General features: G+C 46.9%; 1 protein-coding gene across 1 annotated transcript; it reads left to right on the forward strand.

The window, feature by feature from the left end:
- The first annotated feature begins 21,971 nt into the window (after positions 1–21,971).
- LOC119179217 (BTB/POZ domain-containing protein 6-A-like) lies at positions 21,972–52,901 on the forward strand. The gene is made up of 3 exons (XM_075869998.1): positions 21,972–22,151; positions 40,156–40,376; positions 51,095–52,901. Exons 1-3 carry the CDS (start codon positions 21,972–21,974, stop codon positions 51,705–51,707), a joined length of 1,014 nt encoding a protein of 337 aa, XP_075726113.1. The 3' UTR covers positions 51,708–52,901.
- Positions 52,902–72,089: the final 19,188 nt, after the last annotated feature.

The raw sequence follows: 72,089 nt of genomic DNA on the forward strand, positions 1-72,089 counted from the left end.
CATGAGCGACGCTGGCCGTTTTAATTAACGGAATGGACCGAGCCTAGCAGAAGTCGAGCGCGGCACTGCTGCGCAATTAAGATGCCGTTTTAAGTTTGGTGCTATCCGCGGTGAATTTCGCGAGTGCATGAGCGACGCTGGCCGTTATAATTAACGGAATGGACCGAGCCTAGCAGAAGTCGAGCGCGGCACTGCTGCGCAATTAAGATGCCGTTTTAAGTTTGATGCTATCCGCGGTGAATTTCGCGAGTGCATGAGCGACGCTGGCCGTTTTAATTAACGGAATGGACCGAGCCTAGCAGAAGTCGAGCGCGGCACTGCTGCGCAATTAAGATGCCGTTTTAAGTTTGGTGCTATCCGCGGTGAATTTCGCGAGTGCATGAGCGACGCTGGCCGTTATAATTAACGGAATGGACCGAGCCTAGCAGAAGTCGAGCGCGGTGCTGCTGCGCAATTAAGAGGCCGTTTTAAGTTTGGTGCTATCCGCGGTGAATTTCGCGAGTGCATGAGCGACGCTGGCCGTTTTAATTAACGGAATGGACCGAGCCTAGCAGAAGTCGAGCGCGGCGCTGCTGCGCAATTAAGAGGCCGTTTTAATTCCGTTTTAATTAACGGAAGGAACCGCGCCTAGCAAAAGTCGAGCGCGGTGCTGTCGTGCAATTAAGAGGCCGTTTCAATGCCGTTTTAATTAACGGAAGGAACCGCGCCTAGCAAAAGTCCAACGCGGTGCTGCCGTGCAATTAAGAGGCCGTTTTAATTAACGGAATGAACCTCCCATTACAGAAGTCGAGGCGCGTTCTCTTGCTGTGTGCGCAGCTGTGGGATTAAGATATCGCGTCTCAGTATTAGGGATTACGGGGAAAACTGATTAGAGTCGCAGGAGGGGATGCGCTGCCCCCCTTCCCCCTTACTTTTCTTTTTTTTTTCTCTCTCAGCTGATCGTGTCGCGTAGACCGCGCGCTACGACGGGGGACGCTACGCTTCCCCTAGCTGTGTCAGCACAAGACACATCGTTCGGACTCGTATATACATGTGATGAATAAGCGTTCCAAGGCTGGTTAATCGGAGTACGTCGGATATGCTACAGCTATGTACGCCTGGAAGGCTTCTTTATCGAAGCTTATCGAAGCAGATGGAGTGAACTAAGCGCGACTTGCGCGTACCTGTAAGTGGGATCCAGCCGACGAGCCGCCGTCGCTTACAGGGCCCCACCCACAATAAGCACAAATTGTTCCTGAGCTCAAGAGCGCAGTATAAAACAATAGGGTGGGTACATAGGAATAAAATGGCATAATATGTCTCACTACACGCTCATCACTCACGATATGGCAGGGATCCCTAAACAGGATATCGGCGAGCGATCACCTCCATTAATCGAAGGAAAATGTCTTTCACGTTGAGACGTGCAACGACCAAGTACGTCTCGAGAGGCAAAAAAAAAAAAAGGAGCCTTGCCCCTGTCTACCCAGCATTGTGAGTGTCCCGCGGAGCTGGGACAGCTAGCTGTTACCTGCAACCATTGTACCTGAAGTGTGGATCTGCTCGTTTTTTTTTTTTTTTTTTTTTTTTTGCCGGGGCGATTGTACGTGACGACTTACTGCATCCTGGGTCACCATAATTAAGCCGAGGTCCTTGCGAATTCCTCATCACTCGGATGTCGGCGGCCGCTTCTGTGCTGTTCCCGACTGTCTACAGGTCGAACTGCCGCTCGAAGCGATGGCGTCTTCGACAGTCCAATAACGCGACGGCTCCTGAAATGGTGACAATGTACTTTGCACAACTAACGTTACGGCATTTCATAAGGATCACGATCCTAAAGCTTAGGGATTGCGACCGAGATAGGGAGCACCAAATAAGGAAATTTAAGAGGTTTACGTGAGCAAGTTTGGCCATGTCTCGACGCCTAATGCACCGAGGTGGAGTACGTGCCCTGGGTGGTGTACTGTTAACGTGATACGTGGGTCACATCACCTCGCATCACGTAACGTCGTTCGCACTCCCGCTCAAGTCACCGTTGCTGTGGAGAAGGAGGAACACCGAAGTGGAGTACGTGACCTAGGTGTTGTATGATTCCAGGCGTCTTCGCCTATCCCGCATTTTCACACATATGCTCATGTCGCGTCGGCGCCGTGACCCCCCCCCCCCCCCTTCTTTCTCCGCAGACGCTCGCGTCGCTTCGGGTCGGCGCCATGTCAGCCAACGTTCGAGGTCCGAAAAGGCTTTTTTATGTTGTTTTTTTCCAGGCGTCTTTGCCCCCCCCCCCCCCCCTTCTTTCTCCGCAGACACTCGCGTCGCGTCGGGTCGGCGCCATGTCAGCCAACGTTTGAGGTCCGAAAAGGCTTTTTTATGTTTTTTTTTGTTCCAGGCGTCTTTGCCCGTCCCGTCTTTCTCCGCAGGTGCTCGCGTGGCGTTAGGGCCGTGGCCCATCCACTCTTTCTCCCCAGATGCTCGCGCCACGTCGGCGCCGTGACCCACCCCCTCTTTCCGCTGATGCTGCATCACGTAGGCGCCCTGTCAAGGTTAGAGCGCTCTATCCCCCTTTTCACCTCATGACCCTTATAAAATGCCGTAACGTTAGCCATGCAAGCTATACTGTTACCAAATCAGGAAGTGTCTCGTCATGGCCACGCCACGGATAGACCCCAGCATTGTCGAAATCGCCGACATCATAAGGTACCCTGCCGCGGAAGAGGCCTTCCTTCGTGAAATTGGACTGTCGCCTGCGCCATCGCTTCGACCCGCAGCACATTCTTCCCGGGACGACTGTGTACAGCGACGAGTGGGCCGCGTACCAGTGCATACCCAGACTTGTGGATGCCAACGGAACACCGCTAAACTTGGACTGGCACACCGTGAACCACAGTGTCAACTTCGTTGATCCTACGACAGGCGCCAACACGCAAAGGATTGAAAGTGAATGGCAAAAGGCCAAGCGCCGTCTCGTTCGCAACAGCAACAAGACGACTACCTCACTTATGCCGTCTCACCTCGCGTGGCTTTGGTGGAGATCAATTAACGCACGTCCCAACGTGAAAGACCTTTTTCTTCGATTAATGGAGGTAATTGCTCGCCGGTATCTAGTTTGTGATTAGCACGTAGTGAGACATATTGTCATTTAATTCTTATGTTTATGTTGTCATTATGTTGTATTATTGTCATTATTATGTCTATTATGTCATTTTATTATTTTTGTTGTATACTAAACTCTTGAGCTGAGAAACAATACACAATCATTATTTGGAATTTTGGTAGTTTGTGCTTATTGTGGGTGGGGCCCTGTAAGCGACGGCGGCTCGTCGGCTGGGTCCCATTTACAGGTACGCGCAAGTCGCGCTTAGTTCACTCCATCTGCTTCGATAAAGAAGCCTTCCAGGCGTACATAGCTGTAGCATATCCGACGTACCCCGATTAACCAGCCTTTGAACGCTTATTCATCACATGTATATACGAGTCCGAACGATATGTCTTGTGCTGACACAGCTAGGGGAAGCGTAGCGTCCCCCGTCGTAGCGCGCGGTCGACGCGACACGATCAGCTGAGAAAAAAAAAAGAAAAGTAAGGGGGAGGGAGGCAGCGCATCACCTCCTGCGACTCTTATTCAGTTTTCCCCGTAATCCCTAATATTGAGACGCGATATCTTAATCCCACAGCTGCGCACACAGCAAGAGAACGCGCCTCGACTTCTGTAATGGGAGGTTCATTCCGTTAATTAAAACGGCCTCTTAATTGCACGGCAGCACCGCGTTGGACTTTTGCTAGGCGCGGTTCCTTCCGTTAATTAAAACGGAATTGAAACGGCCTCTTAATTGCACGACAGCACCGCGCTCGACTTTTGCTAGGCGCGGTTCCTTCCGTTAATTAAAACGGAATTAAAACGGCCTCTTAATTGCGCAGCAGCGCCGCGCTCGCCTTCTGCTAGGCTTGGTCCATTCCGTTAATTAAAACGGCCAGCGTCGCTCATGCACTCGCGAAATTCACCGCGGATAGCACCAAACTTAAAACGGCATCTTAATTGCGCAGCAGTGCCGCGCTCGACTTCTGCTAGGCTCGGTCCATTCCGTTAATTAAAACGGCCAGCGTCGCTCATGCACTCGCGAAATTCACCGCGGATAGCACCAAACTCTTACGGAGAAGCCACAACTACAGGAGAAAAGTTTTCAGCCAAGAAGTGCACCACGGATAGCACCAAACTCTTACGGAGAAGCCACAACTACAGGAGAAAAATTTTCAGCCAAGAAGTGCACCGCGGATAGCACCAAACTCTTACGGAGAAGCCACAACTACAGGAGAAAACTTTTCTGCCAAATTTAGCGGCAGTCTGGCAACAACTACCCCAAAGTCTGGCAACAAATTTATGCAACGCCAGAACGAACCTTGCCCACGCAGCGACCAGGCTGCGACATTGACGGGCGCCAGCTCTGCGCAGAAGGGTGGAGGGAAAAATAAAAACAAACACGGTGGTGGTGGAACGAGGAGGCTTTCACGGTGCTATTGACTGCTTTAGTTATAATAAAGCTTCGTGTGTTCTTTTTTCTTTAATTACGGAGGATGCTTTTCGCAGTGTTATCGCCTTTGGAGCTCTTATCACCATTGCCGAAACAGCTCTTTCTAATACTGTAGCACGGGAAGTTCGCTGATTGCGTGCGTAATTATGCTGATTATTAAACCATACCTCGGCGTTCGTCCGGAGCATTGGTTGTTCTATAGCGAAACCTATTACCGTAAGTTTCAAGACGGACAAGCCAAATTCATTGATGGCTGGAAAACTTGCCGCTCTTGCCCCGCCACGGTGGTCTAGTGGCAAAGGTACTTGGCTGCTGACCCGCAGGTCGCGGGATCGAATCCCGGCTGCGGCGGCTGCATTTCCGATGAAGGTGGAAAAGTTGTAGGCCCGTGTGCTTAGGTTTGGGTGCAAGTTAAAGAACCCCAGGTGGTCTAAAGTTCTGGATTCTTCCACTACGGCGCCTCTCATAATCATATGGTGGTTTTGGGACGTTGAACCCCACATAATAATCAATCATTCTTAGAGTACTATTACTTACTCTCTTCACAACCATACGCAAGGGGAGAGGGGGAATCTCATGTCTTGATATACATGTGCACCATCTGTTTAAACTACTGCCCATAGTGACGTCACAGAGAAAAGCTGATGCCTGTGCCCCTCCCCCCCCCCCACCCGTCATGTCTGTGTGAACCCCCTTTCCCCGAAAAAAAACTTCTGGCTACGCACCTGCTTTCACATAATTTTTTACTTTTAACATGGCAATCCTTACATACAATTCCCTTCACTCCACCATTCTCTCAATAATTTTTGACAAAGGACAACTCTGTAATCAAAATAAAACACAATTAGCATCAAATAATTTCTTGTTACCAAAAATTAAAAATAATTATTGTAGATTAATTTGTGGTTTCACAGCAATGTCCTTCTGCAACAGTATTCCAGGAAATGTTAAGCTTTGTAGTAGTCTAAGCTGTTTTAAAGATAAATTGTTTTCGTATTTGATTTACAAGTAAATAATTTTATTTATTTATTTATTTATTTATTTCAAAGTACCTTTCAGGCCCCATGGGGGGCATTGAGTAAGGGGGGCTATACATATATACAAATAAACTGGAAAAAAATATACAAGACAGACAATTGAGCAAGGGGGGAATACATATAGACACCTCAAAATGAAAAAAAAAAGTACAAAAGAAACAATTGAGTAAGGGGCGCAATACTTATATACATCTCAAACTAAAACAAATACAAAAGAAACAATTGGAAAATAATAAGTCAAACAAAAAGCACCAACATGTACAAAAGTTCAACATGTACAAAAGATACACGCATAGTAACCGTGGGCGAAACACTGTATTTCCTGCGCATGCAGCGGCCACAAGGCAGAATCCTCGTGCACATGAATGTGACAATCACAAAAATGAACCAATACAGACCAATGAATTATGATACGGCATCTACTTGCTGAGGCTTGTGTAGTGGCTTGATAAGATATGACGGAATGTGTCAAAGTTTGTCTGGGATGCAATGTCGTCAGGCAAACTGTTCCACAGACGGATAGCGCGTGGAAGTGCGGACTGATCGAACGCGTTTGTTGAGCCGTATACACGGGAATAGCTAAGATGATTGTGTAGTCTACGTGAAGTGAGATGTGGTTTCTGCAGACCAGTAACGGTGATTCGGGAAGAATGGGTAATTTTATGAAAGAATGACAGCAGGGCAATGTCGCGACGAATGTTCAAGAGTGGGAGTGAAAGTTCCTGTTTGATTTGTGATATACTAGAATGCGGACTGTAGTTATTGGCAATGAAGCGGCTTGCTCTATTCTGGATTCTTTCCAATGAGTCAATTAAGTATTTTTGATGGGGAGACCAAATCGAACAGGCATATTCTAGTTGAGGGCGAACCAGTGTCAAGTAAGATAATTTGCGAATGCCTGATGGTGCAGCTTTCAAGTTACGTCTCAAGAAACCTAGTGATTTCGAGGCGCTGGCAGAGATTGCCATAATGTTGTCGGACCAGGATAGATTAGGTGTCAGTATTACGCCCAAGTACCGATATTGTGTTGCAGTCGATAGAATGGAATGATTAATACTGTAAGAGAATTCGGATATGCTAGGTTTACGTGTGAACGACATTACTTTGCATTTTGAGACATTTAGTGTCATCAGCCATGTACTACACCAACCATTAATTACGTCGAGGTCGTTTTGGAGTGACAGGTGATCACTGTTCTTGATTGGACGGTAAATAATGCAGTTGTCAGCGAACACCCTGATGCAAGAAGAGACATGTTGCGGAAGATCATTGATGAATATGAGGAAAAGTAATGGCGCGAGTACGCTGCCCTGTGGTACACCTGAAGAAACGTCAGATAGGGAAGAAGACAAATTGTTGACTGTTGTGTATTGCTGACGATTCGACAGGAAATTGCGAAGCCATGATAATGTACGGGAGTCTAATTTCAGGGCGGAAAGTTTCGATATCAGGCGACTGTGTGCAACCCTGTCAAACGGCTTCGAATAGTCGAGGAATACGCAATCAGTTTGATAATTATTGTCCATATTTGCATGAAGCTCTGTGGTAAATTCAAACAACTGAGTCTCACACAAAAAGCCCTTTCTGAAACCATGCTGATTTTTGAAAAAGAAATGATTGGATTCCAGATGCCTGTAAATATGTGAAGCGATGATGTGTTCTAGAATTTTACAACGAATACATGTAAGGGAAATAGGACGGTAATTTTCGCATGAGGTTTTATTTCCACTTTTGAATATTGGAATTATTTTCGCCAGCTTCCAGTCAGACGGTATCATGCCTGTTTCGAGAGACTGCCGGAATATATGAAGTAGTATTTTGCTTGTGACCGTTACCGTATTCTTTAGCACCTTTGAGTTGATTCCATCCACGCCGCATGGAGACGACAACTTAAGATTATTTATGGCTGTAATTATGCCTTCTAATTGAATATCTATTGGTTCCATAAATTGGTAATCGAACTCAGCTACGTTGGGTATGTTGGTACTGTTCTCTTTCGTGAAGACAGAAGTGCAAAAGGAATTAAATGCTGTTGGACACTGGCTAGCTGTGAGAGGGACGTTGTTGCAGTCATGCAATGAGATGTGTTGGTTTTCGCTGGAGGGGTTTATGACTTTCCAAAATTTAGCTGGGTTGTTTTTCAGTAGTTGTTGTTAAAGTATGTTGTTGTTGTTGTTTCAGTATGTTGTTAAATTGGCTATATCTTGCTGTAAATATTGTTATATACATATTATAACAAAATAACCTCTTTTCTTGTGTTTGAACATTTAGCAATTTTCCCGTTTTGTGACATATCAACTAATTTTTTTGCTTTCTTATTATCAAAGTGCATGTCAGATTTACAGTATAATCGCTACTCTGTTTATATGTTCTATCTTTTCTACAATACTGCATGTTAGTAGTTGAACTGGTTTGCTGCATTTTCTTTTATATTTATCTGATTGTCTTCATAGTTTGAATCCTTACAACATATATCGCAGAGTATTTTGCTATCGCATTTTATTTCATTTGCTGTCATGTGTTATTGCTTATTTGAACATTATCTGTCGTTACCAAGTTGATATTGATATTTTGTTTGTCTATTTAGTAGAGAAGGTGCCCTTGCAGCCTAGAGCTTTGGGACCTCCTTCTGTAAATTATCTTGCGATGTAACACTTCCTGATAGAATGAAAAAATTCTTGTATTTTGACGGATAAGGACACATGGTCTCATGTACACATAAAATGAGATTCTTAGAGCCATTTCAATTCTCTTTGTGGCATTTCTGTTTTCCTTTTTTTTTTTCAGGGCCTTCATAGGTTGAGAATTACAACTGACAGAGAAGCACGAATTCTCAGGAAATTCGCACTGATCTCCCAGTGCCCACCATTGTGTACTTGTGCATTTTATTTTTCTATGATTGAAGTTCTGTGTATGCAAACAACATCGATAACCCTTTTTGCAGTTGCAGCGCCACATGGATCCTGTCACGTGTGTAGAAGGCAATGCTCCTACTGCTATCCACCTGCTCCCAAATCACGCCGACACGCTGTTTCACAGACTGAAGAGAAATCTGAGGTAAATTGATTAAGCGATTTAGTAATCACAATAAAGCTCAGCTAACTATCCCTGTAGGCATAATGCCTAAAGGGTTGAGTGAAAATAGTTTAATTTAATAAAATATTGAGGATATTGTCACGTGTGTAGAAGGCAATGCTCCTACTGCTATCCACCTGCTCCCAAATCACGCGGACACGCTGTTTCATAGACTGAAGAGAAATCTGAGGTAAATTGCTTAAGCAATTTAGTAATCACAATAAAGCTCAGCTAGCTATCCCTATAGGCATGATGCCTAAAGGGTTCAGTGAAAATAGTTTAATATAATAAAATAGCATTGGAATTTCACGTCCCAAAACAATTTTAAAGTTATGACAGACACCACAGTAGAGGGCGCTGGAAATTTGCAACTCCATTGAAATGCACCTGGGATTCAATCCTTCGATTTCAGGGTCAGTAGTGGAGCGTCGTATTCGCTACCTAATCCCTGGAGGCCCCGCTGTGGTGGTCAAGTGGCTAAGGTACTCGGCTGCTGACCCACAGGTCACGGGATATATCCCGGTTGCGGCGACTGCATTTGGGATGGAGGCGTAAATGCTGTAGGCCGGTGCGCTCACCTTTGGGTGCACGTTAAAGAACCCTAGGTAGTCGAAATTTCCGGAGCTCTCTACTATGGTGTCTCTCATTGTCATTTGGTGGTTTTGGGACGTTAACCCTCACATATCATCATATGATCCCAGAGGGAAGCTTAGATATCACGATTGCATAATTAAGCATGCAGTCATATCACAATAAACTGTATCGAAAGATAGCTTCGTCATTCGCATTTTGCATTTGTCCCCAAATTTATCGGTGCACTCGAAAGAATCTTATCAGCTTGCCTTGAGTAAAGGCAGTGCCTCCTTTATTACAGGATTGGCTGCCTTGACAATAGAACGAATGTAAAGAAAGCCGTATGTTTAAAATAGGCCGAACGTAGAAAATTTTTCAGGGGGTGGGGGAAGGCACCTCCATTAGAAGTGGCCCACAAGCTTGCATCAAGCTAGTTGGGCCACGACTTCTTCAGTGAATGTTTAGTTAGCGGATTAACGTAAGAACCGGCTTTAAATGCGAAGCATCTCTTAGCAAACTTTGGTGACCTTGAGCGTATCTATCTATCTATCTATCTATCTATCTATCTATCTATCTATCTATCTATCTATCTATCTGGCTCTCCTGGCCGTTTCGTTAACGGTATCGATACCGAAATCGGTATGGCATAACATGACTATGATCAGCATAACTGGCTAGTCATAACATGAAAATCATCACATGAAAGACATAGTTTACATTTCATGGTCTTGCTGCTCTTGCCATGGTTTCGTGCACATGACATATTGCAACACTGGTATGGTATGACATGACTGCATGGCGTGCATAAGTGACCGATGCTAACGTGGAAATCATGACATGCATGCCATGTAAGCCACGCTCATGGTGCGCTCGCGGTGATTTTGCTAGCTTCACATATACCAAATTTGGTGTTTTGTGACGTCAATGGATGGCAAAGGTATGCGGCTGGTGCAAACATGATAATCATAACATGCGTAATGTAAGAACATGACAACATATTACACTCATGATGTGCTCGTGGCTGTTTCGCGAGCTTCACATATACCAAATTTGATAGTACGCGACGTGAATAGACATCGAAGGTATATCAATGGTGCAAACATGATAATCATGAGATGCGTCCTATATAAGAAAACAAATACATGCCACGCTCATGATGCACTCACGGCCGTTATGCTAGTTTCACAAATATCAAATTTAGTATCACTTGACATGAATAGACGACTTAAATAAATTACGCGTCCAAACATGATTATCATGATATGCGTGTCATGTAAAACATCACTACCTGCTACGCTCATAGTGTGTAAGACTGGTTACACACTACGACTACGAGGGACGAACGGGTGCCGCTATAAGGAGCTTCGCCCCTAAAAGACACACACACACAGCGCGGATATACGGGAAAAGAACGACAACAGGGCAGAGCGCTGGCTACCAATGTTCTGCACGCTTTTCAATTGAACAGACGGCGCCATCTTCAGTTTTAGAATATTGGGCTGGCACTCAGCGGACCCGGCGGCAGCGGCGGACAAGAACAACTGCGCGTGACCCGAAAAACCTTCCACCAATAGCAGTGGGGCTTGAGCCCGGGTCCGCTGAGTGCCAGCCCATATTCTACCACTGAGATACGCCGGTGCATGTGACTTGTTGTCAAACTTGCCTTAGGCAGGCATGACCTATAGCACTAATGGCACAGTCGGGCACGAACCCTGGTCCACTGGGTGCCAGCCCGGTACTCTATGACTGAGATACACCGGTGCCTGTGACTTGTTCTCAAACTTGCGTTAGGCAGGCTTGATGTCAGGAAAGCAACCGCGTTAATACGACTTTTAAAGCGTTTTACAACAGCGAAAGAACAACCAGTCGTCGCGCGATGCGAATAGCGCAACGAGTGGGCCGTCCAATGCTCCAAACCATCACAAAAGCTTGTTCTTGTTCCCCTATTGACTGTGGCGCATACCCACTTCAGCCATCATTCCTCATCATCGTCCGCCACTGCATGGACAACTGGCAAAATTTCTAGCAAGTGTTTAGCGGATACTACGCTTCTCATGAGAATGACGAAAAATAGTATGGAGAATGCCGACCTACTACCCAAAAGTATATTAATAATGTACTATTGGGTACTAAGCAAGTGTGCTAGCAGTTGTTACCCAATGACTGTTTTAAAAAGGCTCCGAAAGGCCATTCTTCTAGCTTTCGCTGTCACCGTGCTGCGCCTGTTTTTTTTTTTTTTTTAGATAGGGATGTTTGAATGAGGAACCAATTGGTAAACGATAGATTAGAAATAAAATAAACAGAGGTAATAAAAACGAGCAAGCTATCATGGTTTGAAATAAAGTGAATTTATGCCTCAGCTTAACATTCTATTCGTTTTGTTGCCTTCAGAAAATTGCGTACGGTCTCGCAAACACTCCTCTGGTTATATCCCTTTTCAGAGTCTTCAATGGAAAGGAGCACCGGAAGGGATAAATTTAAGCCAACCTATAGACGGAGAGGTTCTTCTAACAGTCTCTTTCTTTTATTTGTAGACAACTTGCATTATAACAGGAAATGATGACGGGATTAACTCTCGAAGCAGTCCATGGATGCAGGGAAACTGTGCCAAACCAGACCTGTGTAGATAAAAATTTACGGGAGTGTCTCTGCATCGTATTCTCGTAATATATATATCCGCCATTCCAGAGGAGCGCCACCAATTTTTCCAAGGGTACTTATGATGGCAAAAATCAGATTGTGCCACGCGAGAGATATATATTTATAGTTAAACACGCATTATGTTCGGCTTCTTTTCCGTTGCATTTTCGATTTACAGATTAGTAATTATTTTTGCACTTTTGTTCACGATCGAGCCAATTGGGGGCGATTGTTTTTCGTTGCGTTGTGCTCATTCCTTAACTGCGTGAGGAAAGCAGCTGTTTTAGCAAATTAATCAATCGAGCTGGGGATAGTGACCGAGAGTGGCCGTGCTACGCCCCCTGTTAGCGCGGCTCTTGCATTACGCTGGAGTTACAATCGTGGCTCTCGACAGCCGTGGATCGTTGTTGAACAGCCTTGTCACGTCCAACACTCCTTTCGTTTAAGGTATAAAAGCTCCATTAAATTAGCGCTAGCTGCAACACCTTGCCGATTCGATAATTATCATTTTTAGCGTTTTACCCGTCAGACCGATTTGGACGTCTGCAGCCGGTGCACGCTGACCAACTCTGCGTGTAAAATTAATTCACTGCATCTGTGGGTAATACAACTAGAGAAAATTCCGCAAGGCCATGGACAGATAAGAGGAAGGCGAGCGTTTACATCTTCCTCACCGAACACCCATCTTTCTATAGCAAAAACCGCTGCACCCGCGGCTGATCACATGGACTGTACATAGTACAATTCAACACAGAATGTACTTCTTACCGCATTTCTCACGGCAAACAGGCATCATGGCAGTACCGAAGAAGCGTGGCGTCAACAACCGATGCCAACCGCACCGGATCTGCCCGGAATCGCTAAGCATCTGCGCAGTGTCAGCTTCTCCTCAGTGCAAATGAACCACCTATCACCACGTGATGACGCTCGACGAATAGCGTGCACTCAACACGTCAAAGGCTGGCTGAGTGTGTGGCGCCCGGAAAACAGTGGCGCAACTCTGCTACCCGAATGTAGCATATACAGTAACTCTGACAGGAGTGGACCAAGGGACATCCGATGTCACAAACGTGCAAATACCATCCACCTCCCCCCACCCACACACACAAAAAAAAAACTCTAATACAGGCCTCCACGATTGCATAGATATATCCTAGATATATATACTGGCGCGGGGTGGGTAATTTCATGTTGAATTTCAATGGTAGAGTCGGAGCAGCCAATGGACTGTGCGAGCGAGTCCTCGAGTGAGTGACTCTGGCGTAGAGCAACGCTTCCAAATACGAGATTGGAACACAATCTGCGCTGCCGGGGCAGGGAAGGGGAGCAAGGTGGAAGCGGAAGTTCTTGAGTTGCCCATAATACCCTGTGCGTAGTTGTTCAAATCTGCTAAGAATTCCGCTGTCGAATTTCGTTGAAGTACTCCTCGAGCTGCAGTTTCAGTGTCGCTGTCACTATCCCATGAACCGGTCGTTCAGGGGTGGACTCGGAGCTGTCGCTGTCGAGCTGGGTGATTTGCCCAGTCGATCATGCCGTCTATCTTTACTGCCAAAACACGTGACAGATTGATTGATTGATTTGTGGGGTTTAACATCCCAAAACACCTATATGATTGTGAGAGATGCCGTAGTGGAGGGCTCCGGAAATTTTGACCACCTGGGGTTCTTTAACATGCGCCCAAATCTGAGCACACGGGCCTACAACATTTCCGCCTCCATCGGAAATGCAGCCGCCGCAGCCGGGAATCGAACTCGCGACCTGCGGGTCAGCAGCCGAGTACCTTAGCCACTAAACCACCGCGGCGGGGCAAAGAAAAAAAAAAACACGCGACAGCGGCGGCCCCCCCTAGTGGGGTGCCGCCACTTAGGTGCCGCCCTTGATAGTGCCATACATCCACTGAAATGGGTCTACGTTGCACTATCTAGAACTAACATACTACGTATGTACCCAACGAACCCATGTTGCTCTTGACACCGTTACGCAACTGTAAACAACTGGTTAGATAAAACGTATGCGGCGGCTAAACCTACACATGTGGGAACATTTGTACATATCTTTAGCGTCATTTGGTCACGTCGCGTCATTTGGTCGCATGACATCAGTTCCCGTGGTACGTGGGATCTGCTTTTTTTTTTCTATTCATCACATAAGCGTCATTCCCGATTTTTCGGTCACGGATTATGCTGATTTTCCACTCACAACCAAGGACACAAATTCCGATATCGACCCTGAAGCCGGAATGGCTACGAAACTAGCTCATTGAAGCTATCGAATTACAATGCACTTTCCAAAGCAGATTGCGTATGCTGCCAGCCAAGAAAAGCTAGACGAGCATGGAGGGAGGAGTGCGGGATACGACCGAGAAGAAGCATTTACGGCGCGAAATGATCACATCACCACAAACTCGCAAGCGCGCTGAAATGGGAACAGAGAGGGAGGTGGTCGGAAAACGAATGCGGTACGGTTCCCGTTACAGCAAACACAGCGATATTCCAGAGGGTATAGTCAGGGTGCAGTCAGGCGTTTCGGGCTGCCGCAGCGCTTTTGATTGGCTACTAGAGCAAGACACGTGACTCTACGTGCACCGCCGTTTTTCAGAGCGATAGCGTGGCTACATTGAAAAATGACCGTACTCTCTTAGAGATCACAGCATTTCGTTTCAAATTTTGTGGAGGAGCGTTTGAGCAGCGCGAGTTGTGTGATCGGCGGAACTTTTTTCAGTTGCTCGTTCGAAGTTAGCAAGCAGTTGTGAGGTACGCTGTCCGCTCTACCCTCCTCGACGGACTCCGCATTTCTTTTGTGGGCTCAAAGCAGGATTTTACACGCTTGGATACTTCGGAGATCGTTTGGTTGCTCCTACGCTATGTCGGGTAAGTGGCTGCAGAAGTGCATTTCAGTTGAGTTGGTTTAGGTCAGCTTTCGTCGGTAGCAAGCGGCACCATGCCTCTCGTTCTTTGAGCGCGTCCGTAAGTGACTGTGTCTATACGTGTGTGTTTGTGAGCCTCTGTCATTTGGCAGAGATTCTCTCGGTGTATTTCGTTCCGAATGGTTGTACAAGGTATTACTGCGATGTCCTCGTGTTGCGTAGCTCTCGCCGGTCGGCGCCCCGTCCTCGGACTCCTCCAACAGTCTTCCGAGCTTTCTCTTTTCTCTTACCTTTTCTGCCGCGCCTTCCGTGCCGAGTGCTCTCATTCCTTTATATCTCCACCTTTTCTATTAATTGCTTCGCTGACGCCCTCAAGGCACTGCACAAGTCAAGTGCCTTTTTCGTTTCCGTCTAACCACCACAGCCACCATTTGGAAGCCGGTGCGGGAATACCGCATAAGTGCCACAAATATAATAAGGATCGTGAACTGCTATAGGACAGGACGACACGTCGACACGGACTCGGTGGTGCATCTTCATGTACAGATGCATCAAGTGTAAATAGTCCGTGTTTATGTAGTACATTACGTTTCTTTTTCAATATAAGTGTGTATATACACGTCAATTAGATCGAAGCCACAGTTATGGCTTTGCGCTCCTTCCCTCGTTATTATTTTGCTCGAAAGAGCCACAACTGCGACTTCTATTCGAACATAAACTGTACTAGCCCAACAACGTGTACTTCTAGATTGCATATTCTTACCGTGCTGTAGTTTTACGTCCGAAAACCAGGATGTGATTATGGGAGATGGCGTGGTGGAGGGCTGCGGAAATTCGGACTGACTTTTATTCTTTAACCTGCACTCTCATCGCACAGTACACGCGCCTCTGCCATTTCGCCTCCATTGATATGCGTACGCCGCGGCTGGGTTCGAACCCGCGACATTCGGGTCAGCACCGTAGCCGCTGATCCGACCTCGGCAACCGCTTTTATCGCATTCATTTCGTTCCTTGTAAAAAAGTATTTGCGCCAAAACGAAATTATGGACTACATGTCCAAGTATGCACGTTTCTAGTACGTCAATTACAAGCAGTGCTATTACAGAGGTAATAACGGTTACGCGAACTATTATTATAAAGCCGAAACTCCATAAGCGCCAAAATGCACGCGACAGCGACGAGCGACGCTATGAGCGACGAAACAGGGCGTTCGCGCGACGTGTCGCGTGCTCGTTTTCACGCGGTCGCACTGTTCTCCAGATTTGGAAACCGTCGCTCATCGCCCGGAAGTGCTGGGCTCAAGCAGCCAATAGCGAAATACCGGAAAAGACAAAGACTACATAGGCGCACGTGACCCTGCCCGAGTCACGTATACGCAACAAGAAATAACGCAATGTTTATTAAACATGCGCACATAAAAAATGCTGCAAGGCAATAATAAACACTTTCCGTTCCATTACACAACAACATATCTTATTTTTAAATTGGAAACCGCTCGCTACGCGGTTTTCTTGGTGCGAGTTGACGGCCTCATGCCAGCAACAGTGGAATTCGCTCGCCGAAGCCGTCGCGTGAATGAGGTTTGCCTGCGCTAGCGACTGATCGCGCGACCCCGATCTACGTCGCGTCGCTCGTCGCTGTCGCGTACATTTTCGCGCTTATGGAGTTTGGGCTTAAGGCGTGCGCGGCTGTTGCTCGCGTTTAAGTTCTGAACACCCCCAACTACACTGCATCCTTTTCCGACAAGCTTCAGCACGCACGCTAGCCTACTGCACGACCACGGTATGCGTACACCGTGCCCATAACCAGGCTTCTCCGGCCTCAGCCCGAATCGCCTACTTGTGTCGCGGCGCTCCGCTGGCGGGGGCCAAGCGCCACTTTGTCGAGACGCATGACGCGACATTTTGGCGACACCGTTTATCGCTTCTCCTTGGCGCCGCTTCCCTCGCCTGTACCACATGTATCGCCCTCTATCTGAGCGCGCTTGCCGCTGGGTCTCTCGAAACCTTTCGATGCTAGCATGACACGCAGCGGCAAGGTTCGTTTTGGCGTTGCATAAATCGTTGCCAGACTGGAAGGGTGGTTGTTGCCAGACTTCCGCTAAATTTGGCAGAAACTTTTTCTCCTGTAGTGGAGGCTTCTCCGCAAGAGTTTAGTGCTATCCGCGGTGCACTTCTTGGCTGAAAATGTTTCTCCTGTAGTTGTGGCTTCTTCGTAAGAGCTTGGAGCTATCCGCGGTGAATTTCGCGAGTGCATCAGCGACGCTGGCCGTTTTAATTAACGGAATGGACCGAGCCTAGCAGAAGTCGAGCGCGGTGCTGCTGCGCAATTAAGAGGCCGTTTTAAGTTTGGTGCTATCCGCGGTGAATTTCGCGAGTGCATGAGCGACGCTGGCCGTTTTAATTAACGGAATGGACCGAGCCTAGCAGAAGTCGAGCGCGGTGCTGCTGCGCAATTAAGAGGCCGTTTTAAGTTTGGTGCTATCCGCGGTGAATTTCGCGAGTGCATGAGTGACGCTGGCCGTTTTAATTAACGGAATGGACCGAGCCTAGCAGAAGTCGAGCGCGGCGCTGCTGCGCAATTAAGAGGCCGTTTTAAGTTTGGTGCTATCCGCGGTGAATTTCGCGAGTGCATGAGCGACGCTGGCCGTTTTAATTAACGGAATGGACCGAGCCTAGCAGAAGTCGAGCGCGGTGCTGCTGCGCAATTAAGAGGCCGTTTTAAGTTTGGTGCTATCCGCGGTGAATTTCGCGAGTGCATGAGCGACGCTGGCCGTTTTAATTAACGGAATGGACCGAGCCTAGCAGAAGTCGAGCGCGGTGCTGCTGCGCAATTAAGATGCCGTTTTAAGTTTTGTGCTATCCGCGGTGAATTTCGCGAGTGCATGAGTGACGCTGGCCGTTTTAATTAACGGAATGGACCGAGCCTAGCAGAAGTCGAGCGCGGTGCTGCTGCGCAATTAAGATGCCGTTTTAAGTTTGGTGCTATCCGCGGTGAATTTCGCGAGTGCATGAGCGACGCTGGCCGTTTTAATTAACGGAATGGACCGAGCCTAGCAGAAGTCGAGCGCGGTGATGCTGCGCAATTAAGATGCCGTTTTAAGTTTGGTGCTATCCGCGGTGAATTTCGCGAGTGCATGAGCGACGCTGGCCGTTTTAATTAACGGAATGGACCGAGCCTAGCAGAAGTCGAGCGCGGTGCTGCTGCGCAATTAAGAGGCCGTTTTAAGTTTGGTGCTATCCGCGGTGAATTTCGCGAGTGCATGAGTGACGCTGGCCGTTTTAATTAACGGAATGGACCGAGCCTAGCAGAAGTCGAGCGCGGTGCTGCTGCGCAATTAAGATGCCGTTTTAAGTTTGGTGCTATCCGCGGTGAATTTCGCGAGTGCATGAGCGACGCTGGCCGTTTTAATTAACGGAATGGACCGAGCCTAGCAGAAGTCGAGCGTGGTGCTGCTGCGCAATTAAGAGGCCGTTTTAAGTTTTGTGCTATCCGCGGTGAATTTCGCGAGTGCATGAGTGACGCTGGCCGTTTTAATTAACGGAATGGACCGAGCCTAGCAGAAGTCGAGCGCGGTGCTGCTGCGCAATTAAGATGCCGTTTTAAGTTTGGTGCTATCCGCGGTGAATTTCGCGAGTGCATGAGCGACGCTGGCCGTTTTAATTAACGGAATGGACCGAGCCTAGCAGAAGTCGAGCGCGGTGCTGCTGCGCAATTAAGAGGCCGTTTTAAGTTTGGTGCTATCCGCGGTGAATTTCGCGAGTGCATGAGTGACGCTGGCCGTTTTAATTACCGGAATGGACCGAGCCTAGCAGAAGTCGAGCGCGGCGCTGCTGCGCAATTAAGAGGCCGTTTTAAGTTTGGTGCTATCCGCGGTGAATTTCGCGAGTGCATGAGTGACGCTGGCCGTTTTAATTAACGGAATGGACCGAGCCTAGAAGAAGTCGAGCGCGGTGCTGCTGCGCAATTAAGAGGCCGTTTTAAGTTTGGTGCTATCCGCGGTGAATTTCGCGAGTGCATGAGCGACGCTGGCCGTTTTAATTAACGGAATGGACCGAGCCTAGCAGAAGTCGAGCGCGGTGCTGCTGCGCAATTAAGATGCCGTTTTAAGTTTTGTGCTATCCGCGGTGAATTTCGCGAGTGCATGAGTGACGCTGGCCGTTTTAATTAACGGAATGGACCGAGCCTAGCAGAAGTCGAGCGCGGTGCTGCTGCGCAATTAAGAGGCCGTTTTAAGTTTGGTGCTATCCGCGGTGAATTTCGCGAGTGCATGAGCGACGCTGGCCGTTTTAATTAACGGAATGGACCGAGCCTAGCATAAGTCGAGCGTGGTGCTGCTGCGCAATTAAGAGGCCGTTTTAAGTTTTGTGCTATCCGCGGTGAATTTCGCGAGTGCATGAGTGACGCTGGCCGTTTTAATTAACGGAATGGACCGAGCCTAGCAGAAGTCGAGCGCGGTGCTGCTGCGCAATTAAGATGCCGTTTTAAGTTTGGTGCTATCCGCGGTGAATTTCGCGAGTGCATGAGCGACGCTGGCCGTTTTAATTAACGGAATGGACCGAGCCTAGCAGAAGTCGAGCGCGGCACCGCTGCGCAATTAAGAGGCCGTTTTAAGTTTGGTGCTATCCGCGGTGAATTTCGCGACTGCATGAGCGACGCTGGCCGTTTTAATTAACGGAATGGACCGAGCCTAGCAGAAGTCGAGCGCGGCACTGCTGCGCAATTAAGAGGCCGTTTTAAGTTTGGTGCTATCCGCGGTGAATTTCGCGAGTGCATGAGCGACGCTGGCCGTTTTAATTAACGGAATGGACCGAGCCTAGCAGAAGTCGAGCGCGGTGCTGCTGCGCAATTAAGATGCCGTTTTAAGTTTGGTGCTATCCGCGGTGAATTTCGCGAGTGCATGAGCGACGCTGGCCGTTTTAATTAACGGAATGGACCGAGCCTAGCAGAAGTCGAGCGCGGTGCTGCTGCGCAATTAAGAGGCCGTTTTAAGTTTGGTGCTATCCGCGGTGAATTTCGCGAGTGCATGAGCGACGCTGGCCGTTTTATTTAACGGAATGGATCGAGCCTAGCAGAAGTCGAGCGCGGCGCTGCTGCGCAATTAAGAGGCCGTTTTAATTCCGTTTTAATTAACGGAAGGAACCGCGCCTAGCAAAAGTCGAGCGCGGTGCTGTCGTGCAATTAAGAGGCCGTTTCAATTCCGTTTTAATTAACGGAAGGAACCGAGCCTAGCAGAAGTCGAGCGCGAGGCTGCTGCACAATTAAGAGGCCGTTTTAATTAACGGAATGAACCTCCCATTACAGAAGTCGAGGCGCGTTCTCTTGCTGTGTGCGCAGCTGTGGGATTAAGATATCGCGTCTCAGTATTAGGGATTACGGGGAAAACTGATTAGAGTCGCAGGAGGGGATGCGCTGCCCCCCTTCCCCCTTACTTTTCTTTTTTTTTCTCTCTCAGCTGATCGTGTCGCGTAGACCGCGCGCTACGACGGGGGACGCTACGCTTCCCCTAGCTGTGTCAGCACAAGACACATCCTTCGGACTCGTATATACATGTGATGAATAAGCGTTCCAAGGCTGGTTAATCGGAGTACGTCGGGTATGCTACAGCTATGTACGCCTGGAAGGCTTCTTTATCGAAGCAGATGGAGTGAACTAAGCGTGACTTGCGCGTACCTGTAAATGGGATCCAGCCGACGAGCCGCCGTCGCTTACAGGGCCCCACCCACAATAAGCTCAAATTGTTTCTGAGCTCAAGAGCGCAGTATAAAACAATAGCGTGGGTACATAGGAATAAAATGGCATAATATGTCTCACTACACGCTCATCACTCACGATATGGCAGGGATCCCTAAACAGGATATCGGCGAGCGATCACCTCCATTAATCGAAGGAAAAGGTCTTTCACGTTGAGACGTGCAACGACCAAGTACGTCTCGAGAGGCAAAAAAAAAAAAAAGGAGCCTTGCCCCTGTTTACCCAGCATTGTGAGTGTCCCGCGGAGCTGGGACAGCTAGCTGTTTCCTGCAACCATTGTACCTTAAGTGTGGGTCTGCTCGTTTTTTTTTTTTTTTTTTTTTTTTTGCCGGGGCGATTGTACGTGACGACTTACTGCATCCTGGGTCACCATAATTAAGCCGAGGTCCTTGCGAATTCCCCATCACTCGGATGTCGGCGGCCGCTTCTGTGCTGTTCCCGACTGTCTACAGGTCGAACTGCCGCTCGAAGCGATGGCGTCTTCGACAGTCCAATAACGCGACGGCTCCTAAAATGGTGACAATGTAGTTTGCACAACTAACGTTACGGCATTTCATAGGGATCACGATCCTAAAGCTTAGGGATTGCGACCGAGATAGGGAGCACCAAATAAGGAAATTTAAGAGGTTTACGTGAGCAAGTTTGGCCATGTGTCGACGCCCAACGCACCGAGGTGGAGTACGTGCCCTGGGTGGTGTACTGTTGACGTGATACATGGGTCACATCACCTAGAATCACATAACGTCGTTCGCACTCCCGCTCAAGTCACCGTTGCTGTGGAGAAGGAGGGGCACCGAAGTGGAGTACGTGACCTAGGTGTTGTATGATTCCAGGCGTCTTCGCCTATCCCGCATTTTCACACATATGCTCATGTCGCGTCGGCGCCGTGACCCACCCCCTCTTTCTCCGGAGATGCTCGCGTCGCTTCGGGTCGGCGCCATGTCAGCCAACGTTCGAGGTCCGAAAAGGCTTTTTTATGTTTTTTTATTCCAGGCGTCTTTGCCCGCCCCCCCCCCCCCCCTTCTTTCTCCGCAGACACTCGCGTCGCGTCGGGTCGGCGCCATGTCAGCCAACGTTTGAGGTCCGAAAAGGCTTTTTTATGTTTTTTTTGTTCCAGGCGTCTTTGCCCGTCCCGTCTTTCTCTGCAGGTGCTCGCGTGGCGTTAGGGCCGTGGCCCATCCACTCTTTCTCCCCAGATGCTCGCGCCACGTCGGCGCCGTGACCCACCCCCTCTTTCCCCGCTGATGCTGCATCACGTAGGCGCCCTGTCAAGGTTAGAGCGCTCTATCCCCCTTTTCACCTCATGACCCTTATAAAATGCCGTAACGTAACGTTAGCCATGCAAGCTATACTGTTACCAAATCAGGAAGTGTCTCGTCATGGCCACGCCACAGATAGACCCCAGCATTGTCGAAATCGCCGACATCATAAGGTACCCTGCCGCGGAAGAGGCCTTCCTTCGTGAAATCGGACTGTCGCCTGCGCCATCGCTTCGACCAGCAGCACATTCTTCCCGGGACGATGGTGTACAGCGACGAGTGGGCCGCGTACCAGTGCATACCCAGACTTGTGGACGCCAACGGAACACCGCTAAACTTGGACTGGCACACCGTGAACCACAGTGTCAACTTCGTTGATCCTACGACAGGCGCCAACACGCAAAGGATTGAAAGTGAATGGCAAAAGGCCAAGCGCCGTCTCGTTCGCAACAGCAACAAGACGACTACCTCACTTATGCCATCTCACCTCGCGTGGCTTTGGTGGAGATCAATTAACGCACGTCCCAACGTGAAAGACCTTTTTCTTCGATTAATGGACGTAATTGCTCGCCGGTATCTAGTTTGTGATTAGCACGTAGTGAGACATATTGTCATTTTATTCTTATGTTTATGTTGTGAGGAGGTTTATTAGCCGTTAAGACAGCGACGAGACAGCGTGAATAAGCGTCCAGCGATCCGCACAGCAACGAACCGAAGCACGAGCCGAGCGAGCCGGGCGTTGGCGATGCTGCTCGCTGCAGGCACATCTTCTTCTTCACAATCGCCCCCGCTGAAAAAGGAGCCATCCTGGCGACTTAAGAAGTTTCAGGCAAAGGCTCATGGTACGGTTTCAGTCGGGAAACATGGACGATGTCACGTGCACGCCGGCGCATGTCGTCCGATCGGGAAACTGGTTCAATTAGGAAATTAACCGGAGAGGTTTTCTCCAAAACGGTGTAAGGCCCCTCGTACCGGGGGACAAGTTTCGAGGAGAGTCCTGGTGTTTGGTATGGGATGGCAAGCCACACAAGAGACCCTGGGGCATAGCTGGCATCCGGAAGAGAGGTGCTACGGGTTTCTTTCTGGCGTTGTTGCTCTTCCGAGGTGAACGCACGGGCAAGCTGGTGGCACTCTTCGGCTTGTCTAGCAGCATCGGAGATAGGTGGACACTCGGAAGCATCAGGACGGTAAAAAAGTAGGGTATCAATTGTATGGGAAGGCTCACGTCCTTAAAGAAGAAAGAAAGGTGAGAATCCCGTGGTGGTTTGTATTGCGGTGTTATATGCGAACGTGACGTATGGGAGAACACGGTCCCAGTTGCTATGATCAGATGCCACGTACATTGAGAGCATATCACCTAGCGTGCGGTTGAACCGTTCCGTTAGTCCGTTAGTCTGCGGGTGGTATGCTGTCGTTTTCCGATGAATGACGTGGCATTCCGAAAGCAGAGTTTCGACGACCTCGGAAAGGAAAGCGCGGCCTCTGTCAATAAGGAGCTCTCGAGGTGCACCATGTCGAAGGATAAAGCATTGCAAAATGAAAGAGGCGACATCCTGAGCTGTAGCGCTCGGCAAAGCGGCTGTTTCGGCGTAGCGTGTCAGGTGGTCAACCGCCACTATAATCCACCGATTACCATCTGGTGTCAATGGAAGGGGACCGTAGAGGTCAACGCCGACGCGATCAAATGGCTTGGCAGGGCAGGGAAGTGGCTGCAATGCGCCAGTCGCACGTGGCAGTGTTGATTTACGTCGCTGGCAGTCAGGACAGCACTGCACGAATTTACGTACAAAATTGTACATGCCGCGCCAGTAATAGCGATGGCGAAGGCGTTCATATGTTTTGAACACTCTGGCGTGGCCACATTGCGGATCGTCATGAAGGGAGGCGCATACTTGCGATCGTTAAGTGCGTGGAATGACCAGCAACCACCGGCGGCCATCGGGAGCGTAGTTGCGTCGATGAAGAAGTTGATCGCGGATGGCGAAATGGAAAGCTTGACGTCGGAGGGATCGAGATACTGGAAGGTGGGGCGTGCCAGATAAATATTCGATAAGAGAGGCGATCCACGGGTCACGACGTTGTTCGGTGGCGATCGAGTCGAGATTTAGCGATGACAAGGTCTGGAGGCAAGTGTTTCCGCACGTCTGATCTGGTGGTAAAGGTGAGCGGGACAGGGCATCAGCGTCAGAGTGTTTGCGTCCGCAGCGGTATACGACGCGAATGTCGTACTCCTGGATGCGAAGTGCCCATCGCGCAAGGCGGCCAGAAGGGTCTTTCAACGTGGAGAGCCAGCAAAGCGCGTGGTGATCAGTTACTAGATCGAACGGGCGGCCGTATAAGTACGGCCGGAACTTTCCAAGCGCCCACAGCAGAGCCAAACACTCTTTTTCTGTCACGCTGTAATTAGTTTCGGCTTTCGTCAGAGTGCGGCTAGCGTAGGCTACAACGTATTCTGAATAGCCAGGCTTTCGTTGAGTGAGGACCGAGCCTAGCCCGACGCCGCTGGCGTCGGTGTGCACTTCGGTAGGAGCCATCGGGTCGAAGTGGCGAAGAATAGGTGGGGAAGTGAGCAGACGGCGCAGAGTAGTGAAGGCAACGTCACACGCAGGGGACCAGGAGGTGAGGTTCACGTCACCGCGAAGAAGCTGGGTTAACGGTGACATGATAGATGCAAAATTGCGAACAAAGCGCCGGAAATAGGAGCATAGGCCTACAAAACCCATTATGTCATTATGTTGTATTATTGTCATTATTATGTCTATTATGTCATTTTATTCTTATTGTTGTATACTAAACTCTTGAGCTGAGAAACAATACACAATCATTATTTGGAATTTTGGTAGTTTGTGCTTATTGTGAGTGGGGCCCTGTAATCGACGGCGGCTCGTCGGCTGGGTCCCATTTACAGGTACGCGCAAGTCGCGCTTAGTTCACTCCATCTGCTTCGATAAAGAAGCCTTCCAGGCGTACATAGCTGTAGCATATCCGACGTACCCCGATTAACCAGCCTTGGAACGCTTATTCATCACATGTATATACGAGTCCGAACGATATGTCTTGTGCTGACACAGCTAGGGGAAGCGTAGCGTCCCCCGTCGTAGCGCGCGGTCGACGCGACACGATCAGCTGAGAAAAAAAAAAGAAAAGTAAGGGGGAGGGAGGCAGCGCATCACCTCCTGCGACTCTTATTCAGTTTTCCCCGTAATCCCTAATACTGAGACGCGATATCTTAATCGCACAGCCGCGCACACAGCAAGAGAACGCGCCTCGACTTCTGTAATGGGAGGTTCATTCCGTTAATTAAAACGGCTTCTTAATTGCACGGCAGCACCGCGCTGGACTTTTGCTAGGCGCGGTTCCTTCCGTTAATTAAAACGGAATTGAAACGGCCTCTTAATTGCACGACAGCACCGCGCTCGACTTTTGCTAGGCGCGGTTCCTTCCGTTAATTAAAACGGCCTCTTAATTGCGCAGCAGCGCCGCGCTCGCCTTCTGCTAGGCTCGGTCCATTCCGTTAATTAAAACGGCCAGCGTCGCTCATGCACTCGCGAAATTCACCGCGGATAGCACCAAACTTAAAACGGCATCTTAATTGCGCAGCAGTGCCGCGCTCGCCTTCTGCTAGGCTCGGTCCATTCCGTTAATTAAAACGGCCAGCGTCGCTCATGCACTCGCGAAATTCACCGCGGATAGCACCAAACTTAAAACGGCATCTTAATTGCGCAGCAGCACCGCGCTCGACTTCTGCTAGGCTCGGTCCATTCCGTTAATTAAAACGGCCAGCGTCGCTCATGAACTCGCGAAATTCACCGCGGATAGCACCAAACTTAAAACGGCATCTTAATTGCGCAGCAGTGCCGCGCTCGCCTTCTGCTAGGCTCGGTCCATTCCGTTAATTAAAACGGCCAGCGTCGCTCATGAACTCGCGAAATTCACCGCGGATAGCACCAAACTTAAAACGGCATCTTAATTGCGCAGCAGTGCCGCGCTCGACTTCTGCTAGGCTCGGTTCATTTCGTTAATTAAAACGGCCAGCGTCGCTCATGAACTCGCGAAATTCACCGCGGATAGCACCAAACTTAAAACGGCATCTTAATTGCGCAGCAGTGCCGCGCTCGCCTTCTGCTAGGCTCGGTCCATTCCGTTAATTAAAACGGCCAGCGTCGCTCATGCACTCGCGAAATTCACCGCGGATAGCACCAAACTTAAAACGGCATCTTAATTGCGCAGCAGCACCGCGCTCGACTTCTGCTAGGCTCGGTCCATTCCGTTAATTAAAACGGCCAGCGTCGCTCATGAACTCGCGAAATTCACCGCGGATAGCACCAAACTTAAAACGGCATCTTAATTGCGCAGCAGTGCCGCGCTCGCCTTCTGCTAGGCTCGGTCCATTCCGTTAATTAAAACGGCCAGCGTCGCTCATGAACTCGCGAAATTCACCGCGGATAGCACCAAACTTAAAACGGCATCTTAATTGCGCAGCAGTGCCGCGCTCGACTTCTGCTAGGCTCGGTCCATTTCGTTAATTAAAACGGCCAGCGTCGCTCATGAACTCGCGAAATTCACCGCGGATAGCACCAAACTTAAAACGGCATCTTAATTGCGCAGCAGTGCCGCGCTCGCCTTCTGCTAGGCTCGGTCCATTCCGTTAATTAAAACGGCCAGCGTCGCTCATGAACTCGCGAAATTCACCGCGGATAGCACCAAACTTAAAACGGCATCTTAATTGCGCAGCAGCACCGCGCTCGACTTCTGCTAGGCTCGGTCCATTCCGTTAATTAAAACGGCCAGCGTCGCTCATGAACTCGCGAAATTCACCGCGGATAGCACCAAACTTAAAACGGCATCTTAATTGCGCAGCAGTGCCGCGCTCGCCTTCTGCTAGGCTCGGTCCATTCCGTTAATTAAAACGGCCAGCGTCGCTCATGCACTCGCGAAATTCACCGCGGATAGCACCAAACTTAAAACGGCATCTTAATTGCGCAGCAGTGCCGCGCTTGACTTCTGCTAGGCTCGGTCCATTTCGTTAATTAAAACGGCCAGCGTCGCTCATGAACTCGCGAAATTCACCGCGGATAGCACCAAACTTAAAACGGCATCTTAATTGCGCAGCAGTGCCGCGCTCGCCTTCTGCTAGGCTCGGTCCATTCCGTTAATTAAAACGGCCAGCGTCGCTCATGCACTCGCGAAATTCACCGCGGATAGCACCAAACTTAAAACGGCATCTTAATTGCGCAGCAGTGCCGCGCTCGCCTTCTGCTAGGCTCGGTCCATTTCGTTAATTAAAACGGCCAGCGTCGCTCATGAACTCGCGAAATTCACCGCGGATAGCACCAAACTTAAAACGGCATCTTAATTGCGCAGCAGTGCCGCGCTCGACTTCTGCTAGGCTCGGTCCATTTCGTTAATTAAAACGGCCAGCGTCGCTCATGAACTCGCGAAATTCACCGCGGATAGCACCAAACTTAAAACGGCATCTTAATTGCGCAGCAGTGCCGCGCTCGCCTTCTGCTAGGCTCGGTCCATTCCGTTAATTAAAACGGCCAGCGTCGCTCATGCACTCGCGAAATTCACCGCGGATAGCACCAAACTTAAAACGGCATCTTAATTGCGCAGCAGTGCCGCGCTCGCCTTCTGCTAGGCTCGGTCCATTCCGTTAATTAAAACGGCCAGCGTCGCTCATGCACTCGCGAAATTCACCGCGGATAGCACCAAACTTAAAACGGCATCTTAATTGCGCAGCAGTGCCGCGCTCGCCTTCTGCTAGGCTCGGTCCATTCCGTTAATTAAAACGGCCGGCGTCGCTCATGAACTCGCGAAATTCACCGCGGATAGCACCAAACTTAAAACGGCATCTTAATTGCGCAGCAGTGCCGCGCTCGCCTTCTGCTAGGCTCGGTCCATTCCGTTAATTAAAACGGCCAGCGTCGCTCATGAACTCTCGAAATTCACCGCGGATAGCACCAAACTTAAAACGGCATCTTAATTGCGCAGCAGTGCCGCGCTCGACTTCTGCTAGGCTCGGTCCATTCCGTTAATTAAAACGGCCAGCGTCGCTCATGCACTCGTGAAATTCACCGTGGATAGCACCAAACTTAAAACGGCATCTTAATTGCGCAGCAGTGCCGCGCTCGCCTTCTGCTAGGCTCGGTCCATTCCGTTAATTAAAACGGCCAGCGTCGCTCATGCACTCGCGAAATTCACCGCGGATAGCACCAAACTTAAAACGGCATCTTAATTGCGCAGCAGTGCCGCGCTCGCCTTCTGCTAGGCTCGGTCCATTCCGTTAATTAAAACGGCCGGCGTCGCTCATGAACTCGCGAAATTCACCGCGGATAGCACCAAACTTAAAACGGCATCTTAATTGCGCAGCAGTGCCGCGCTCGACTTCTGCTAGGCTCGGTCCATTTCGTTAATTAAAACGGCCAGCGTCGCTCATGAACTCGCGAAATTCACCGCGGATAGCACCAAACTTAAAACGGCATCTTAATTGCGCAGCAGTGCCGCGCTCGCCTTCTGCTAGGCTCGGTCCATTCCGTTAATTAAAACGGCCAGCGTCGCTCATGCACTCGCGAAATTCACCGCGGATAGCACCAAACTTAAAACGGCATCTTAATTGCGCAGCAGTGCCGCGCTCGCCTTCTGCTAGGCTCGGTCCATTCCGTTAATTAAAACGGCCGGCGTCGCTCATGAACTCGCGAAATTCACCGCGGATAGCACCAAACTTAAAACGGCATCTTAATTGCGCAGCAGTGCCGCGCTCGCCTTCTGCTAGCCTCGGTCCATTCCGTTAATTAAAACGGCCAGCGTCGCTCATGAACTCTCGAAATTCACCGCGGATAGCACCAAACTTAAAACGGCATCTTAATTGCGCAGCAGTGCCGCGCTCGACTTCTGCTAGGCTCGGTCCATTCCGTTAATTAAAACGGCCAGCGTCGCTCATGCACTCGTGAAATTCACCGTGGATAGCACCAAACTTAAAACGGCATCTTAATTGCGCAGCAGTGCCGCGCTCGCCTTCTGCTAGGCTCGGTCCATTCCGTTAATTAAAACGGCCGGCGTCGCTCATGAACTCGCGAAATTCACCGCGGATAGCACCAAACTTAAAACGGCATCTTAATTGCGCAGCAGTGCCGCGCTCGACTTCTGCTAGGCTCGGTCCATTCCGTTAATTAAAACGGCCAGCGTCGCTCATGCACTCGTGAAATTCACCGTGGATAGCACCAAACTTAAAACGGCATCTTAATTGCGCAGCAGTGCCGCGCTCGCCTTCTGCTAGGCTCGGTCCATTCCGTTAATTAAAACGGCCAGCGTCGCTCATGCACTCGCGAAATTCACCGCGGATAGCACCAAACTTAAAACGGCATCTTAATTGCGCAGCAGTGCCGCGCTCGCCTTCTGCTAGGCTCGGTCCATTCCGTTAATTAAAACGGCCGGCGTCGCTCATGAACTCGCGAAATTCACCGCGGATAGCACCAAACTTAAAACGGCATCTTAATTGCGCAGCAGTGCCGCGCTCGCCTTCTGCTAGGCTCGGTCCATTCCGTTAATTAAAACGGCCAGCGTCGCTCATGCACTCGCGAAATTCACCGCGGATAGCACCAAACTTAAAACGGCATCTTAATTGCGCAGCAGTGCCGCGCTCGCCTTCTGCTAGGCTCGGTCCATTCCGTTAATTAAAACGGCCAGCGTCGCTCATGCACTCGCGAAATTCACCGCGGATAGCACCAAACTTAAAACGGCATCTTAATTGCGCAGCAGTGCCGCGCTCGCCTTCTGCTAGGCTCGGTCCATTCCGTTAATTAAAACGGCCGGCGTCGCTCATGAACTCGCGAAATTCACCGTGGATAGCACCAAACTTAAAACGGCATCTTAATTGCGCAGCAGTGCCGCGCTCGCCTTCTGCTAGGCTCGGTCCATTCCGTTAATTAAAACGGCCAGCGTCGCTCATGAACTCGCGAAATTCACCGCGGATAGCACCAAACTTAAAACGGCATCTTAATTGCGCAGCAGTGCCGCGCTCGCCTTCTGCTAGGCTCGGTCCATTCCGTTAATTAAAACGGCCGGCGTCGCTCATGAACTCGCGAAATTCACCGTGGATAGCACCAAACTTAAAACGGCATCTTAATTGCGCAGCAGTGCCGCGCTCGCCTTCTGCTAGGCTCGGTCCATTCCGTTAATTAAAACGGCCGGCGTCGCTCATGAACTCGCGAAATTCACCGCGGATAGCACCAAACTTAAAACGGCATCTTAATTGCGCAGCAGTGCCGCGCTCGCCTTCTGCTAGGCTCGGTCCATTCCGTTAATTAAAACGGCCAGCGTCGCTCATGAACTCGCGAAATTCACCGCGGATAGCACCAAACTTAAAACGGCATCTTAATTGCGCAGCAGTGCCGCGCTCGACTTCTGCTAGGCTCGGTCCATTCCGTTAATTAAAACGGCCAGCGTCGCTCATGCACTCGTGAAATTCACCGTGGATAGCACCAAACTTAAAACGGCATCTTAATTGCGCAGCAGTGCCGCGCTCGCCTTCTGCTAGGCTCGGTCCATTCCGTTAATTAAAACGGCCAGCGTCGCTCATGCACTCGCGAAATTCACCGCGGATAGCACCAAACTTAAAACGGCATCTTAATTGCGCAGCAGTGCCGCGCTCGCCTTCTGCTAGGCTCGGTCCATTCCGTTAATTAAAACGGCCGGCGTCGCTCATGAACTCGCGAAATTCACCGCGGATAGCACCAAACTTAAAACGGCATCTTAATTGCGCAGCAGTGCCGCGCTCGCCTTCTGCTAGGCTCGGTCCATTCCGTTAATTAAAACGGCCAGCGTCGCTCATGCACTCGCGAAATTCACCGCGGATAGCACCAAACTTAAAACGGCATCTTAATTGCGCAGCAGTGCCGCGCTCGCCTTCTGCTAGGCTCGGTCCATTCCGTTAATTAAAACGGCCAGCGTCGCTCATGCACTCGCGAAATTCACCGCGGATAGCACCAAACTTAAAACGGCATCTTAATTGCGCAGCAGTGCCGCGCTCGACTTCTGCTAGGCTCGGTCCATTCCGTTAATTAAAACGGCCAGCGTCGCTCATGAACTCGCGAAATTCACCGCGGATAGCACCAAACTTAAAACGGCATCTTAATTGCGCAGCAGTGCCGCGCTCGCCTTCTGCTAGGCTCGGTCCATTCCGCTAATTAAAACGGCCAGCGTCGCTCATGCACTCGCGAAATTCACCGCGGATAGCACCAAACTTAAAACGGCATCTTAATTGCGCAGCAGTGCCGCGCTCGCCTTCTGCTAGGCTCGGTCCATTCCGTTAATTAAAACGGCCAGCGTCGCTCATGCACTCGCGAAATTCACCGCGGATAGCACCAAACTTAAAACGGCATCTTAATTGCGCAGCAGTGCCGCGCTCGACTTCTGCTAGGCTCTGTCCATTCCGTTAATTAAAACGGCCAGCGTCGCTCATGCACTCGCGAAATTCACCGCGGATAGCACCAAACTTAAAACGGCATCTTAATTGCGCAGCAGTGCCGCGCTCGACTTCTGCTAGGCTCGGTCCATTCCGTTAATTAAAACGGCCAGCGTCGCTCATGCACTCGTGAAATTCACCGTGGATAGCACCAAACTTAAAACGGCATCTTAATTGCGCAGCAGTGCCGCGCTCGCCTTCTGCTAGGCTCGGTCCATTCCGTTAATTAAAACGGCCAGCGTCGCTCATGCACTCGCGAAATTCACCGCGGATAGCACCAAACTTAAAACGGCATCTTAATTGCGCAGCAGTGCCGCGCTCGACTTCTGCTAGGCTCTGTCCATTCCGTTAATTAAAACGGCCAGCGTCGCTCATGCACTCGCGAAATTCACCGCGGATAGCACCAACCTAAAACGGCATCTTAATTGCGCAGCAGTGCCGCGCTCGCCTTCTGCTAGGCTCGGTCCATTCCGTTAATTAAAACGGCCAGCGTCGCTCATGCACTCGCGAAATTCACCGCGGATAGCACCAACCTAAAACGGCATCTTAATTGCGCAGCAGTGCCGCGCTCGCCTTCTGCTAGGCTCGGTCCATTCCGTTAATTAAAACGGCCAGCGTCGCTCATGCACTCGTGAAATTCACCGCGGATAGCACCAAACTCTTACGGAGAAGCCACAACTACAGGAGAAAAGTTTTCAGCCAAGAAGTGCACCGCGGATAGCACCAAACTCTTACGGAGAAGCCACAACTACAGGAGAAAAATTTTCAGGTAAATTTAGCGGCAGTCTGGCAACAACCACCCCAAAGTCTGGCAACAGACTTATGCAACGCCAAAACGAACCTTGCCCACGCAGCGACCAGGCTGCGACATTGACGGGCGCCAGCTCTGCGCAGAAGGGTGGAGGGAAAAATAAAAACAAACACGGTGGTGGTGGAACAAGGAGGCTTTCACGGTGCTATAGACTGCTTTAGTTGTAATAAAGCTTCGTGTGTTCTTTTTTCTTGAATTGCGGAGGATGCCTTTCGCAGTGTTATCGCCTTTGGAGCTCTTATCACCATTGCCGAAACAGCTCTTTCTAATACTGTAGCACGGGAAGTTCGCTGATTGCGTGCGTAATTATGCTGATTATTAAACCATACCTCGGCGTTCGTCCGGAGCATTGGTTGTTCTATAGCGAAACCTATTACCGTAAGTTTCAAGACGGACAAGCCAAATTCATTGATGGCTGGAAAACTTGCCGCTCTTGCCCCGCCACGGTGGTCTAGTGGCAAAGGTACTTGGCTGCTGACCCGCAGGTCGCGGGATCGAATCCCGGCTGCATTTCCGATGAAGGTGGAAAATTTGTAGGCCCGTGTGCTTAGGTTTGGGTGCAAGTTAAAGAACCCCAGGTGGTCTAAAGTTCTGGATTCTTCCACTACGGCGCCTCTCATAATCATATGGTGGTTTTGGGACGTTGAACCCCACATAATAATCAATCACTCTTAGAGTACTATTACTTACTCTCTTCACAACCATACGCAAGGGGAGAGGGGGAATCTCATGTCTTGATATACATGTGCACCATCTGTTTAAACTACTGCCCATAGTGACGTCACAGAGAAAAGCTGATGCCTGTTCCCCTCCCCCCCCACCCGTCGTGTCTGTGTGAACCCCCTCCCCCGAAAAAAAATTTCTGGCTACGCACCTGCTTTCACATAATTTTTTACTTTTAACATGGCAATCCTTACATACAATTCCCTTCAATCCACCATTCTCTCAATAATTTTTGACAAAGGACAACTCTCTAATCAAAATAAAACACAATTAGCATCAAATAATTTCTTGTTACCAAAAATTAAAAATAATTATCGTAGATTAATTTGTGGTTTCACAGCAATGTCCTTCTGCAACAGTATTCCAGGAAATGTTAAGCTTTGTAGTAGTCTAAGCTGTTTTAAAGATAAATTGTTTTCGTATTTAATTTACAAGTAACTAATTTGATTTATTTATTTAATTCGAAGTACCTTACAGGCCCCATGGGGGGCATTGAGTAAGGGGGGCTATACATATATACAAATAAACTGGAAAAAAATATACAAGACAGACAATTGAGCAAGGGGGGAATACATATAGACACCTCAAAATGAAAAAAAAAGTACAAAAGAAACAATTGAGTAAGGGGCGCAATACTTATATACATCTCAAACTAAAACAAATACAAAAGAAACAATTGGAAAATAATAAGTCAAACAAAAAGCACCAACATGTACAAAAGTTCAACATGTACAAAAGGTACACGCATAGTAACCGTGGGCGAAACACTGTATTTCCTGCGCATGCAGCGGCCACAAGGCAGAATCCTCGCGCACATGAATGTGACAATCACAAAAATGAACCAATACGGACCAATGAATTATGATACGGCATCTACTTGCTGAGGCTTGTGTAGTGGCTTGATAAGATATGACGGAATGTGTCAAAGTTTGTCTGGGATGCAATGTCGTGAGGCAAACTGTTCCACAGACGGATAGCACGTGGAAGTGCGGACTGATTGAACGCGTTTGTTGAGCCGTATACACGGGAATAGCTAAGATGATTGTGTAGTCTACGTGAAGTGAGATATGGTTTTTGCAGACCAGTAACGGTGATTCGGGAAGAATGGGTAATTTTATGAAAGAATGACAGCAGGGCAATGTCGCGACGAATGTTCAAGAGTGGGAGTGAAAGTTCCTGTTTGATTTGTGATATACTAGAATGCGGACTGTAGTTATTGGCAATGAAGCGGCTTGCTCTATTCTGGATTCTTTCCAATGAGTCAATTAAGTATTTTTGATGGGGAGACCAAATCGAACAGGCATATTCTAGTTGAGGGCAAACCAGTGTCAAGTAAGATAATTTGCGAGCCTGATGGTGCAGCTTTCAAGTTACGTCTCAAGAAACCTAGTGATTTCGAGGCGCTGGCAGAGATATCCGTAATGTGGTCGGACCAGGATAGATTAGGTGTCAGTATTACGCCCAAGTACCGATATTGTGTTGCAGTCGATAGAATGGAATGATTAATACTGTAAGAGAATTCGGATATGCTAGGTTTACGTGTGAACGACATTACTTTTGCATTTTGAGACATTTAGTGTCATCAGCCATGTACTACACACAACCATTAATTACGTCGAGGTCGTTTTGGAGTGACAGGTGATCTTCTCTGTTCTTGATTGGACGGTAAATAATGCAGTCGTCAGCGAACACCCTGATGCAAGAAGAGACATGTTGCGGAAGATCATTGATGAATATGAGGAAAAGTAATGGCGCGAGTACGCTTCCCTGTGGTACACCTGAAGAAACGTCAGATAGGGAAGAAGACAAATTGTTAACTGTTGTGTATTGCTGACGATTTGACAGGAAATTGCGAAGCCATGATAATGTACGGGAGTCTAATTTCAGGGCGGAAAGTTTCGATATCAGGCGTCTGTGTGCAACCCTGTCAAACGCCTTCGAATAGTCGAGGAATACGCAATCAGCTTGATAATTATTGTCCATATTTGCATGAAGCTCTGTGGTAAATTCAAACAACTGAGTCTCACACGAAAAGCCCTTTCTGAAACCATGCTGATTTTTGAAAAAGAAATGATTGGATTCCAGATGCCTGTAAATATGTGAAGCGATGATGTGTTCTAGAATTTTACAACAAATACATGTAAGGGAAATAGGACGGTAATTTTCGCATGAGGTTTTATTTCCACTTTTGAATATTGGAATTATTTTCGCCAGCTTCCAGTCAGACGGTATCATGCCTGTTTCGAGAGACTGCCGGAATATATGAAGTAGTATTTTGCTTGTGACCGTTACCGTATTCTTTAGCACCTTTGAGTTGATTCCATCCACGCCGCATGAAGACGACAACTTAAGATTATTTATGGCTGTAATTATGCCTTCTAATTGAATATCTATTGGTTCCATAAATTGGTAATCGAACTCAGCTACGTTGGGTATGTTGGTACTGTTCTCTTTCGTGAAGACAGAAGTGAAAAAGGAATTAAATGCTGTTGGACACTGGCTAGCTGTGAGAGGGACGTTGTTGCAGTCATGCAATCAGATGTGTTGGTTTTCGCTGGAGGGGTTTATGACTTTCCAAAATTTAGCTGGGTTGTTTTTCAGTAGTTGTTATTAAAGTATGTTGTTGTTGTTGTTTCAGTATGTTGTTAAATTGGCTATATCTTGCTGTAAATATTGTTATATTGTGAGGAACCGGTTTCTTCGGCCAGGCTCGAGCTCAATCACGCTGGTGATGATATTCTTAGATGAAGAAGATGTACAGGTGATGATGATTACAAAGAGAATAAAGAGTCATTCGCTTGTCGCGCTCACAATATACATATTATAACAAAATAACCTCTTTTCTTGTGTTTGAACATTTAGCAATTTTCCCGTTTTGTGACATATCAACTAATTTTTTTGCTTTCTTATTATCAAAGTGCATGTCAGATTTACAGTATAATCGCTACTCTGTTTATATGTTCTATCTTTTCTACAATACTGCATGTTAGTAGTTGAACTGGTTTGCTGCATTTTTTTTTATATTTATCTGATTATCTTCATAGTTTGAATCCTTACAACATATATCGCAGAGTATTTTGCTATCGCATTTTATTTCATTTGCTGTCATGTGTTATTGCTTATTTGAACATTATCTGTCGTTACCAAGTTGATATTGATATTTTGTTTGTCTATTTAGTAGAGAAGGTGCCCTTGCAGCCTAGAGCTTTGGGACCTCCTTCTGTAAATTATCTTGCGATGTAACACTTCCTGATAGAATGAAAAAATTCTTGTATTTTGACGGATAAGGACACATGGTCTCATGTACACATAAAATGAGATTCTTAGAGCCATTTCAGTTCTCTTTGTGGCATTTCTGTTTTCCTTTTTTTTTTTCAGGGCCTTCATAGGTTGAGAATTACAACTGTCAGAGGAGCACGAATTCTCAGGAAATTCGCACTGATCTCCCAGTGCCCACCGTTGTGTACTTGTGCATTTTATTTTTCTATGATTGAAGTTCTGTGTATGCAAACAACATCGATAACCCTTTTTGCAGTTGCAGCGCCACAAGGATCCTGTCACGTGTGTAGAAGGCAATGCTCCTACTGCTATCCACCTGCTCCCAAATCACGCCGACACGCTGTTTCACAGACTGAAGAGAAATCTGAGGTAAATTGATTAAGCGATTTAGTAATCACAATAAAGCTCAGCTAGCTATCCCTGTAGGCATAATGCCTAAAGGGTTGAGTGAAAATAGTTTAATTTAATAAAATATTGAGGATATTGTCACGTGTGTAAAAGGCAATGCTCCTACTGCTATCCACCTGCTCCCAAATCACGCGGACACGCTGTTTCATAGACTGAAGAGAAATCTGAGGTAAATTGCTTAAGCAATTTAGTAATCACAATAAAGCTCAGCTAGCTATCCCTATAGGCATGATGCCTAAAGGGTTCAGTGAAAATAGTTTAATATAATAAAATAGCATTGGAATTTCACGTCCCAAAACAATTTTAAAATTATGACAGACACCACAGTAGAGGGCACTGGAAATTTGCAACTCCATTGAAATGCACCTGGGATTCAATCCTTCGATTTCTGGGTCAGTAGTGGAGCGTCGTATTCGCTACCTAATCCCTGGAGGCCCCGCTGTGGTGGTCAAGTGGCTAAGGTACTCGGCTGCTGACCCACAGGTCACGGGATATATCCCGGTTGCGGCGACTGCATTTGGGATGGAGGCGTAAATGCTGTAGGCCGGTGCGCTCACCTTTGGGTGCACGTTAAAGAACCCTAGGTGGTCGAAATTTCCGGAGCTCTCTACTATGGTGTCTCTCATTGTCATTTGGTGGTTTTGGGACGTTAACCCTCACATATCATCATATGATCCCAGAGGGAAGCTTAGATATCACGATTGCATACTTAAGCATGCAGTCATATCACAATAAACTGTATCGAAAGATAGCTTCGTCATTCGCATTTTGCATTTGTCCCCAAATTTATCGGTGCACTCGAAAGAATCTTATCAGCTTGCCTTGAGTAAAGGCAGTGCCTCCTCTATTACAGGATTAGCTGCCTTGACAATAGAACGTATGTAAAGAAAGCCGTATGTTTAAAATAGGCCGAACGTAGAAAATTTTTCAGGGGGCGGGGGAAGGCACCTCCATTAGAAGTGGCCCACAAGCTTGCATCAAGCTAGTTGGGCCACGACTTCTTCAGTGAATGTTTAGTCAGCGGATTAACGTAAGAACCGGCTTTAAATGCGAAGCATCTCTTAGCAAACTTTGGTGACCTTGAGCGTATCTATCTATCTATCTATCTATCTATCTATCTATCTATCTATCTATCTATCTATCTGGCTCTCCTGGCCGTTTCGTTAACGGTATCGATACCGAAATTGGTATGGCATAACATGACTATGATCAGCATAACTGGCTAGTCATAACATGAAAATCATCACATGAAAGACATGGTTTACATTTCATGGTCTTGCTGCTCTTGCCATGGTTTCGTGCACATGACATATTGCAACACTGGTATGGTATGACATGACTGCATGGCGTGCATAAGTGACCGATGCTAACGTGGAAATCATGACATGCATGTCATGTAAGCCACGCTCATGGTGCGCTCGCGGTGATTTTGCTAGCTTCACATATACCAAGTTTGGTGTTTTGTGACGTCAATGGATGACAAAGGTATGCGGCTGGTGCAAACATGATAATCATAACATGCGTAATGTAAGAACATGACAACATATTACACTCATGATGTGCTCGTGGCTGTTTCGCGAGCTTCACATATACCAAATTTGATAGTACGCGACGTGAATAGACATCGAAGGTATATCAATGGCGCAAACATGATAATCATGAGATGCGTCCTATATAAGAAAACAAATACATGCCACGCTCATGATGCACTCACGGCCGTTACGCTAGTTTCACAAATATCAAATTTAGTATCACTTGACATGAATAGACGACTTAAAATAAATTGCGCGTCCAAACATGATTATCATGATATGCGTGTCATGTAAAACATCACTATATGCTACGCTCATAGTGTGTTGGTAAATGGTTCGCTAGCTCCACATTTATACCAAATTTCTTATCACCTGACGTGAGTAGACGGTGAATGACACGTCTGAACATGATAATCATGACGTGGAAGTCATGTACAGCATAATTAACGTCGGCCTCGTAACATTGTGCTGATTTTAGAGTGACATATCAACCTTCATCATTCGCGCTCAGAATATCGATTCCCACTGTACATGGGATCTGGTACTTCTATTTCCTTGCCGTTCGTAGTCCCAGCCACTGTCTTAAGACCTCCGGATGTATTTTTCGCCAGCAGGAGTATGCTGGAGTTATGAACCGCGATGAAGTAAACCAGTTCCTCCGTTTACGTCCACTCACTCAAATTCGTTAAAGTGTGCTGTGGTAAATTCTCATATTCGAAATTCACTGATGAAGTCGTTTCTCAACAAGCTTGATGCAAGCTTGTGGGTCCAGGTTAAACCTTTGATACTCTAGTTATCCCACGTGCCTGTGAACTGCCGTCACTGAAAATGTGAGCAGGTAAGAAAGGGCAAAAACCAGGGAGCCGGCTGCTGACACTAAGGCAGCCTATAGGTTGCTGTACTGCCCTACATGCACGTCGTTTTACATAATTTGCGAAGGATAGGAAGAAAGTGCCGCCATATCCACGAAGTGAATGATGATGAGTGGGCGAAGCGCTGGAGGAAAACCTGGTAAACCATGAATCTTCCGTATATTTTGCCCACTCGATTTTATTACAATGCTCCCCCCTACCGTACGTCGCTGCACTAAATCGAACGATTGCCTTCCACCAATGACACCTGCCATATGTGAAATCATTCCTATTTTATAACATCTCGCATCTTTCATCATCAACTACAAGTGCTGCCGTCTAGTTTATAACATCTTGCATCTTTTCATCATCGAACACAAGTACCGCCATCTAGTGAACACTGCAAGAACTAAACGAAAGGTGGCTACATACAAGGGACGCTACCGCCATCTAGTGAACACTGCAAGAACTAAACGAGAGGTGGCTACATACAGGGGACGCACAGCCCACGCCCTAAGGAGCTTCGCCCCTAAAAGGACAGTGCGGACGTGGTGTCTCCTGCTCGCGGATGGTTACAAGGAATGTGCGAAAAGGTCAATGCAGACAGTAGCGAAGAACAGTACTATGAGATCAAACACAGGGAAAAAAAATTGTTAGTTGCAGGTGAGCTATTGTGTATCGTAATGTTTTAATTTGTGGACACGGGTGTATCGGCCAGACTTAAAGAGTATTAAACTGAACACTTAGGAATCACCAGTACATTGTATAAAAGGCTGTAGATGGCCATTTGGGAATTTACTGTCAGAGGTGCGGTTGCGCCCCATTGTTTCAGAACACGCGTGTTCTCGAAAGGGTGCGTGGCAGGACTACTTGGGAAATGCCTAAAGCCTGTGAAGTTCAAAAGAATGAAACAAAGTTGAGTGAATGTGGCTTCTTTAGCTTTGCCAGCTAGAAGTATTTTGAATCATCGCTTTGATGTTGGCGGTACCACATAGTTGAGATCAGTGGCGACACCTGCATGAGCTGGACGTACTGTATGTTTACATGTTGTCTAGGTTTTATCGATTTTTTGTTATTAGCGACATGTGCGGTAGCAAATACAACGATTAGTTGCAAGTTTGCGCTGTGTGTTTGTCTGTCCCTCTTCTCTGTCGCTGTCGTGGTGCGCTAGGTCAATGAATGAACCCCAATCAACTAGTCCGGCAACTTGCCTTAGCAAATAATGGATTTCTAGGAAGTAAATATATCGAACTGTTGGTGAAAAAACTGCTCGTAAAAACAATCCTCTATTAAGCCTTACTTCACCTGTGACGTTATGAACTATTAATATCACAATCATTACTTCGCCTTTTAGTGATACTCTATTTTTCTTACAGCACTGGCTGTCCAAGTGTTTCGAGACCGCCGATCTTACCGATGTGGATATTTCGGTCGAGTGCTGCCTCTTCCCAGGTAATAAGGCCACCTTCAAGGCCCACAAAATGATCCTGGCTGCACAGAACGATGTGTTCAGGGCCATGTTTTACGGTGACTTCGCCAAGGAAGACCGCATAGTCATCACTGATTTGCATCCAGAGGGCATCCACGGCATGTTGCGGTAAGTCTTTTTTTTTTATTCTTTCGTTGGTGTTTTAGAAGAATACGTCATGCGCTTTTCATCTAACTTTGTAAGCCGTTAATTGTATCAATGTTACCATATACTTTTTGTCAAAAGAAGAAAGCAATACACAAAAATTTCATCTTCAAATTTCTAAATTCACAGCAATATGAAATATTAAACTAAAAAGAATGCTGGTAATAAGCAACAGGCTGTAGAATTAAAGATAAACAGAGAAAATATAAAGATAAAGAAAGAATTCTAAGTAATGATACGTTATGCAACCTGCCTTATATGCACATTTATTATCAAACTATATGTCACAGCTACGATTCATACATGTCAGGAAAGGTGTCGTGCTATCCTTTCAACGGCCGAAAAACTTGTGTTGGGCCGTTACGCGAGCGAAGTCACAAGGTTTCGCGAAAATCGTGCTTTGTACAGCTACAGCACTACAAATACCTACATTCTTAAAGAGGCCCTGCAACACTTTTTCAAGCAGCAATGGAATGGGTTTACAAAGCAGCTTTCTGCCTAAAAAATTTACTGCTGCAAATCTCTCTAGAATTAGTACAGTACAAGCGGCGTTACTAAGATTTGTCCACACTGCCGTTGGGTCCTTTCTTCCCTCGTCCTAGCGAAATCGCTGAAAGCTAAGCAGGGAAAGATGGCAAGAAGAAAGAAAGTACATCACACGTGCCCCGTGACCTTGAGCACTTTTATCTTCTAATACGTGGCATTTGAGTGCGATCAGGTGCGCACGTGGACAAGTTGTGGCCTCTCCCGGCAGTCCGCGTAACAACCTAATGTGCTCTGCTGACATTCACAAATAGCCGATACAATGGCTTTGATAATTGATCTAAGTGCTTGTAATGTCTTTGTCGAGAGAAGAAAAACAGTTCTTAGAACACAGATTTTATTGTGAATATCTGGCCAATGCGCCCTAATATTTGGCTCGCGTTTTCTCGAGAGCCTCAATTATTGATAGGAGCGTTTTCCGACAATGCTCAAAAAGTGTTGCAGGGCCCCATTAAAATTTTTCTTTCCAGTAACTGGAAACAGCTTGAAAACTGTTGTCAGGTGCTGTTTCAAATAGGCCAAGTGCGGGCCACACAAGAGCTCTGTATACATGAGTATGCCTTAGTAAACGAAATTATGGAGCCGTTGATAAAGATGACATAGGGTGTCATTTCGTTTGTGTTTGAATGCCATCTTAAGCACATTTTGCCGGGAAGACTGTGAGAGCTGGGGGTAGCCCGTAAAAAGTTTCTAAGGTGAGGAGTCCTATGCCACCATGTTTGTATGTCAGCTTACATAGACTCTTTTACATATAGGTTTGAGCGCCGCCATACCAAGCTGTCAACTTTTGTGTTTTGTATCTTCAACATCTAAATAAACAGAGTTATGTTAGGCGCATAGCATGGAAACGGTCTGACTGGTGCACCCGACGTTTTATGGCGTCATTGATTCAGGTCACAATGTACAAAACCAAGAAAACATCAGCTTAATAGCTGCAAGATCGCGGTGCCCACATGCCTAAGATCAAATTGTCTATATTTACACATGCAAAATTACTAAATCTGGGCGGAGGGTGCGGGAGTGTAACTTGTCCTGGCTGTGCCAGTGCCCGAGACCAGTCTTCGGACGATGCACCGCTTGCAACATTGCAACATTCTTTGTATTGCACATATTTCAAGATATTTTACGCAGGAAGTTTGTATGCATGCGTCCTTGGGACTCATTAGTATTATTACGTGGTAATAATACTAATGGGTTCTCTAGCACTGCTGTTTTTTTGCCAATTTCGTAAGTTTTCTTACTCGTCTTTTGCATCTTACTGCCAAGATTCGGCCACCACCATCACGGTGTACCAGGCGCCACGTCTTCGAGGCGCTGAAGCCTTATGTTAGGCTGCCACGACGTCTGAAAGCTTCGGCCGCTGGTGGCGGCCATTCTTCTCGGCGCCCATCAGATGAAGACGAAGGGATGAATGCGTCTGAACAGCAAGATAATCCCGTGTTTCGCGAACCCGAGGAGGACTGTGACGGCCCCTCGACGACACCTAACGCCGACGACGAGTGTGTTACTCCGAAGAAGGCGCGAACTTATAATCAAGAGGATTACAGCGATGCAACAATCATCGTCTCCGCAAAAATGAACTGTAATGTAGCAGCAGAAGAAAGGCCTTTCACAACAGTCACGTACAAGAAAGCCCGACCAGCAGGGATGCCTGTAATTTTCAAGCTGACAGACCCTAGCGCTTCGTTCTGAAAAGTCAATCCGAACAAACTAGCCAGTGAAGTAGTATCTGCTGCTAAAGAGAAAGTGGAGTCGTTCCATGTCAACAGAGATGGCAACTTCTCCGTAAGTGTCAGTACAGTTACTGCATCTTCCAGACTTCTTGAGTTAACACATGTTGCTGGTCTTGAAGTGGCATCATACATACCGCTGTCGTATGTGAGGAACCTAAGAAAGATTACACAAGTACCAGTGCAATACAGTGAACATCAACTGCTTGAATACTGAAGAGACAGCAGTGTAATCTCAGTCAGGAGACAGACTAAATTCTTCCGTCGTGAAGATGGTTCAGCAGAGCCACATTTACTCGGCAGTGTAATTCTTGAGTTCTCCCCCGACAAGCCACTGCCACCTCATATGCTCCTAGGCTTCACAAGTCATCCAGTGGAAGAGTACTTACAGCCCGCTACATGATGTTACAACTGTCAACGATATGGACATGTTGCCAAATCGTGCCATAGACAACTTCGCAGCAAAATCTGTGCAGGAGCACATGATTACAAAGAATGCACATCGAGGAATCATCCCAAATGTGCCAATTGCAATGGAGACCACGTAGCGTCATATGCTGGTTCTCCGAAACACCAGGCAGCTACTCGTCTGAAGCGACAAGAAATTTTGCCTAGAAGAGCTCCAAAAAAGAGATCACCTTGTCCGAATCCTGAAACTGTGCATCCACTCTCTGTGACTTCAATATCACAAAAGAGTACATCACCACTGTCGTATGCGACGGTAGCCAAGCGTGCTTCAGCTCAGATAAACATAAGTACAGCCAATACGAACCGTAGAGGATGATCACCAAGCGTTCAAAGGCAGACAAGCGACAGTAGGACACCGAAACCGTCAGCAACTCAGGATAACCAAGCATCTACACCTTTCACCTCGCCAAAGCCAAAGGCACAACAGAAACGTGCACCGAAAACAAGTGATGTGGATATGGTTATGTCGATGCTCTTCCTTGCCTTGAAGGCAATCCTGCGTGTATTTCCACAGGCCAATGACCTACCAGAGGTGAGCGCAGTCCTTTCATCAGAGTCTCTAGCAGTACAACAAAAAATTGTTGTATGGCAAAATGGCTCTACAAATGAACAACTGTTTCACAACACAGCTGTGTTTCAGTGGAATGCCAATGGCCTTAGGTCCAAAAGCGCAGACTTTAGGAAGCTGGTTGCTCAGTATAGCTTCCCCGTTCTGTGTCTAAATGAAACCATCATTGGCCCTGACTTTAGGATTTCTAACTATGTCACATATGCATCAAGAAGAAATCCAGTCTTGAGCAGGGCACTGTTATGCGTACGGCGCGACATACCCTCTTTTGTTTTATACTCGTCGGACTCGGACGTGCCAAAATTTGAAGGGTGCAAAATTCAATCCCAGAAGCTTACCGTCACCGTAATTTGTGTTTATTTGCAACCATCGACACGCATCTCCGAATCATCTCTGGTTCATTTATTGGGTAAAGCCCAGTGACCTGCCCTCATCTGTGGAGATTTCAATGCGCATAATGCCACGTGGGGCAGTACTCATACCGATTCACGTGGGAGAACACTCGAAAAAGCAATTGATCGATGTGGTCTTGTTGTACTGAATGATGGATCAGTAATGTTTTTAAGAGGTAATAATTATGCCAGCTGTCTAGATTTGGCTATAGCCTCTCCTGACATTGCACGAAATATGAACTGGTGTACAGACCTCGAAACACAAGGGAGTGATCATTACCTAGTTCTTATGAAACACCCAAGAATGCAAGTGCAAATGCCCACATTGATTTCAAAGCTAACTGACTGGAAACTATTTCGTGAACATGCTGGACGTGACTTGATGGGAGTCAATGAATTGAATACATTTATGTCCTGCATTAAAAGCAGTTACTCCCGTGCGACAAGGTTTACAGCTGTCCCAGCAGGCCACTCCAGTGTAGACGCAGACTATGAGCGCCTACAAGCTATTAGAAGACGAGCAGATCGTCGCTATCGCCGCACTGGGAGGCTTGAAGATTATAAGAGTCAGGCCACACACATCCAATCTAACCGACACATGCAAAAGTTAGGTCGGAAAAAATGGCATGATTTCTGTAATTCGTTGACCCCATTTACTCCACTTCCGACAATGTGCCAAACAATCACTGCTTTAAGTCATCCAGTATCCCAGCGAAACGCATTCAGAGCATTAGCCATATCTCTTGGATTATCCGAACGTGATGTTTCTAATAAGTTTTGCACAATGCTGACTGGAACTGGGCAATTGGTTCACAACACTACTGCACTGCCTAGTTCTGTAGAGCAGCAAATCCAAGATGCATGGACTTTATCACATGCTCAACTGGATAACACGTATTCTCTACCAGAGTTGTGTACTGCTCTATCACTAACCCGCGTAAGAACGGCAACCGGTCCCGACAACGTATCGTACAGTGTTCTGAAAAATCTAGGACCCAACGGCATGCCAGTTCTTCTACGGATATATAACGACATGTGGACGAAGGCGTACGTTTCAATGTGTTGGAAGGTCGCGAGAATCGTCCCACTACTGAAGCCCGGTAAATCACCGCTTTCGCTTGACTCATTTCGACCAGTCAGCCTCACTAGCTGTGTATTTAAAGTAATGGAAAAAAATGGTTGACAGAAGATTACAGTAGTGGATTGAAGCTAACAACTCACTTCCAGAACAGATGACTGGCTTCAGACGACGGTGATGCACCATGGACTGCGTCCTCGACCTCCTTACATTTGTAGAACATGAGATAAGCTGTGTAAACATGGCTGTTGCGGCGTTCATAGATATTAAGAAGGCGTTCGACTCTGTGAGCCATCTTTCTGTGCTGCACGAGCTCGCCTCCCTAGGGGTTCACGGTCGTATCCTTCAATGGATCGCCAACTTCCTATGTAACAGACAAATATATATGTCAACCAATAACGCAGACAGCGATCGCTTCAACATGAGCAGACGAGTACCTCAAGGAAGCGTTCTAAGTCCGCTTCTTTTCAATGCTGCAATAGAAGGTCTTCCAGAAGTACTACCCGAAGCCTTGAACATATCCATGTATGCAGACGACATATGCATATGGACATCTCACAAATCACTGGAAGTGATCGAACATCGGCTTCAACAAGGACTAAACGCAATAAGTGATTACCTCAAAGAGCGAGGCATGCAGATTTCTCACGCCAAACCTGTAGTTCTGCCATTCACGAGAAAAAGAGTGAAGAACATGAAGCTTTTTGTGGATGGCCAGAGAATCGAAATCACAGGAAAGCATCGCTTTCTTGTCGTTACCTTAGATAGCCAACTCAGATGGAGTCAGCATATTGCTGTTCTAGAAAATCAAGTGAACAGCACCATAAATGTTATACGTCGCATCGCGGGAACAAAATGGGGCGGTACATCAGCGTCTCTCCTCCACGTCCATTGTGCACTAATCCGACAGAAATTTGCCTACTCTGCGCCAGTTCTACACATCTCTCAGACGTCGCTTCACCGACTTCAGCTGTTACAAGCACAAAGCTTATGCATATGTCTGGGGGTTCCACAGGCAACATCAAGTTCTTTGACACTGGCAGAGGCAAGAGAACCCAACTTTACAGTAATTAGAAATGTGGAGACATGTCGGCACCTCTTTCGTCTAGTCACGCAACACTCTTCCCATCTGCTCAAATCCAACATCGTGAACCGTGCTGGAGCGCAAATATACCATGTGTACCAACAGTACATTTCCCGGCTTCCTGTGTCGACACATTGGCCACTGGACCAAAACTACCCTCCATGGCTGCTTGAACTTCCAACTATTGAAACGTCAATAGGAGGACTTCGCAGCAAACATGAAGTGCCAATCATTGCCGCTCAGCAGTTGGCATCACATCATCTGTTTGACAGGTACCAAGGATACACTCACGTGTACAGTGAGTGTATCCTTGGAGACAGCGACAAAGAGACAGCGACATCAGCATTCATAATTCTGGAATTGCACGAAGAATATGCACGTCGGTTTGGCCATCTCTCTTCTTTAACAACGTTGGAGCTCGTAGAGATTTTGCTAGCCATAAGCTTTATTAAACTGTCAACGACACCAAGAAAATGGGTGGTAATTACAGGCTCTCTGGCAGCACCGGCATGTGTGGAAAGTGCCACTTCAAGACTTCAAGACACATTGATGTGCATATAGTATACGCTATACTAAAAAACTTTCAGACGCTACGAAGTCGAATCGAGTGGCATTTCAGTGGGTTCCCAGTCACTGCGGAATTAAGAAAAATGAAATGGCGGAGGAGTTGACGAAAATCTCTCCTAATTCTACACAAACGTGCCTCATTCCGGAATCTCAATATGATGTAAATAGAATTTTAAGAACAACAAAACATGAATTATGCCTGTATACCTGGTTCACAGACAAAACAAAGGAATTGATCCTATATTCTGTTGATCCTAATCTTGAATACCATTTAGACCGTGACCTCCCAAGACGTATCGACACACTCATTCATCACCTACGACTCAAAACTGCTTACACAAAGCACTTCCTACTTCGCATTCATCGTGCAACATCATCAGCTTGTTCATGCGGCCACGACGACGAGGATATCTGTCACCTCTTGCTCGACTGTCCGAAACACGACACACACCGAAGGCGACTAGAACAAGAACTGCATAGGTTAGATCCTGAGCGACCATTCGGGTTGAATAAAATACTAGGTCCATGGCCATCCAAAACAAATGGCAAAGCAATGAAGGTGCTGCAACAGTCCTTCGAAGAAACGAAGATTTGTGACGAATACTGAGAGGACAAAAGTTACAAGCGAGCGTGTCATCTACGTGTTTGTTCTGCCCATGTAGGAGGACTTTTGCTCTCACCCATGTAGGACTGTATATATGTATATATGCTATTGTTTTTTTTCTATATTAATTTGTACCAATTAAGTGGAAAGAGGTAGCCATCGCCAAGTAATGGTGACAAAAACTCCTTCGTTTATTTTCTATTTCAAAGAAAAAAAACGTGGAGTGTGTGCCACACTAGGAAGAGAAGAAAGAAGCGAGGAGCGTGAAGAGATCTTCCTAGCAGCCTGGTCCTGTACGGCTCATCGTTCTCTTCTTTTATCAATAAACCCCAAACACTTACTGGGGACGTAACAATATTTTGATCACAATTCGCAGAGGTTCATTAATCACTGCAAGTTCGATGCTGTAGATTTCGTATTGTGCCCCGATAGCTCTAGCAGCTGTGAGTTCAGGTTGGATTATCATCGGTAGAAGTAATTAATTATCTTCAAAACTGGTCATAAGATGTCAACCGAAAGACACAGCGTTGCTGTGAATGCGACAGCAATTATATGCACCCTCTCGGTGGAGTTTTTGCCATCGTCATCATATCTCCTGTCTGTACATGTATGTATATACAAAAATGTACATGTATGTGTGACGCAGGAGACGTGATGGCTGTATGATGAACCATTTATTTGTCTTCGTCTTCCTCCTCCTCTACCATTCCACCACAGCATTCTCGTGTGGTTCGTCACATATGTATATATCAGAACAAAACTTTTCGGCACACGCAACCGGGTTTCGAACCTGCAATTTCTCGCTCTGTAGCGCGCCACGCTAACCAACTCTACGGTGGGCCATGCGCTTGTATTGATGGCGAGCTATAAAGTATACCAATTTCCGCTGGCAGTACGCGAATCCCAGAATGTTTTAAGAGTGTGCTAAGTTCATGATTCTAAAATATCTGCTTCGTTTAAAAACAACAAAACATTATTTTCGCAGAATATCAGAAAGTGCTTCAGCATGTTATACAAGATAACGGGAAAGGCATGCTTTAAAGCCACGCTTCAATAATCGGTTACAGCCTAAAACTAAATGTAAGCACCGCCCACGGTGGTCATCGTCCCACTTAGGCAGAATTCGCATATGTGTCCTAGTGAATTGCAGTCGGCTATTTACGTGACATCAGGCAGATTTCATGGATTTCAGTCATATCACTTGGCCGTACAGGCTCGTTTGTGTTCATTTCGCTAGGTTTCGGGTGTGAAATTTTATTTAGTGGCAAATTTCAGAAAATGTGAATTGACTGCTCTGTGAAACATTATGTTCTAAGAAGGAACAACGAACTTGGAATTTATAATATTGTTTATTTATTTTATTTATTTATTTAGCAATACTGCTAGCCCCAACTTGGGGCCATAGCAGAGTGGGTGTACATAGTACAACAAAATCAACAGTACAATACTGCAGTCAACACAGAACAAAGCACTTCAAACAACATAAAAAATGTTTCACGAAGAAAAAAAAAACACTAGTCAGATATAAATTTTTCAAATGCCTCGATACTTTCTGTTTCAATAATTTTGCTGTCAAGCTCATTCCATTCTTTGGCAGTGCGCGGAAAAAAGGAATACTTGAAAGTATTATTATTGGGCTGGAAAGGAACGACAGTGTGTTTATGACGTTGTCTGGTAGAGTAACCGGAAGAGAACTTTAAGTATTCACCTGTGTTACTATTTATTCGACCATTAACTATCTTAAAGAAGAACAACAAACGAGAAATTCTATTTCTTTCTGAAGTCCGTTTGAATCCCGCTTTGGCAACTAATTCAGAGACTGATGTTGGGCCGTATTTTTTGAAAATAAATCGGACAGCCTTGTTTTGGATTCTATCTAGTTTATGAATATTGACATTGGTGTAAGGATCCCAGATAATGTTTCCATAATCCAAAATGGGTTGGATAAGAGATTTGTACGCCAGAATTTTAGTGTCGTATGATGAATAGCGAAGAGAACGTCTCAAAAAATGTAATTTCATCATTGCATTATTAGATATGTAGTCGATATGTCGATCCCAGTGGAGGTTGCTACATATATGCAAGCCTAGATACTTGTACTCTGTTACTCGATTTAGGATGTTTCCATCAGCTGTATAATTGTAAACAAGGGGACACTTCTTATTTGTTATCGACATGGCCACACTTTTTTGATAGTTTACACACATTTGCCAAGAATTACACCACTTCATGAGTTTCTCAATTTCAGTGTTAAGCTTAACTTGGTCTTCAACTGTGTGAATAAGTGAATACAACGCACAATCATCTGCATATAATCGTCTTTTAACCCTGCAATTGTCAACAATATCATTTATGAACACCAAAAACAACAATGGGCCAAGCACGGAGCCCTGGGGAACCCCTGAGCCAACAGGTAACATGTTTGATGGAGTGTCTTGAAAAACAAAATATTGCTGCCGGGATGTTAGATACGATTTAATCCAGCTACACAGTTTCCTGTTTTTTAATAATGTGTTCAGTTTAATGAGCAATTTAGAATGGGAAATCTTGTCAAATGCTTTAGCAAAATCTAAAAAAAATTACGTCTATCTGTTTTCTCTCATTAATAGCTGCGGCGAAGTCATGTGTCATTTCAACCAGTTGAGTTACAGTACAAAAGCCATGACGATCTGTTACGGTTAGATTGAGTTTAACTATGTTTATTTACAGGCGATATCAGGCGATGATCGGCGATGATGGCAAACATAAGCCGAACCAACTAACTTCCTCTTCCTCTACTTTTGTCCCAAACCATGGCCCGGCTCATACCGTAATAATATGAATACTATTTGCATTACCAGCGAAAATGTGCGTATGGTTAGAATGGAAATCGCCAAGCATTGCTCAGTTGCACAGATGAATGACAGGTGTGCTGCAATACTGGGGGCGGAGCGTGAATTTAATCTGAGGTTGTAATCGACAATAGATTTTTTTTTCATTTGGAGATTGCCTTCCGTACTACGCATGAACAAGTGGTACATTTTTGTACCCTCTTGATCTGAAACACCGAGCACACATTTCGGACACTGCAGCGTGGCAGCGGACAAAAAAAGGGTCATTCCATCTAACCTTACCGATTCTACCTGCCATTGTTTTCAAAAAAAGTGAAACATAAAGAAACAATATCTTAAGAAATTTTATTTGTCATGCACAGTTGACCCTTGCAGACGCTGCTACCTAACAACTGTGACAGTTGTCTGTTTGTGCTTGTTCTGTGTACACGTGTGCGTGATCATTCTTTGAGATTGAAAAGCGTACTGCGAGTGTTGAGCTGTGACAGTTGTTGGCCGCCTTTGTTGTGTGTGGATTCTTTTCGTGCGGCTTTTCGCCTGAGCGCCGTGCAGAAAATTTTTAGCTGCTTTTTCTACATGTGGCATTACAATGTCTTCCTATTGCATTAATTGCTTCGCCCTTGCGGTTAAACTGCTACTTCCACATTTTGATTGGGCTGTGACTATGCGAAGTTGCAGAACACTTGCTTTTTTTTTGCTTTAATCTTTCATGCCTATTTTATTTTTATAATACTGGCTAGCCAGCTTGGTCTATTCGGAGGTCAATAGATCTTTGAGACTTCTCTTGAGTCATATTCTCTCTTTTTTCTTGACGCAGGTACTTCTACAGTGGACGCCTTGAAGTAAATAGCGTACATCAGGCCGCCTGTACCCTCACTGCTGCTCACAAGTACCTGGTCACAGAGCTCGAGGAGCAATGCCTCAAATTCATGAATTGCCGCATGACCCCCGATGATGTGTGCCCCTTCCTGGACTACATTCTGACTGTCGGTGAAGAGGCCTTGGCAACTCCAGCAACCATAGTGATCATCAAGGACAGCCTCAAAGTCCTCTCCTCTACTACGTTAAAGTCTTTCAGGGAAGCTACCATCAAATATCTGCTTAAACACATTACTAATATATCCGAGGCACCTGTGTTACAAGCAGTGCATACTTGGGGACAGAATTTCCTGACGCCTGCGAAGAAACCACAATCATCTAAGCGCCGTAAATTTAGCGACCACAAAAAAGAAAAGTTTCGAGCTGTACTTGAACCACTGTTTCCCGAGTTGCGGTTCCTTGCCCTCACTGCGAAAGAGTTCACTGATGGCCCTAACAGGTGGGGAGTCCTGACAGATGCGGAAGCGGGAGCCATACTGAGCAACATTGTTAACGAAGGCTCGATGCCCATGCCAGAGGGATTTTGCAAGATTCGGACGGCCCGAGCGTAGCGTCGCACTCGAGCGAGCCACTGCTCCAGTGATTTTGCTTGATGCAGTCATAGTTCAGCAGTTTCAGTCATTCTCAGACTGTTGGCTATAGCGTCAGTGTGGACACGTTCTGCCGCCATAAATTGGACTCCAGTTGAGAGACATTTTATTAAATCTTTCTACTCATATCTATGAAAGAGCATTAAGTTTTGCCGTAGCTAGTGCCCCCTTTTCAGCTCGCATGGGTATTATACACCTTCTAAAGCCATGCCAAACGTCAGTGGCCTTGTCGCTTTCATTTAAGTTTTGTGTTATTTAAGGTACAGCACTCATGTATCAAGTCTAATCTTTTCTCTTTGGAAAAACTCATATTTCCTTAATCCCTGTTTTTACTGGTATATTTTAGAATATGTCAAAGGCCCTCGACTACTCCACAATCACGAGCTGTAAAAGTACAGTTTCTTCAACCCCGTATTACATAATGTAACTATTGAAACTACGGCGCGTTGGCATTTACTGTGAAATATAGTTGCAGTTTTGTAGCGCACATTCGTACCTTTTGATAGTTCAATGTTCTCGCTTTTTCGAACCAAGTTCCAGCTTTACATGTACACGGTCACATTATCTCTTGCCTTTCTTACTCTACTAGTTCATTTTTTTTTTCATTTTGTGCTTTACGCATATTCTATTTTCTCAAAGCAGAGAGATGGCGTGAAGTTGAACCTGCACTTGTGATGCGCGAAAGTATCCTGATGTTGTATTAGGTAAAAATTTTAAGTTTTTAGTTATCAAGTACCAGCTTTCACCCAAGCAAAGTTTTATTCATTTCTACATCTTTTTCTTTTTAAAGTGTTGTTTGTGGAAGTTCACAGGGTCAAGTTTTTAGTTATAAAGTAGCAGCTTTCACCCAAGCAAAGTTTTATTAGTTTCTACATCCTTTGCTTTCTAAAGTGCTGTTTGCGTAAGTTCACAGGGCCATGTTTCATGAAAAGGACGTACGAGGTGCCGTCAGAGCTTTAGCTTCAGGGTGTCTTCACTCTTCATGACTTAATTTAGCGTCGTAAAACCACATAGGGTCAGTTCAGTCGTACATGAAAAAAAACTCATTTCCTACAACTTCGTTCATCTGATTTCGATGAGAAAGTAAAGGCGCTTGCTAAATGGGTTGCCAGAGAAGTCAGCTGGTACTCTAGTTAGTACAAACATCACACTGAGCTGTTTTAGTTGAAGAATGGCTAGTTGGGCAAGTTGGCATTGATCCATAAGTGCACTGCGCAAAAAACGAACGGAAACACAAAGTAGATAAAAAGGACAGTGCAAAAAAGGGATGAAAACACAAAGTAGAGAAAAAGGACAGACCGTGCTTGTCTGTCCTTTTTCTCTACTTTGTGTTTTCATCCCTTTTTTGCACAGTACACTTACTGTTGTTTTAGTAGCCCCAACCACTTCTGCCCTGAAAATGCTGTAAAACCTTCTTTGAATAAATACATTCGTTTCCATGTTCTGTGAAACAGTTCCACTTTTTTTTTTCAAAAATATGCTCTAATATGAATATTTCAAACCAGCACGATAAAGGAACACACATGTGGTTTACTAAGTATATCAAACGTGTACTTTGCCGATTAAGTACCCAAGAGTCACTTTGTTTGGAGACATTGTGAACATTCGATCGCAAATGAGATAAGATCCGTTGAAACACGTTATTAAGCCAAAAGCCTCTGACGTTTTATGAGAAATTAAGTTTGAATATATGTATTGCTTCTCGCTGTGGTTATAGGCAATCGGGTGTCATAGAGTACTGGAATAAGTTCGGTGGCAGTGTAAGCGTAACCAAGAATGGCTGAGTATTGATAATGTGACAAAAATGATAATCTTGAAAGACAATATAAAGTGATTATCGCTCGGAGAGGCCAGTATCACGCCTGCCACTGTAGCTGAACGTGATTTTAAAAATATTACAGAGAGCTCAAACATACACACCCCAATCAAAAAAAAAAAATCACAGCACATCCACGGAATGAATAATGATGAGTAGGGTGAACCGTTCATCAATACGTCCGTCCGTTCGTTTGTCTGCCCGTCCGTCCATCTAGCAAACACCTCAAGTGCTGCCACCTCGGTTCTTTTTATCATATATTCATATACAAGTACCGCCATCTAGCGGACAATCGAAGGAACAAACGAGAGTGTGTGCCGCATTTCTCCTGTCAGCGCTTTGTTGAACACCGAGAGCGTGACAACAACGCCGTGCTGCGTTTTTCGTAACATGTAGACATGCGGGTATGTGCCAGAGGGCGGGTATGTGCCACAGGTTACGCACGACAACTGTGGACGCACAAGCCACGTCATAAGGAGCTTCGCCCCTAAAAAGCGGATATGTTTGACTCGCAATATCTATTATATCAATTACCCTACTCTTCATTTTTTATCTAAATTTGTGAAGCTATCTTGGAAGCTTCAAAGCGCACAGTTTTTCTAAGATACAACACCTTGAGAAACAACGTACACGCACCCAACTCTTAGCAAGTTCACCACAGCGGGTGTGAGCCACGTTGACTATATACAAGAACAAGCGGGCTAGTGCGTAGTAATGTGAAGTTTAGTTGACTAAAGCTTATTTGAGTAAAACTAAGTGTCGCCTGGCTAGGTCCACTCCGGGATGGTCGGCTGAAACCTGACCGCCCTCGCCCAGGCCTTCTGGACGGTCAGGATTTGAGATGACCGGCAAAGGCACAGCTGCACAGAACATGTACGAAGTCCGCATAACCGACACACTAGGGGACAATCCGGGCTTGAGAACCGCTTGGGGTATATTGTGTGCAGTGCCGCAGGGCTCGGGTGGGTTTTTGTTTGGAGCAGTGAGAGTAACAGCTTGCCCGCTTGCCCCTCCCCCTGAACAAGATTTTCTGGTTACGCCCTGGTTATCTGGTTGTGCGCACCCAGAAGGAGAAGTTTACTTGTAGCGGTACTCATAGGAAGGTGAATAGCAGTTTTATATCCTGTGCGGAATAGGTGATCTACCTGATCTCTCTCTCGAGAAAGAGATTAAATGTGTAGGTAAAGGAGGGAATAAGTGATTCTTCACAGGCGGAGTGCTTTGACAAAGAGGCGCGAGTATGTTTCAAATATGCCCTTGTGGCAATAAAAATCCTGTATATGAGAGTGGATATATTATGGGATCAACTGCTACCATAGTGCTTCATAAAGAAAGCAACAGAATACCAATCAAGAAGGGTGTAAGGCAGGGGGACACAATCTCCCCAATGCTATTTACCGCGTGCTTACAGCAGGTTTTCAGAAGCCTAGAATGGGAACAGTTAGGGATAAGAGTTAATGGAGAGTACTTTAGTAACCTGCGCTTCGCCGATGACATTGCATTGCTGAGTAACTCAGGGGACGAACTGCAACTCATGATTACGGAGTTAGACAAGGAGAGCAGAAAGGTGGGTCTTAAAATGAATCTGCAGAAAACGAAAGTAATGTACAACAACCTCGGAAAAGAGCAGCGCTTCGAGATAGGTAATAGTGCACTTCAAGTTGTAAAAGACTATGTCTATGGCAGGTAACAACTGCGGAGCCGAACCATGAGATTGAAGTAACTAGAAGATTAAGAATGGGGCGGAGCACATTTTGCAAGTACTCTCAAATTATGACAGGTAGATTGCCACTATCCCTCAAGAGGAAGGTATATAACAGCTGTATCTTGCCGGTACTTAGCTACGGAGCAGAAACCTGGAGACTTACCAAGAGGGTTCAGCTGAAATTGAGGACGACGCAGCGAGCAATGGAAAGAAAAATGGTAGGTGTAACCTTAAGAGACAAGAAGAGAGCAGAGTGGATTAGGGAACAAACGGGGGTTAAGAATATCATAGCTGAAATCAAGAGGAAGAAATGGACATGCCATGGGCCGGGCATGTAACGCGTAGACAGGATAACCACTGGTCGTTAAGGGTAACTAACTGGATTACAAGAGAAGGCAAGCGGGTTAGGGGGAGACAGAAGGTTAGGTGGGCATATGAGATTAAGAAGTTTGCGGGTATAAATTGGCAGCAGCAAGCACAGGATCGGGTTAAATGGCGGAACATGAGAGAGGCCTTTGTCCTGCGGTAGACGTAGTCAGGCTCATGATGATGATGATGATATTATGCACAGACCTTCGCAATGCTCCTGTAGCTATGGAAGTGAAGCCGTCAAACTCTTTTGAAGAGCATGGTTTTGCTTTCGTTGTGTGAGAAGCGCGAGTTTAATACAGACCGACACTCGAAACGCACAGTGAGTGAGTGAGTGACACAACTTTATTTGTTGTCTTCAACTGCATGACAGACACAATTTGTGAACTGCCGCAGCGCTTCATTCTTGTCAACATCCTGCATATGTGACTAGGTGAGAAATTTTTACCTTCTCGGTGGGAGGCATTAGTCTACGTGTTGAAACTGTGAACGCAATAATGTGTACGCGCTCTTAAATACTCATCTGGCACTTTGTGCCACGATCACGTATCAGATGCAGTTGCTATAGTCCGGCGGTGTGTCATCTGTTTTTCTGTCCTCGATCGTCTAAATAGTTGGCTCGAACCCCCTTCGCTATGTGCAATCAACGATCTCACGCACGCAAAATTATCAAATTCAAGCGCATACAGGCATAAAGTTATCGCGGCAACAACAATACTACTCCTCCTCAATCCTCCCACACTGCACGGTATTTATCACTTCTACATACCTAGCTCCAACAGATCGCAGCAATTTTGGTGGTGTTTATTTCCGATAGTGTTTATCGCTTAAGGAGGTTCAAGCAATGGCGTAGATCTCTGGTGGAACAACTGCTTGCCGTACAGAAAGCGTGGGTTTGATTATCGGTCGAATTGAATATACTTTAAAAACAAAGCATTTTTTGTGCACTGTAGAGCTCAAAACATCTCGAGCGTTTTCTATCTATCTATCTATCTATCTATCTATCTATCTATCTATGTATCTATCTATCTATCTATCTATCTATCTCAGCCGACTACGTGTGGGTACTTCGTGATAATCACCTTCATTATTGGGGTAGGCCGGTTAGTGTGGGGGAAGGGGGGTAACATCGTTTGACGGTTATTGCCGACTGGTCATAACATGAATATTGTGAAAATTTCGTCGCGCACGACGTCAAGCCCGTTCCTCCAGACACAAGAGCGCAAATACATACCCGCATACCACGGACCGCAGTATGCGGGTAGGCGGAACATGTGTTTGACATTTAATAAATAATTTATTTATTTTTAATACCCTCCGGGCCAAAGGCATTATGGAGGGGGGTGAAACACGATGTTTTACTCATACAATGTTAGCTAATATGAAAAATAAATAAAAGAGAAAAATATATATAAGCATTGTGTACAAACAGAACAAGTAAGTGTAGGCGTTTGTACAATGCTAGTTAGCGCAGAACGAAACAAGTGATGATCGGTCAAAATGGCCACAGATCCGGGAAGGTGGTTCCAGTGTACTGATGTTCTGGTGATTAATGAATCGCTGCATGTTTCGGCTAGACATGACATAACACCAAATTGATTAGAATATTGCCACCTGGTGTTCTGTGCCAGTGAACAGTAGGTCAGTTCTGTGCCGGTGAACGAGGAAGACGAAGACGAGCAACCCGTGCCAGCGGAGACGTCCTTCTGTGTCTCTGAGATTTTGGACAGTCGCGTCCCTTTGTACGTTCGTTCGAGCTCTTAGCGCGTGACAACTGGTGGAGGTGCTGGGTACCCTATGCACCGAACCCCTCCCAGTACAAGAAGCTCCAGCCCCATACCGGTGGTTACGCCTGTTCACCGTGCTAGCCGCAGGTTCCGTGGACTGGACCCTGAGTTCGGACTTCTCTCAGAAGAGATGACGGCCCCAACTATTCCAGGCAGCGCCGTCCCAAGCGGCTCCAACACAGCCGGTATGGAAGGTGCAACGCCATTGCAATATACGCTGTTCAAACCATGAACGCCGAATCCCTTTCATGGTGCTGTCCATGAGGATGTTGAAGATTGGCTAGTCCACTATGACTTCGTCGCCGCTCATAACATGTGGGATGACACAGACAAGCTCCGACATGTCTACTTCAGTTTGAATGATGGGGCATGTGTTTGGTACGAAAACCGGGCAGGTGTGTTCACGTCATGAGTGGACGTCAAACGCCGGCTTCTCGAAACGTATGCAAGTCCCGATCGCCGAGAGCGAGCTGAACGTGAACTCCAGTGCCGTATGCAAACGCCAAGTGAAGGCGTAGCAATGTATGTTGAGGACATGACGCGTCTTTTTCGACGCGCCGACCCTCACATGCCGGAAGAGAAGAAGGTGCGATACCTGATGCGTGGAGTGAAGGAGCAGTTGCTCGGTAGTCTTGTACGCAGCCCCCCCCCCCCCCCCAAGACTACGTCAGAGTTTTTTGCTGAAGCCGTCCTGACTGAAAGCATGCTTCGGCAACGGACCCAGACGTACGAGCGACAAGTGAACTTTGCTTCTGCTACGGACTACATGGGTGGTTTTGGGGCCCACGTCGACTTCTTTCGAGAGCTCATTCGCTCTGTAATTCGCGAAGAACTGCAGAAGTTATCTGTACCCTCGGCGTCCACTGTCAGTTCTTTGTCCGGCATCGTCCGAGATGAAGTTCAGCAGGCACTACGAGAACCATCCTGTCAGACAGAGCCGCGGCCCCTAAATGACTTCCCTCGCATGTCGTATGCGCAAACTCTGCTCCAGCCAGCACCACCTTTGCCTCCGCTTCCCACCGCGGCCCCTGCCATGCTTCCGACAGATCAAACTCTGCGCCCACCTGCGCCACATTTCACTCCGCCTTATACCACAGCCCCAGCCATGCTTCAGGCAGTCCAAGCGGGCCCGTACCTCAGTGACCGCCGACCGATTCCGCGAAAATCAGACGTGTGGCGGGCCCCCGATCGACGTCCCCTTTGCTATCACTGTGGTGAACCTGGGCACATCTACCGACAGTTCACTTATCGAGAGCTGGGACTTCGTGGTTTTTCGGCCAACTCCCCACCTCCTAGGTTCGGCCAGCGGCCTCCGGAAATCGCTGACTACGTTGCTCAGCGGCGCGGATCGACATCTCGGCACCACTCACGCTCTCCATCACCGCGGCGGTTCCCGCCGAATCATCGCACCTATGCGGGCGTGGCGCAAGGCCGGTCACCTAGCCCGCGTCGGGAAAACTAGCCTCAGCGACCTTCAGGGGCAAGGCCGCTCAGACTGGTCATGCTCAAGACTCCCTATCGACGCGGACTAAAGATACCGACGATACATCGACAACGACACCACCGGCTGATTGCGGAAGAGTTTCCTTAGATATTCCTGTTCTGCTAGATGGTCGCGAAGTCAGCGCTTTAGTGGACACTGGTGCGGACTATCCCATAATTAGCGAAAAGCTGGCCGCCCTTCTCAAGAAAGTAACGACGCCTTGGAATCGAACGCCAATTCTTACAGCTGGCGGGCATATTGTCACGCCACTCGGTATGTGCACGGCAAGACTGCAAGCCCGCGGTTGTACATTTGTTGCCAGTTTGAGCGTTCTCCGGCAGTGTTCTCGAGACCTGATCATTGGCATAGATTTTCTCAGGGAGCGTGGTGCTATAATTGACATTCGACGACGTCTAGTCACTTTCGCGACCACAAACGCCACAACAGTTTACGCCGACCCCAGCCACTCCCGAGTGTTTCTTCGCGTCGTCGACGACGCTGTCACGTTACCGCCCCGTGCAACTGTTGTGGTTCAGGTGGCGTGGGACGGAGTGATGCACGGTGAAGCAGTCGTATAAAGCAATCACTCACTTTTGCTGTCTCAGGGTGTCTGCGTAGCGAGAAGCCTTGTCGACCTTCGTGATGATCACTGCAATGTTTTTGTCACAAACTTTAGCTACGAGCACCGGAACCTTTTTCTTGGAACTGTCATCGCCTACGCCGAACCATTCGCCATTGTCACAGAGTGTTTTGCTTCCGAGGCCATCGGCACTGCTGAAGCGCCTTTCCGCAGCGTCGACATCAATCCAACGCTTTCTGAAGCGAACAAGCAGCGTTTGAGCGAGCTGTTGCTGGAGTTCCACACATGCTTTGCACGTTCTTCGAAGATACGTCAAACACCGATAATGAAACACCGTATTATCACCTACGACGACGCGCATCCCATACGGCAGCAGCCTTACCATGTTTCGCCAACCGAACGGCACGCGATTCAAACGCAGGTTAAAGAAATGCTTCAGGATGGCGTGATACAGCCTTCAAGCAGCCCTTGGTCATCACCAGCCGTTCTTGTGAAAAAGAAAGATGGCACGCTTCGCTTTTGTGCCGACTACAGAAAGTTGAACAATGTCACAAAGAAAGACGTGTACCCGTTGCCCAGAGTCGATGATTCCTGGACAAGCTGCGACGCGCGAAGTATTTTTCGTCCGTCGACTTGAAGAGCGATTATTGGCAAATAGAGGTCGATGAACGTCACCGGGAAAAGACCGCTTTTGTAACGCCGGATGGCCTTTATGAATTCAAAGTGCTCCCTTTCGGCCTTTGTTCTACTCCAGCCACATTCCAGCGAATGATGGACACCGTCCTGGCAGACCTCAAGTGGAAAAGCTGTCTCGTCTACCTCGATGATGTCGTTGTATTTTCAGAAACGTTTGACGAGCATCTTCGTCGCCTTCGGAATGTGCTCGAAGCCATTAGATCGGCCGATCTCACACTCAAGCCTGAGAAATGTCATATCGGTTACGAAGAATTAAAGTTTCTTGGTCACGTCGTGAGCGCCGTTGGTGTTCGGCCTGATCCTGACAAAACTGCTGCCGTCACCGCTTTTCCACCTCCAACTGACAAGAAAAGTCTTCGACGATTTCTGGGTCTGTGCGCTTGTTACCGGCGCTTTATTGAAAATTTCTCTAACATTGCGGAGCCACTATTACGCCTCACGCGTGATGACACACCATTTGTCTGGGCTGACGAACAGCAGACTGCCTTTGCGGAACTTCAGCACCGGCTCTCTTCCCCTCCCGTGCTCGGCCACTTCGATGAAGATGCTGACACTGAAGTACGCGCTGATGCCAGCAATATTGGTCTTGGAGCTATTTTGGTACAAAGACAAGATGGCATTGAATGGGTGATAGCCTACGCAAGTCGCACACTGTCTCGCGCAGAATCTAACTATTCCACATCAGAGAAAAAATGTCTCGCGGTCATTTGGGCAATTACAAAGTTTAGGCCATATCTCTAAGGAAGACCATTTAAAGTGGTGACTGGCCATCATGTTTGTGCTGGTTGACCAATCTACGAGACCCTTCAGGAAGATTAGCACGATGGAGTCTGCGCCTTCAGGAATTTGATGTCACCATCATGTACAAGTCAAGCAAAAAGCACGAAGACGCCGACACGCTATCACGAGCACCTCTTCAATTCGCCAGTACTAGCGCAGAAGAGGACGGCGCCTTCGTGGCAACTGTCAGCGGACCGGATCTGATGTCGCATCAACGAAATGACGCCAATCTAAGAATGATTATAGATCATTTAGAAGGTGGCACTGCGCCCATTCCTCGTCCGATGTCGCGAACGTTGCCATCATTTTGCCTACGAAATGGCGTCGTATACAAAAGGAACGCCGGTGCTGGTGACAGATCTCATCTTCTCGTCGTGCCTGAAGTCCTCCGCGATGACGTCTTATTAGCTTGCCACGACGAGCCCACATCTGGCCATCTGGGCTACTCGAGAACTATGGATCGGGTGCGACAACTCTACTACTGGCCTAAAATGTCTACCTGTGTCAAACGCTACATGAAGGGATGCCGTGAATGCCAGCGTCGCAAGACACCACATTTAAAGCCTGCAGGCCATCTACAACCGATCGATCCACCACGTACACCGTTTGAACAAGCGGGTATGGACCTTCTAGGCCCGTTTCCTTTGTCTTCTTCTGGCAACAAATGGATTATTGTCGCAACCGATTATTTGACGCGTTACGCTGATACGAAGGCGTTGCCACGAGGGACCGCATCTGAAGTTGCCAGTTTTTTTATGCATCAAATTGTGCTACGGCATGGCGCCCCGTCACATGTCATCACTGATCGAGGGACATCATTCACAGCGAAACTCTTGGATGATATCTTCAGGTTGAGTCACACAACCTATCGAAAGACCACGGCGTATCACCCTCAGAATAATGGTTTAACAGAAAGGCTAAACAAAACGCTAGCTGACATGATCTCTATGTACGTGGATGTGCAACCCAAAACGTGGGACGACATCCTGTCGTACGTAACATTTGCGTATAACACTGCAACGCAGGAAACTAGACGCTTCACACCATTCCGGCTCGTTTATGGTCGAGATGTTAGAACTATGCTGGACGCCATGATTCCATATGAGGACATCGACAAGCTCGACCAATTAGCCCCCGACATCAATGAGTACATTCAGCGCGCTGAGGAAGCACGTCAACTGGCCCGTGTGCACATCCGAACTCAACAGTGCGCAGATGCACGGCGGTACAACACCCACCATCGAGAAGTTAATTATGAACCTGGTGACCAAGTTTGGGTTTGGACACCCATTAGGCGGCGAGGTCTCAGTGACAAACTCTTGAGAAAGTACTTTGGACCTTACAAAGTACTCGGACGTGTGAGCGACGTGAACTACGAAGTGGTTCCAGACGGAGGCTCGCCATCATCCCAGCGCAGGTTACCACGCCCAGAGACTGTACACGTAGTCCGCCTAAAACCATACTTTACGCGGTGATGCGAATTTTCTTCTTGTGCCAGTGAACTCTTCATGTGAACAGTGAATGCGGTTTATTTCCAATTGCCGGGCCCAGGACGCATTTTCTCTCGTGCACTAATTTGTTTAATGTTTCTTTATGTTACCTACTTCGACCCACTGCTGTGCACACTTTTGTTTGAGCATCGGGTCGATGCTCTCTTGGGAGGAGGAGTAATGCCACCTGGTGTTCTGTGCCAGTGAACAGTGGGTCAGTTCTGTGCCGGTGAATGAGGAAGACGAAGACGAGCAACCCGTGCCAGCGGAGACGTCCTTCTGTGTCTCTGAGATTTTAGACAGTCGCGTCCCTTTGTACGTGCGTTCGAGCTCTTAGCGCGTGACAATATGTACCAAGGAATGGCGAGAACTTATATTAGTAATTTAAATTGAGAGTGTTAATAAAAGCCGAAATCGACATTGTTGACCAGATGTATGCAAATAATGTATGTTATGGTACCAGAAAAAGTGGAACCCCAGCAGTCTCCGTGGCAATCAAGTATTCTACCGAAGAGCAACACGCAAAGTCTCGAATCTCCTTTGGAAAAAAAGACCTTGTGCACAAGTAATTTTGATGAAACGTGAGCTTTGTTAGAAATGCTGCTCATCTAATTTTACAAACGTTACATGTGTACCGGAAAAGATGGGCGTCATGCGGACAGCGTCACTTGTATTTAAGCGCCATCCACTGAAGTTGCTCTACATAGACTCTCGAAAGCACTAGCGCTACAGTAAATTTTTGTCCGAACTCGGGTTACGGTTCGGAGCAGTTTCTTGGTGGCAAAGCAAATCCGGATTCGTGGCTTCGCGAGGATGATCACCGTAGTCTTCGTGACTTTCCCCCGGGTGAAGACGCATTTACTGCTGGACGTTTTACAAAGATAACTTGATGCACAAAACTATTTACAATGCAGAGATGTCAGCAAAAGTATGACCCGCGGTTGGGCCCAAGGCGGTCGTACCGGTGTCTAGCCGGCAAGCTCTCCTAGCAGCAAAAGGACTCTTTGTATTTTCCTGGGCGCTTCTTTTATCCCCCCGGCTGCGTATTTGTAATTGCTCGTCCCGCATCGCACCAAAGAGCGAAAAGAAAGAGTGCGATAAGGACGCCAGCGTCAGGATTGCTCGCGCGCTATTGGTTCGCCTCTGAAGGCAGTGCTGCCATCTCTAGGGAAATTTTCCTAAATCTAGGGAGTTTCGTAATTAGGAAAAACGAAAATTTGTCAACATCTCGGAAATTTTCGCTTCGACGTGAAGCAAGCAGATCGATGAAGGGACCTCCTGCCCACAACCTCCTTTTATTGCGATAGCAAATATATGTACACTCTCGGCTGGGTTCTGCCGTCGGCGTTGATGTCATGCACCATACATATATACGTAACTATATATATGAAAACGCAAGAAAGAAAAAAAATTCAGAAAAAGCACTCCGGCGCGCGCAATCGACCGCGGGACCTCTGCGTCGTGAAAGAAAGGCGTTAACCACTGAGCCACCCCGAAGAACGTTCTTCACCGTTCAAATGGCAAGCTATTCATATATGCCACTTGCCGCTGCTGTGTTTTCAGCATTACCAGAAAGATGGCGCAATAAGCACACGTCGCCACATGGCGCAGCGGCGCCCGCTCTAACCTCCTGCGCATTCTTTGCCCGGCATGAAGAAGGGGAGCTACGCTCCCTCGCGCGCCCTTATCTCGCGGTGGTGAGGAGGGGAGGATAGCACGCCTTGGATAGCCTCTGGATTTACGTGGAAGGATTCTGCTGTAGTTCCCGGGCGCACAAAGGTCACTTAAATCATTGCAGTCTCCGTTTGCCGGCAAAGTAACAAATGAGACGCTTATTCGCGTGCATCCGTACCTGTGAGTACGTTTCGTGCGTAAGTTGTGCGTGAGGAACGCGGGCCACGTTTTGATCTGCTTTCCATTCTGCGCGTGATTTTTCAAATTGTTGCTATCGCATTCATTGCTTCCCCTTTGCGGCAAAGCTGTGACTTTTTTGTTCCATCTTCCACCTTTTCTCTTTACGCCCCCTCCCCAAAGGCGCTGTGCCATGCTCAGTAGCCGTTTCGATGGGAGCAGGGGGGTGACAGGCCCAGTCTCCACCCCCAACGCTGTGTCAGCGCTCTCCTCCACTTCATATCGGTTCATTATGTGCCGTTCGTGTTCGACGTCAATGGTCCTATTCCCGGTTTGAACCAACGAAAAAATAATTGACTAGTCCCACGTACAGCGGGAAATTGATTATATGCGAAGCACCAATGAGAAAGGTTGATATGCCACTTTAAAATCAGCACAATGTCACGAGGTGGAGGTAAATGATCCCGCGCATGACTTTGGTGTCATGATTATCATGTTTAGATGTGAATTTCACATTCGTCATCTATTCACCTCACGTGATACCAAATTTAGTATATATGGAGCTAGCAAAATGAACACGAGCACGCAAAGAGCATGGTATGTTGTCATGTTCATACATGACACGCGTGTCAGGATTATCATGTTTGCACGAGTCACATACTTTCGTCTTTCATTGACGTCACGTAAGAACAAATTTGGTATATGTGGAGCTGGAAAAACGGCCACGAGCACATCATGAAAAGCCCAATATACACCAATGTAGCAATGACACGCGCGCGCACGCTGTGCACAGCGATGCTGCGTTAGCAAAACGGGAGCACTCTATAGTCTGACGCCAGGCGCCACCAGCGTCCGTCGGCGTGGCCCGACGGCAACCGGCGTGAAATGCGACATGCTGCATTTCACGCCAATGTGTTACCCAAACAACACTGCGTCTCCCTCTTTTCGTGTCGGAAGGACGCCGGACGCGCAGAAACGCGCATGCATCAAAGCAACGCAGCGCGGCGCACGCCTGCGAATATATGGCATGACTGGCGCCAGGCGTCCCAACGCCAGCGTGACGCGAGGAAATGAACGCCGGCGAGCACGCGCACCACGTCACGTCGAAATGTATTGGCGCCTTGACTGTCGCATGTAGTCATGTTCTCACAAGACACGCATCTCATGATTATCGTGTTTACACCAGTCACATACATTTGTCTTCTATTGATGTCACGTATTACCAAATTTGGCATATGTGAAGTTAGCGAAACGGCCACGAGCGCATCATGAGTGTGGCATGTAGTCATGTTGTTACATGACACGCATGTTGTGATTATCATGTTTGGATGTGTCACTTACCGATGTCGTTCGTTCGCTTCGCCTAACACCGAGTTTGGTACATGTGAAGCTAGCGAAACGGCCGCGGGCGCACCATGAGCGCAGCATGTAGTCATGCGGTGACATAAAACGCATCTCATTTTTATCATGTTTGCGCCAGTATCATACCTTCATCATCCCTTCACGTCCCGTAATACCAAATTTGGATACGTGAAGCTAGAAAAACGGCAGCGAGCGCATCATGAATGTGGCATGTAGTCATCCTGTTACATGACACGCAGGTCATGACTTTCATGTTAGGGTTTGTCGCTTGTGTTCGCCATGTAATCATGCCATACTATATACCAGTTTCGCAACATGCCAAGTGAACTAAACCACCGCAAGAGCTCCAGGACCATGAAATGTAAATCATGACATTCATGACATACATGACATCATTTCCATGTTATAACTAGTCACATATGCTAGTCATACAGTCCTGTTATGCTATACCAAGTTTGGTATCGATACCATCATTGAAACGGCCGGGAGAGCTAAAAGTCGTAGGCGGCTATATATGTCGATAGATATGCTCAATGTCGCCGAAGTTCGCTAAGAAATGCTTCGTATTTAAAGAGTGCTTTTTCCTGAGCCTGCCAAGCATATGTTTTCTTTTACACCAACCTTCCATTTTTTTTTGCTTTCATCCGCGGCATTATTTCTTTGGTTTGTTGTAGCTTTTCTGTCGGTTTTGCTTCTTTGCGAATGCTATCACGTTGCTATGGTCAGCTGGCTCCTGGAGCCATGTGGCTCTGTTTCTGTGAAAAGCGCGGCCAGAGTAGTAGGCTGCATGTGTGTGGTTATTTGCGCAGCTAAAAAAAAGTGAAAAAAAAAAAAAGTGGCTGGTGGAAAACTGAAAGAATATATTTGAAACAAATATATGGCAGTCAACATTTCTAATAAACATACCTTTTGTAACCCTTCCACAGGTTACGAGGGATGAACTGCACACTGGCATAATATGCTTCACGGTTAAACAATTTTTATCATAAAATTCTGTGTCAGGTATCATGGCGAAGCTTGAGAGTACGTTTTTCAATTCATTGCTCATAAGTTATGTGAGCATGCACCGCTTCATGTTTAATATGAAACATGGCATTTTCTGCGGGAGTGTTCAAAATTGCTAAATGAATTTCATTTCAATTCATTTTATTTCCTTAAAGACCCTTAGCGGGGCATTACATTAGGGGTGGGTACATAAATATTGAGCAGAAAACAATCGTTTGTCCTGAAGTGAAAGATGATTAGTGATACTGGTTTCGAATGTAGAAGTACAAGTAATGGCAGGAATGTCGCCTGAAAGGCCATTCCAGGCAACTGCTGTGCGAGGAAAAAAGGATGTTGAAAAAGTAACGGTGCGTGCACGTGGGCGTGCGACTTGAAGAGGATGATTAGTTCGTTGAGAGATGTGCGCCGGGGGAACAAAATAAGGTGGCATGCGCATCGAGCTGTGAAAAAAAACTTATGAAATAACGAAAGACTGGCGATACGGCGGCGGGGGAAAAGGAGGGGCAGTTGAAGTTCTGCCTTTAGTGAAGATACGCTGACGTCATGGGAGTAAGAATTATTGATAAACCTAGCGGCACGGTTTTGAATACACTCAAGGGCGTCTTCATGATAGGCCTGTTGCGGGCTCCAGATTGGGGAAGCATATTCAAGTTAAGTTCTAACAAAGCTTTTGTAAGCTAATAATTTTACATTTCTAGGTGCGTTACGTAGATGACGTCGCAAGAATCCCAATGTTTTGTTTGCTGATGATATGACTTTCGTGATATGCAAATCCCATGAAAGATCGTTGCAGAGTGTGACCCCCAGATATTTAAAAGAATTAACAGTTTGAACCGGAACATTACAAATGGAATATGGAAAAACAAGTGGAGAACGGCGGCGGGTGAAGGATAAGGCTTTGCATTTGTGAGGGTTAAGTTCCATTAGCCAATCATCGCACCATTGTTTTACATTGTTAAGATCACTCTGTAGAGCTAATTGATCAGAAGCGTTACAAACAGTGTGGTAAATAACAAAATCGTCGGCAAACATTCGGATTTTACAGGATACATGAGTTGGGAGATCGTTAATAAATATCAGGAATAAAATCGGGCCCAGAACCGACCCCTGCGGGACACCAGATGTTACCGGAAGTGAAGTAGAGGTAGCATTGTTAACAAAGACAGCTTGAGTGCGGTTACTTAAAAATTCACGGATCCACTTTAAGACGTCGGGTTGTAGGTTCAAGCGGGAAAGTTTCAACAGAAGGCGTTTATGGGGTACTTTATCGAATGCTTTCGCAAAGTCCAGGAATATGGCATCAGTCTGTACGTTAGAATCCAAGTTAATATGCAAGTCGTGCGAAAACATAGCCAGTTGAGTCTCGCACGACAAACCTTTGCGAAAGCCATGCTGCGCGGAATTGAAAAAGTTATTTGAGTCTAGGAAGTCCACAATCCGGGTGTAGATGACATGTTTGATGATTTTGCATGGAACGCTGGTCAATGAAATTGGTCGGTAATTGAGGGGTGACTCTCTAATACCTGATTTGAATACTGGGGTGATATTTCCGTGTTTCCAGTCACTAGGAAGCTCACCCGTGGAAAGAGACTGCGAGTAAAGTAGACACAAAAATTTTGCACAGATCTGTTGAGTGTTCTTTAGAAATTTCGAATTTATGTTGTCGATACCTGATGATGAAGATAATTTAAGTTTATCAATGATTGCCAAAACTCCGGGTTCAACAAAAAGGATTGGCGGCATGAAAGTACTGACTACGGTAAGCTGTGGCGGGGGTGGAACGTCAGTTTCTTTGCTAAAAACCGATGAGAAAGCTCTATTAAACAGGTCGGCACATTCCGAGTCAGTGGCCACGTCACCTGCTTCATTAGTGAGAGTAATAGTGCACGAGTGGTTGGGATTTATGACCTGCCAAAATTTCCTAGGGTTACTAGCAAGCAATTTCGGTAAGTGAGTGTGAAAAAAAGAATGCTTAGCGTTTCGTATTGCCGTGAGGTAAGCTTTTTCAGCAGCATAATATTTTAACCATGCGTTTTCGATATTCTGCTGCTTGGCGGAACGAAAAAGGCGTTTTTTCTTATTTTTTAATTTTTTGAGCGTTTTAGTAAACCATGGTTTTTGGGAACAGGCACGGAAACTGAGCTTAGGAATGAATTTTTCGACCAGTGTATCACATTTATCCTTAAATAATTTCCAGTTATCATGCACCGTGCGATAAAGAAAATTATCTTTGAATGTTGGAAGAAAACAGTGTATTGGATGCAACAGAAAACGAAGCATCGTTTAAATGTAGAAGTTATGTGTCAAGCGCTTGTATACACATTTCAGCTATTCTTTGTCGCGTTCAGCGTGGCAAAGTTTTTTTTTTTTTTGCCACAAATCAAACAAGAGTTATGGGGGCGTAAAAATGCAGAGAATGCTATAGTTACAAAGCTTAAGTCGCAGGAGCAGACGTACTGACCCTAATTTTAAAATGATACATTATGACTGTGCTTGGATTAGAAAAATTGGCAGATCCCACGTACAGGAGGTCTGCCGCTTGGGGGCTGAGCCACTCGGACGCCTCTCGAATGAGCTCTGCCAGTTTTTCACTTTCGCGGCTGAATAAGGACAACCACGGGATTCAAGACCATCATAGCTGTCACCAGACGATCACCCGATTCGTCCGATGCCAGGATATACCAGGTGGGCCTACTTTTTTTGAGCCGTGACACTTCTTTTAAGTTCCCACAACGGCGTCGCCCTAGCTACGCCATCGCAGTGCCGACGCAGTGCCATCGACGCGCTGGCAACTAGGCGACAAGCCAGGCCCCCGGCTTCTTCGAAGCCTGCGAAATGGATGTTGTGGAAATTGAGGGGGAGATGCTGTCTCTCGAAGAGAACAACGACACTCAAGGATGGGTTGTGGCCCATGAATGACGCAGGAAGGCTAAAGACAAGAGAAATGCGGAACCAGCCATGAACGCGGGAGGTGCGTCCATGGAGGCGTCTCGGAGACTGAAGGATTTTTTGCATCGCCGGCCAGTGCCAAAAGAACCGCAGCTACCAGAAGACGATTACAAGGTTGTAATACGCCCAGGTAGAGGTCTGGACTTGACGCGACAGAGTCTAGCGGTCATAAGAGACTGTGTTCTACGAGCGGCAAAAGTACAGCCTGACATTGCTGGGGAAGATACTCTCAGAATCAACATGCGACAAAATACCATGATCATGAGCACACCTAGTCTGGCCATTGCGAAGGAATACAGCAACATCCAGGAAATTATGATTAATGACAAGAGCTATGCTACAGCCGCTTATGTAACGGCACCAGAAAACACATCCAAAGAGGTTATCCACGGAGTACCGAAGTATGATAATCAAGAAGACATAGAAAAAAGCTTGGTCAATCAGAGGAACCCGATGATTCTACATGCACGACATATGCGACTTACGGACTCAGTGGTCATTGTTTTCGAAGGGTTGTTTGTGCCGTATTTTGTATACTACCGTGGTGCCGAATATAGGTGCTTCCTATACAAGAAGCCATATATTACATGCACTACTTGTGGTCGAATTGGACATCGGGCGGATGTCTGCCCACAGCCTGACAGCAAGAAATGCCGTGGTTGTGGGGTGCTCAATCCAACTGAAAACCACCAGTGCGTCCATAGGAGCAGCCTTTGCGGGAAAGGTCATCTTACAGGGGACAAAAATGCAAAGAACGGTTTAGGACCCCGTACCTTTTGAAGAAAAGATGGTGGGAAAAGGAACAACAACAAGGCAATGAACGAAGATAAATGAAGATTTTGTCGAACACTAGAGCAACACAGGCATGGAGGGAAGGATATTCACCAGAAAATCCAACGGAGGAGAATGGCAACGCCACCCAGGACAGAGGGGGACGACGCAAAGATCGTTCCAGCTCCTTCCCGCGACTCGCCGAAGGGGAAAGAGAAGGGACTCAACACGAATCCCGATCCACATCCAGATCAAGGTCCACTCGTCCACACAGATCCAGGTCACGGGCCAAATCCAAGACAAGGGCAACGACATCACCTCAAGGACAGTCCCACGAGGGTCCTGGCGGCGGTCGGGGCAGCCAACAAATGGTGAGCCCGGTGGGCGAGGTATCAGGGGAGTCTCTCCAGTCTGGGAGTTTGCCTGAGGTTGTGGCAGAAGGGTCCACCCTAGGTCAATAGCTAAACCATATTAAGAAAATGCTAGAGAAACTCACCCGTGAAAACGCGAAACAGTGGGACGAAATAAAACAACTAAAGGAAGATAACTCTCAACTCAGGCAAAATCAGCTGCGCGAGTCAACTAGCTCCATAGCATCGTGTAGTCGAATTTGAACTCCAGTGCCTGCACAGGAGTCAAGAGTGCATGCAGCGAAATGAAGAGCAGAGGAAACATCTTCTGTAGAAAATGAAGACATCTCAAAGCCCCTGGAAAAGAAAGTCGAGAACTTACTAAGGTAATGCAACAACAATTCGCAGGATTGCAGCTGCAGCTCGTAGAAATAAAACAAAGAATAGATAGCATAGAAAATCTACTAACGCTGGTGGAGAACACGCAAACAGATTTGAGGTTTATAGGAGCAGGCCCGGTTAAAACTACTACTAAACCCTACAACCGGCCGACTACGACCGAAGTAATCTAAATCGCAGGGGAAGGGACTGTTCCTAGACATGGCACGACGTAATCTGTATAAAATTTGGCAGTGGAGCTGTCGTGGGTATCGCCGGAAACGGGGTAACTTACAACAGTTCCTAAACAGAAAGGAGGCACCAGACGTCATCGCCTTACAGGAAACTGGAGGAATGGCTAAATTGTCGAATTACAAATCCTATGGTACCCCTGATGAAAAAACGTCCGTAACAACCCTCGTGCGAAGAAATCTCACGGTGATAGAACATGATACAGAAATCTGCGATGTCAATCGTGTTCTTGTTGACTTAGTTCCATCGCAGAAGAGTGATGAAAGTCTATTCATATTAAATGTCTATAGCATCCCTAGACAAAAACCAAATTTAGGTCACTTTTTAGAAAGACGATCAGCATTACTAAAAAGCAAGCATTGGTTATAGTAGGAGATTTCAACGCGTTGCATGTGGCATGGGGCTATGACAAAGAAAACATCAAAGGTAGAAATCTCTGGATCGACGCCCAACAGGAGGGCCTTATGTTAATAACCGACCCCCTTTTCTCAACTAGGATTGGAAACAGCGTATCCAAAGACACGTCTCCTGACCTTACGTTTACTAAGAATATCATCGAACCTTATTGGCTTAATACACAAGAAAATATGGGCAGTGACCACTATATAATTGAGACCACGTTTAAAGCAGGTTCACGTAAAAGAGGAGGCAAAGAATTAAGGATGGTTGAATGGGATAGCTTTAGAAAAATCAGAGAGAAGGAAGCATGCGATGTCATC

This window comes from Rhipicephalus microplus, chromosome 7, assembly GCF_043290135.1.
Source record: "Rhipicephalus microplus isolate Deutch F79 chromosome 7, USDA_Rmic, whole genome shotgun sequence".
NCBI lineage: Eukaryota > Metazoa > Arthropoda > Arachnida > Ixodida > Ixodidae > Rhipicephalus > Rhipicephalus microplus.

Bases quoted from the DNA above. Each gene is read 5' to 3' on its own strand.
- LOC119179217 (XM_075869998.1), top strand. From the start codon at position 21,972: ATGGTGTACAGCGACGAGTGGGCCGCGTACCAGTGCATACCCAGACTT. The intron at 22,152-40,155 runs GTTCGCAACAGC...TTTTTCTTACAG, and splicing joins AAAAGGCCAAGCGCCGTCTC to CACTGGCTGTCCAAGTGTTT. The intron at 40,377-51,094 runs GTAAGTCTTTTT...TTCTTGACGCAG, and splicing joins GGCATCCACGGCATGTTGCG to GTACTTCTACAGTGGACGCC.